The sequence below is a fragment of the Nicotiana tabacum genome, chromosome 10 (assembly GCF_000715075.1).
Source record: "Nicotiana tabacum cultivar K326 chromosome 10, ASM71507v2, whole genome shotgun sequence".
NCBI classification, from domain to species: domain Eukaryota; kingdom Viridiplantae; phylum Streptophyta; class Magnoliopsida; order Solanales; family Solanaceae; genus Nicotiana; species Nicotiana tabacum.
This window is the reverse complement of record NC_134089.1, coordinates 7,460,187-7,532,275: the sequence shown is the minus strand read 5'-3', so window position 1 is coordinate 7,532,275 and position 72,089 is coordinate 7,460,187. Positions and strand designations below refer to the sequence as shown.

The 72,089-nt window shown below is 39.0% G+C and overlaps 3 protein-coding genes and 1 non-coding gene across 4 annotated transcripts; 1 reads left to right on the top strand and 3 right to left on the bottom strand.

The window, feature by feature from the left end:
- Nucleotides 1-42,603: 42,603 nt before the first annotated feature.
- Nucleotides 42,604-45,310, bottom strand: LOC142164963 (uncharacterized). The gene is made up of 6 exons (XM_075223629.1): nt 45,187-45,310; nt 44,813-45,017; nt 44,070-44,620; nt 43,544-43,860; nt 43,250-43,492; nt 42,604-43,047 (listed from the first exon to the last, which is right to left on the bottom strand). Exons 1-6 carry the CDS (start codon nt 45,308-45,310, stop codon nt 42,604-42,606), a joined length of 1,884 nt encoding a protein of 627 aa, XP_075079730.1.
- A 1,139-nt stretch (nt 45,311-46,449) lies between these two features.
- Nucleotides 46,450-48,599, top strand: LOC107830387 (uncharacterized). Its single transcript, XM_016657923.2, has one exon. It carries the CDS (start codon nt 46,925-46,927, stop codon nt 48,371-48,373), a length of 1,449 nt encoding a protein of 482 aa, XP_016513409.2. The 5' UTR covers nt 46,450-46,924; the 3' UTR covers nt 48,374-48,599.
- A 358-nt stretch (nt 48,600-48,957) lies between these two features.
- Nucleotides 48,958-49,030, bottom strand: TRNAR-UCU (transfer RNA arginine (anticodon UCU)). Its single transcript has one exon. It is a non-coding gene; the product is annotated as a tRNA-Arg (tRNA).
- A 689-nt stretch (nt 49,031-49,719) lies between these two features.
- LOC107830388 (pyruvate kinase 1, cytosolic) lies at nt 49,720-57,508 on the bottom strand. Its single transcript, XM_016657925.2, has 16 exons — nt 57,281-57,508; nt 57,096-57,192; nt 56,412-56,509; nt 55,676-55,831; nt 55,398-55,475; nt 55,057-55,188; nt 54,039-54,119; nt 53,530-53,601; nt 53,305-53,394; nt 52,898-53,042; nt 52,674-52,762; nt 51,834-51,929; nt 51,690-51,757; nt 51,501-51,600; nt 50,872-50,931; nt 49,720-50,155 (listed from the first exon to the last, which is right to left on the bottom strand). The coding sequence occupies exons 1-16, from the start codon at nt 57,347-57,349 to the stop codon at nt 50,003-50,005; spliced, it is 1,584 nt and encodes a 527-aa protein (XP_016513411.1). The 5' UTR covers nt 57,350-57,508; the 3' UTR covers nt 49,720-50,002.
- Nucleotides 57,509-72,089: the final 14,581 nt, after the last annotated feature.

The window sequence follows — 72,089 nt, the reverse complement described above, 5'->3', positions numbered from 1 at the left end:
AGTCACTTACCTCAAATCACGTTATCTCAATCCAATAGTAGACCTTTTCCTCGATTATACAACTTCAAATGGTTCGAATCTAGCCAAAATAATTCGATACAGTCAACACAAATTATAGGAATCAATTACATATGAAAATACTAAATTTTTCAATAAAAATCCAAAATTCATCTCAAAAATCAACAGTGGGGCTCATGTCTCGGAACTCGACAAAAGTTATAAAATATGAACGTTCATTCAACCACTAGTCCAACCATACCAAAATTACAAAATTCCGATAACAATTCGGCCCTCAAATCCTCAATCTTAATTCCAATTTAAAATACCAATTAAATATTAAAAACAACAATAGATTCGGGTACTTTAACCAAAATTGAATTAAAAATTCTTACCCTAATATTTTTCTTGAAAAATCTCCCGAAAATCGACTCACTAGAACTCTTAAAATCCAAAATTGGGTAAAAATGGCCAACCCCCGAATTATATGTTCTGTCCAGACGTTGTTCTCACCTGCGGAACAGTGGCTGCTTTCGCGCAATCACAGGTGCGATGGCTACAGGCGCATTGCTTCTCGCTCCTGCGTTCCATGGACCACACATGCGGTCTCACAGGTGCGCATTGCCTTCCGCTTCTATGACCTCTGCTGGCCAAGCCATTTTCCTCTTCTACGAGCCATGTGCGAGTCCGCACTTGCGGTTCCTCATGTACAGGTGCGCAGACACCAGAAACCATAATATTTCAGAATTGTTCTAAGTCCAAAAATTAATCTGATTTCAATTTGAATCATACTCGGGTACGCAGGACCGCGCCTGAATATACCAACAAGTCCAGTAACATAATACAGACTTACTTGTGGTTTCAATTTACCTCAAACAACATCAAAATTACTAATTGCACCTCGAATCGCACTTATGAATTTTCAAACTTTCCAATTTACAAAACTTATGTCGAAACGTATTAAATGAATCCGGAATAACTTCAAATTTGGCACGCAAGTCATAAATGACATACTGGAGTTGTTCCAATTTTTGGAATCAAATTTCGACCTTGATATCAATAAAATCAACTCCCGGTCAAACTTTCCAAAAATCGCCTATTTTCCAACTTTCGCCAAATTACACTGAAACGACATACAGGTCTCCAAATCAACATCTGGTCGTGCTCCCAAGTCTAAAATTAACATACGAAGCTATTGAAATCATAAAATTTTCATTCAAAGTCGTCTACAAAAAGTCAAACTACGGTCAACTCTTACAATTTAAACCTTTAATTTAGGAACTATGTGTTTCATTTTACTCTGAATCCAAAAACCAAATACTCCGACAAGTTACAACACCACAATATAGCATAGAGGAAATATAATTTAGGGGATTAGGGTTAAAATACTCGTAACGACTAGCTGGGTCGTTATAATAATTGAGTGAGTCAAATAATTGGGCTAAAATTTAGGTTATAGTCCAACCCGCCCAACTCTTATCAAACTTCACTTTAATATGTGTTTTTTTTATGAATTATATAATTACTAGATAAGATATTTTTTTTGTTATGATCGTATATAACATATCAAACAAAAAAAAAACTTCTAAGATATTTTGGTAAAGTTACTCATTAATCAATTTGGATTAAAAATTCGTCTAAATTTAAATGGGATGAGATGTGTTGGATCAAAATGGGCTGAGATTAATAAACGAATGGATCAATAACTAGCCCAACCTTGAACGGATCAGGCGGGTCATTTGGGATGGGCCAAGATTGACAGCCCTATTTCTACGTATATTTTAGGTTTGAGTATGGTGGTGCAAATTAAAGATCTCATGGTCTTGGAAAGGGTTACTTCTAGTTATATGGTCTCACACGAGAAACTAACAATAACAATATATCCAATATAATTTCACAAATATGATCTAAGCAGTGGCAAATCCAAAAATTTCATGAAGGATGTTTAAAATTTGATATACACATATAAAAAATAATTTTTAACCTATATACACAATATAATTTTTCGATGAAGGGAGTTTGGGTGACCAGTGACCACCATTCAATGTATGTGGCTACGCCACTGCTGAGGAGGGTGAAGTATATACAAACCTTACCTCTACATTGTGTGAGGTAGAAATATATTGTTTCTAATAAACTATCGTCTTAAGAAAAGCATTTTCAAAACATATTTAACAAATACAAGGGTAAAAAGCTATAGTGAAAATATTGTAGAAATGAAAAGTATTAATAACACAAATAGTAAAAATAACCCAAGTTAAAAACAGTAGTAATACAATTGAAAATAAGATAATAATAGAATAGTAATAATAATGATAAGCAGAAGAGTGATCAGATAAAAAGCTCTAAACTAGAACCATGCTCTCTCACAGTAAAGAGAGAAATTGCTTGACTCGGCCTACTAGCCGTCCATCATATTCCTTGTCACGATCCGAATTTTTCACCGTCGAGACCGTGATGGCGCCTAACATTGTACTCGATAAGCAAGCCAATGTTACAATATATTTCATATTTTCCTTTTATCTTTTAACAATTTACAAGTTAACAAAAGTAAATCAGCCGAATAAATGCGGAAGAACAGATTTTAACAGATTATCTTAATACTAATACCAAAACCGTAATAAAACTCCACCCAGAACTAGTGTCACAACTCACGAACATTCTACGAATACTACAACAATGGTCTGAATAAAGAAATATACATCTGTCTCGAAAGTAGATAAAACAGAAAAGAAACGGGATAGAAGGGGACGCCAGGGCCTGCAGACGCCTGCAAGACTACCTTGGGTCTCCAATGGACTGAAGGCAGCAACCTCGAACTATGGTTTATATGGTCCAGTACCGGGATCTGCACAGAAAGTGCAGAGTGAAGTATCAATACAACCGACTCCTTGTACTAGTAAGTGTCAAACCTAACCTCGGCAAAGTAGTGACGAGGCTAGAACACGACAACCAATATAAACATGTGCAATTAAATAATATACTAACAAAATAACAATAATAGAAGCTAAACAGAAATTAATAGGAAGGGGCAACATGATATGGGGGTACTAGAATCAGGAATCACAGTAGTAACGAAAATTAAACAATTAATGCACTTGAACCGATAACAGCAAATAATCACAGCAAACAGAAAATGCACGACATCACCCTTCATGGTTTTACTCTCAATCCTCACCATGCAATCAATAATAGAAATGTGCACGGTATTACCCTTTGTGCTTTATCACTCTTCCTCGCCATATGAATAATAAAAATGTGCACGGCATCACCCTTCGTGCTTTATCTCTCTTCCTTGCCGTATGCATTCAATATAAATGTAAATGTGCACGGTATCACCCTTCGTGCTTTATCACTCTTCCTCACCAAATGCATAAGAATGAATGTGCACGGCATCGCCCTTCGTGCTTTATCACTCTTTTATCGCCCAAATAGTAGAAACAATAACATCCCAACAATGGAATCAATAATAGAGACAATAACATCCCGACAAGGGAATCAGCTATAACCAATCTCGTTTCAACAGTTAACTTTACAAAATAAGTCTCAACTTGAGTCAATACTCAACAATGGTCAATTACCAAGAAAATATCATAAGTCTTGTCCAACATGGATATTCATCAATTTAAGCATGAACAGTACATAATAAGAGTCACAACAGTCACAGTCTAAGACTCATTTGCATGCTCGACACCAACGTAAAGATACTCGTCACCACACATATACATCGTATTCAACACTAACACGTAGCAAATAAAACAACAACACTTATTCCCTCAAGCTAAGGTTAGACCAAACACTTACCTCGATTCCACGGCCAAACTCAAGCCTCAAATACCTTTTCCCATTTGTTTCCACTTCCAATCTGCCCGAATCTATTCACAATTTACTTATTAACATTAATTGAAGCCAAATAAACCAATTTAAATGAAAAATTGAAGATTTCCCAACATTCTTCCTAAAAAATCAAAATCTGACCCCGGACCCGCTTGGTCAAAACTCGAAGTTCGGACCAAAACCTGATTACCCATTTACCCAGAGCCCGGATATGTAATTAGTTTCGGAATCCAACCCCAAATCGAGGTCTAAATTCCCAAATTTGCAAAATCCCCAATTTCCCCAAAATCCCTAATTTCAACCCTTAAAAACAAGATTTAGGCCTAGAAATCTAATGGGTGTTGATGAAAAATGAAAGATATGAGTTCAAGAACACAAACCTATAATTTGGTGTTGAATCCCCACTTCAAAAATCGCCCAAGGTCGGATTCTAGGAAAGAAGATATGAAATTTTGGTCTAATCCCGACCTAGGTTCTGTTTTAAAATCACTGGTCAGGTCTTCTTCACGTTCGCGAGAAGCCTGCCGCATTCGCGAAGCAGTGGTCCTATTAACCTTCGTGTTCGCGACACGCACTACACGTTTGCGAATGTATTTCCCCCATAACCTTAGCGTTCATGAGCCGCTGGACGCGTTCGTGTAGTGTATCAATCCCCTCCCCCAGGTCCCTGCCAAAATGGTCTTCGCGTTTGCGATAGCCAAGTCACGTTCGCGAAGGGTAACGCCCCCAACGCTCCATGTTCGCGACTTGTGTCTCGCGTTCGCGCAGAAGGAATTTTCCCCCAAACAGTTTTACTCTTCGCGTTTGTGGGAATTCCTTCGCGAACGCGAAGAAGGACACCTCTGTGCACCTGCAACAACAAAACGGCAGAAATCTCTAAGTCCAAAACACCCCGTAGCCTATCGAAACTCACTCGAGCCCTCGGGGTTCCAAACCAAACATGCATACAAGTCTAAAAACATCATACAGACTTGCTCGCACAATCAAATCACCAAAATAACACCTAGAACTACGAATTTAGCATCAAAATCAATGAAAATTTCAAGAACTCTTAAAGTTTCTATTTCCACAACCGATGGTCCGAATCACGTCATATAAACTCTGTTTCTTACCAAATTTTACAGATGTAACTTACATACCGTATCAAACCTGTGCAGGGCTCCGAAACCAAAATACGGTCCTGATACTATCAAAATCAAGCATTGTTAAATTTCTTAAAACCATCATATTTCTAATTTAATAATTTTCTTCAAAAAATCATTTCTCGGGCTAGGGACCTCGGAATTAAATTTCGGGCATATGCCTAAGTCCCGTATTTTTCTACGGACCCTCCGGGACCGTCAAATCGTGGGTCCCGATCCGTTTATCTAAAATATTGACCGAAGTCAGCTTAATTCAATTTTAAAGGCAGATTTTAATATTTTTCTTAAATTTCACATAAGGGCTTTGCGGAAACCTTTTTGGACTATGCACGCAAACCGAAAAGAAAGAAAATGAGGTTTTCAAGGCCTCGGAACTCGGATTCGGATTTTCAAACAAAAGATGACCCTTTGGGTCATCACATTCTCCACCACTAAAACAAACGTTCGTCCTCGAACAGAAATAGAAAAGTACCCGAGTCGGTAAAAAGATGGGGATATCGGCTCCACATATCAGACTCGAACTCCTAGGTAGCTGCCTCAACTGGATGACCTCTCCACTGAACACGAACCGAAGGATAACTCTTCGATCTCAACTGAAGAACCTGCCGGTCAAAAATGGCCACCGGCTTCTCCTCGTAGGTCAAATCCTTGTCCAACTGGACAGTGCTGAAGTCTAACATGTGGGATGGATCACCGTGATACTTCCGAATCATGGACACATGAAACACTCGATGCACAACTGATAAACTCGGCGGCAACGCAAGTCTGTAAGCCACTTCTTCCACTCGATCAAGGATCTCAAAAGGCCCGATGAACCTTGGGCTTAGCTTTCCCTTTTTCCCAAATCTCATCATGCCCTTCATGGTGACACCCAAAGCAACACTCGCTCTCCGACTATGAATTCCACATCACGAACCTTACGGTCGACATAACTATTCTGCCTAGACTGAGCTGTACAAAGCCTATCCTGAATGATCTTAACCTTTTCCAAGGCATCCTAAACTAAATTTGTACCCAACAACCGAGCCTCTCCCGGCTCAAACCACCCAACCAGCGACCGACATCGCCTACCATATAATGACTCAAAAGGAGCCATCTGGATGCTTGACTAATAACTATTGTTATAGGAAAACTCTACTAATGGCAAGAACTGATCCCAAGAACCTCCAAAGTCAATAACATATGCTCGGAGCATATCCTCCAAAATCTGAATAGTACGCTCGGACTGTCTGTCTGTCTGAGGATGAAATGTTGTGCTTAACTCGACCTGCGTACCCAACTCATGCTGTACTGCCCTCCAGAAATGCGAGGTAAACTGCGTACCTTGATCAGAAATGATAGACACGAGCACACCATGAAGATGAACGATCTCCCGAATATAAATCTCTGCCAACTGCTCAGCAGAATAGGAAACTGCCACATGAATGAAATGCGTTGACTTAGTCAGCCTATCCACAATAACCCACACTGCATCGTACTTCCTCTGAGTTTGTGGGAGTCCAACAACAAAGTCCATAGTGATACGCTCCTACTTCACTCAGGAATCTCAATCTTCTTAAGCAAACCACCAGGTCTTTGATGCTCGTACTTTACCTACTGACAATTCAAACACCGAGTTACGCATGCAACAATATCCTTCTTCATTCTCCTCCACCAATAATACTGCCGCAAGTCCTGATACATCTTGGCGGCACCCGGATGAATAGAATACTGGGAACTATGGGCCTCCTCTAGAATCAACTCACGAAGTCCGTCCATATTAGGCACACAAACACATCCCTGCATCCTCAAAACTTCATCATCCCCAACTAAAACCTACTTGGCATCTTCGTGCCGCACTGTATCCCTAAGGACAAGCAAATGAGGATCATCATATTGCCGATCTCTGATATGCTCAAATAATGAAGACCGAGCGATTGTGCAAGCTAGAACATGGTTGGGATCAAAACATCCAACCTCACGAATTGATTGGCTAAAGCCTGAACATCCAAATCAAGCGGTCTCTTACCAACTGGAATATACGCAAGGCTGCCCATATTGGATGACTTCCTACTCAAAGCATCGGCCACTACATTGGCCTTCCCAGGATGATACAAGATGGTAATATCATAATGTTTCAATAGCTCCAACCACCTCCTCTACCTCATATTTAGCTCTTTCTGCTTGAACAAGTATTGCAAACTCTTGTGATCTGTGAACACCTCACACGACACGCCATATAAACAATGCCTCCAAATCTTTAGCGCGTGAACAATGGTTGCTACTTCAAATCATGAACTGTATAATTCTTCTCGTGGATCTTCAACTGTCGCGAAGAATATGCAATAACCTTGCCATTCTGCATCAACATAGCACCAAGGCCCAATGCGAGATGCATCACAATAAACTGTGTAAGGCCCTAAACCTGTGGGCAAAACCAATACCGGTGCCGTAGTCAAAGCTGTCTTGAGCTTTTGAAAGCTCGCCTCACACTCATCCGACCACCTGAACTAGGTACCCTTCTAGGTCAATCTGGTTATCGGGCTGCTATAGATGAAAACCCCTCCACAAACCGACGGTAATAACCTACCAAACCCAAGAAACTACGGATCTCTGTAGCTGATATGGGTCTAGGCCAGTCCTTGACTGCCTCAATCTTCTTAGGATCCACCTGGATACCCTCTACTGATATGATATAACCCAAGAAAGCAACCGAACTCAACCAAAACTCACATTTCGAAAACTTAGCATACAACTGACTATCTCTCAGAGTTTGGAGAACGACTCGAAGATGCTACTCGTGCTCCTATCGGCTGCGGGAGTAGGTCAAAATATCATCAATGAAAACAATCACAAAGGAGGCCAGATTGGGCTTGAACACCCGGTTCATCAAATTCATAAATGTTCCCAAGGCATTTGTCAACCCAAATGACATCACTAAGAACTTATAATGCCCGTATCGAGTGCGAAAAGTTGTCTTAGGGATATGGGATGCCCTAATCCTCAACTGATAGTAGCTAGATCTCAAATCAATCTTCGAAAATACCTTGGCGCCCTGAAGCTGATCAAACAAATTATCAATCCTCGGTAATGGGTACTTGTTCTTGATGGTGACTTTATTCAACTGCCGATAGTCTATGCACATCCTCATCGACCCATCATTCTTATTAACAAATAACACTGGCGCACCCCAAGGCGAGACACTAGGTCTAATAAAGCCCTTATCTAGCAAATCTTGTAACTGTTCCTTCAATTCTTTCAACTCTGACAGGGCCATGCAGTATGGCGGAATGGAAATAGGCTGAGTGCCCAGAGCCACATCAATGCAAAAGTCAATTTCCTTGTCAGGTGGCATCCTCGGCAGGTCTGCAGGAAATACCTCTGGAAACTCATGAACAACTGGTACAAAATCCATAGAAGGAACCTCTACACTGGAATCACGAACATAAGCCAGATAAGCCAAACACCCCTTTTCGACCATATGCCAAGCCTTCATATAAGAGATAACCCTGCTGGTAGGATGACCAGTAGTCCCTCTCCACTCCAATCGAGGCAACCCCGGCAAAGTTAAGGTCACGGTCTTGGCGTGACAGTCCAATATGGCATGATAAGATGACAACCAATACATCCCCAAGATGACATCAAAATCAACCATATCCAAAAGTAAAAGGTCTACACGGGTCTCAAGACCCCCAATAATAACCACACACGAGCGATAGACACAATCTACAACAATAAAATCACCCACCAGTGTGGACACATATACAGGAGCACTCAAAGAATCACTAGGCACAACAAATACTTAGTAAAATAAGATGACACATAGGAGTATGTAGACCCTGGATCAAATAGAACTGAAGCACCTCTACTGCAAACTAAAACCGTACTTGTGATGACGGCATCGGATGCCTCAGCCTAAAGCCTGGCTGGGAAAGCATAACATCAGGGCTGGGCCCTACCACTCTGAACTACATCCCTAGGATGGCATCCTACTGGCTGGCCTCAACCTCTAGTGGCCTAAACTCCACCTCTAATACCTTGACCTCCACCTCTAACTACCTGACCGCTACCTTTAGTTGGTTGAGCGGGCGATGGAACACCCGGTGCTTGAACCATGGCACGAGAACCCTGATGCTGAGAATTGCTCAATACTCGAGGGCAAAATCTAGCAATGTGCCTCGAATTGTCACAAGTGTAACAAGTCCTCGGCTGTTGGGACTTCTGACCCTGAAACTGAACTTGACGGCCTGAATAACCACCCTGAAAACTCTGGAGCGGAGTTGCACTGATATGAGCTAGTGGTGCACTGTAGGGTAGCTGATTAGAATACTGCATGTGAGAACCACGACCACTTGAAGCACCGTGAGAAGCCTGAAATGCTGAATGAAACGCCATGAGAGGATGGCCTCTACCAAAAGAATCCATGCCTCCAGATGAGGTACCACTTAATTTTCCAGAATGACGAGGCCTCTTGTGAGACCCCTGACTGCTCCCCTGAGCTAAAACCATCTCATACCCCTGGCCACATTGGCCGCAGCTTGAAAAGAAATCTAGCTCCCTGTCTCCTTAGCCATCTGCAATCTAATAGGCTGAGCGAGTCCCTCAATAAACCTCCTCACCCTCTCTCTCTCTCTCGGTGGGGAGCATAAGAAGAGCATGACGAGCCAAATCAACAAACCTAGTCTCGTATTGGGTAACAATCATAGAACCCTGCTAAAGATGCTTGAATCGCCTGCGGTAGTCCTCTCTCTAAGTGACGGGAAGGAACTTCTCGGGAAATAGCTACGAGAACTGGTCCCAAGTGAGAGCTGGTGATCCAGCTGGTTTGGCCAAACAATAATCTCTCCATCATTTCTTGGCGGGACCTGACAGACGGAAGGCAGCAAAGTCGACCCCATCGGTTTCCATTATCCCCATGTTCTGTAGATCCTCATAACAGCTGTCCAAATAGTCCTGGGGATCCTCTGAAAATGTATCGCCATAGGTAGTAGTGAAAAACTTGGTGAACCTGTCCAATCTCCACAAAGCATCTAAAGACATAGCTAATAAATCATCGGTCTGAGCTACAACACCCGGTGTAACTACCCCAACTGGCTAAGCTGTTGGAGTCTGAAACTGGGGAGCCATCTGCTCCGGGGTGCGAGTAGCGGGAGTCTGTGCTCCTCCCCCAGCCTGAGAGACGGCTGGTGCTACAGAAAGTATGCCTGCTTGAGTGACACTCTCCATAAGGCCCACTAGACGGACCAGAGCATCCTGGAGTACCAGGGTAGCGATGAACCCCTCTGGAACCTGAGTTGGCCCCGCTGGAATGGTTTGGGCCGGAACCTCATCATCAAACTCTACCTGAGGCTCCGCCGCTGGTGCTGCTGCTCTGGGCTGAGCTCTGCCCCTACCTCGGCCTCTAACACGGCTCCGCCTCGTCCTCTTCCCCTTGTAAGAGCTGTTTATGGGGCCTCGGGCTGTGATCAGTTGATGAAGCGGTACGTGTTCTCGCCATCTGTGAAAGAATAGAGTAGAAGTTCAATTAGCATTGAGAAATCAGACTACACGACATAGATGAATAGAAGTGAAACTGTTCCTAATTCTGTATCCTCTGGGGATAAACACAGACGTCTCTGTACCAATCCCTCAGACTCTACTAAGCTTGTCCGTGAATTGTGAGACCTAAGCAACCTAGAGCTCTGATACTAACTTGTCACGACCCGAATTTTCCACCGTCGGGACCGTGATGGCGTTTAACATTGTACTCGCAAGGTAAGCCAACGTTACAATATATTTCACCTTTTTCTTTTATCTTTTAAAAATCTACAAGTTAACAAAAGTAAATCAGCGGAATAAATGCAGAAGAACAAATTTTAACAGATTATCATAATACTAATACTGAAACTGTAATAAAACTCCACCTAGAACTGGTGTCACAACTCACGAACAGTCTACGAATGCTACAACAATGGTCTAAATAAAGAAATATACATATGTCTCAAAAATAGATAAAATAGGAAAGAAATGAGATAGAAGGGGGCGCTAGGGCCTGCGGACGCCTGCATGACTACCTTGGGTCTCCAATGGACTAAAGGCAGTAACCTCGAACTATGATCCGTATGGTCCAGTACCGGGATCTGCATAGAAAGTGCATAGTGCAGTATCAGTACAACCGACTCAATGTACTGGTAAGTGTCGATCCTAACCTCGGCGAAGTAGTGACGAGGCTAGGATACGACAACTAACATAAACTCATGCAGTTAAATAATATACTAACAGAATAACACTAATAGAAGCTAAACAGAAATTAACAGGAAGGGGCAACATGCTATGGGAGTACCAGAATCAGGAATCACAGTAGTAACGAAAATTAAACAATTAATGCACTTGAACCGATAACAGCAAATAATCACAGCAAACAGAAAATGCACGACATCACCCTTCATGGTTTTACTCTCAATCCTCACCATGCAATCAATAATAGAAATGTGCACGGTGTCACCCTTCATGCTTTATCATTCTTCCTCACCATATGAATAATAGAAATGTGCACGACATCACCCTTCGTGCTTTATCTCTCTTCCTCATCGTATGCATCAATATAAATATAAATGTGCACGACATCACCCTTTGTGCTTTATCATTCTTCCTCACCAAATGCATAAGTACGAATGTGCACGGCATCACTCTTCATACTTTATCACTCTTTCGTCACCCAAACAGTAGAAACAATAACATCCCTTCAAGGGAATCAATAATAGAAACAATAACATCCCGGCAAGGGAATCAGCTATAACCAATCTCGTTTCAACAGTTAACTTCACAAAATAAGTCTCTACTTGAGTCAATACTCAACAATGGTCAATTACCAAGAAAATATCATAAGGCTTATCCAACATGGATAATCATCAATTTAAGCATGAATAGTACATAATAAGAGTCACAACAGTCACAGTCTAAGACTCACTTTCATGCTTGACACCAATGTATAGATACTCGTCACCACACCTATACGTCGTACTCAACACTAACATGTAGCAAATAAGACAACAACACCTATTCCCATAAGCTAAGGTTAGACCAAACACTTACCTCGATTCCATGGCCAAACTCAAGCCTCAAGTACCGTTTTCCCCTTAGTTTCCACTTCCAATCCGCCCGAATCTATTCATAATTTACTTATTAACATTAGTTGAAGACAAAGAAACCAATTTAAATGAAAATTGAAGATTTTCCAACATTTTTTCCAAAAAGTCAAAACCCGACCCCGGGTCCGCTTGGTCAAAGCTCGAAGTTCGGACCAAAATCTGATTATCCATTTACCCCAGAGCCCGGATATATAATTAGTTTCGGAATCCGACCCTAAATCGATGTCTAAATTTCCAAATTTGCAAAATCCCTAATTTCTACCCTTAAAGAACAAGATTTAGGCCTAGAAATCTAATGAGTGTTGATGGAAAATGAAAGATATGAGTTTAAGAACACAAACCTATGATTTGGTATTGAATCCCCACTTCAAAAATCGCCCAAGGTCGGATTCTATGGAAGAAGATATGAAATTTTTGTCTAATCTCAAACTAGGTTTTGTTTTAAAATCACTGGACAGGTCTTCTTCGCGTTCGCGAACCAACGGTCCTATTAACCTTCGTGTTCGCGAGACAGACTATGCGTTCACAAAGGTTTTTCCCCCCTGACCTTCACGTTCGCGAGCCGTTGGCCCCGTTCGTGTAGTGTATCAATCCCCTCCCCGAGGTCCCTGCCAAAATGGCCTTCGCGTTCGCGATAGCCAGGTCGCGTTCGTGAAGGGTAACACCCCCAACTCTCCTGGTTCGCGACCTGTGCCTCGCGTTCGCATAGAAGGAATTTTCCCTAAGACAATTTTACTCTTCGCGTTCGCGAGAGTTCCTTCGCGAACGCGAAGAAGGATACATATGTGCACCTACAACAACAAAACAGCAGAAATCTCTAGGTCCAAAATACCCCGTGGCCTATCCAAAACTCACTAAAGCCATCGAGGTTCTAATCCAAACATGCATACAAGTCTAAAAATATCATACGGACTTGCTTGCGCGATCAAATCGCCAAAATAACACCTAGAACTACGAATTTAGCATCAAAATCAATGAAAATTTCAAGAACTCTTAAAGTTTCTATTTCCACAACCGAGGGTCCGAATCACGTCATATAAACTCCGTTTCTTACCAAATTTTACAGATGTAACTTACATACCGTATCAAACCTGTGCAGGGCTCCGAAACCAATATACGGGCCCGATACTATCAAAATCAAGCATTGTTAAATTTCTAAAAACCATCATATTTTCAGTTAAACAATTTTCTTCAAAAATTTATTTCTCGGGCTAGGGATCTTGGAATTCAATTCCGGCCATATGCCCAAGTCCCGTATTTTTCTACGGATCCTCTGGGACCGTCAAAATACGGGTCTGGGTCTGTTTACCTAAAATATTTATCGAAGTCAACTTAATTCAATTTTAAAGGCAGATTTCAATATTTTTCTTAAATTTCACATAAGGGCTTTCCAAAAATGTGTTTGGATTGTGCACGCAAACCGAGGAGAAAGAAAATGAGGTTTTCAAGGCTTCGAAATCCAAATTCGGATTCTCAAACAAAAGATGACCCTTTGAGTCATCACATTCTCCACCTCTAAAACAACTGTTCGTCCTTGAACGGACATAAAAAGTACTTGAGTCCGTAAAACTATGGGGATATCAGCTCCGCATAATGTACTCGGATTCCTAGGTAGCTGCCTCAATAGGCTGACCTTTCCACTGAACACGAACCGAAGGATAACTCTTCGATCTCAACTAACGAACCTGCCGGTCTAAAATGGCCATCGGCTCCTCCTCGTAGGTGAAATCCTTATCCAACTGGACAGTGCTGAAGTTTAACACGTGGGATGGATCGCCGGGATACTTCCGAAACATGGACACATGAAACACTAGATGCACAACTGATAAACTCGGCGGCAACGCAAGTCTGTAAGCCACCTCTCCCACTCGATCAAGGATCCAAAAGGCCCGATGAACCTTGGGCTTAGCTTTCCCTTCTTCCCAAATCTCATCACGCCCTTCATAGGCGACACCCGAAGCAACACTCGCTCTCCGACCATGAATGCCACATCATGAACCTTACGGTCAGCATAACTCTTCTGCCTAGACTGAGCTGTACAAAGTCTATCATGAATGATCTTAACCTTTTCCAAGGCATCCTGAACTAAATCTGTACCCAACAACCGAGCCTCTCCCGGCTCAAACCTTCCACCTAGCGACCGACACCATCTACCATATAGTGCCTCATAAGGAGCCATCTGGATGCTCGACTGCTAATTGTTGTTGTAGGCAAACTATGCTAATGGCAAGAACTAATCCCAAGAACCTCCAAAGTCAATAACACATGCTCGGAGCATATCCTCCAAAATCTGAATAGTATGCTCGAACTGTCTGTCCGTCTGAGGATGAAATATTATGCTCAACTCGACCCGCGTACCCAACTCATGTTGTACTGCCCTCCAGAAATGCGAGGAAAATAGGTTACCTCGGTCAGAAATGATAGACACAGGCACACCATGAAGATGAACAATCTCCCGGATATAAATCTCTACCAACCGCTTAGCAGAATAGGAAACTGCCACAAGAATGAAATGCGCTGACTTAATCAACCTATCCACAATAACCCACACTGCATCGTACTTCCTCTGCGGACCCTCCGGGACCGTCAAATTACGGGTCCGGGTCGGTTTACCCAAAATGTTGACCGAAGTCAACTTAATTTAATTTTAAAGGCAGATTTCAATATGTTTCTTAAATTTCACATAAGGGCTTTCAGGAAATGTGTCGTGACTGCGCACGCAAACCGATGAGAAAGAAAATAAGGTTTTCAAGACCTCGGAATCCGGATTCGGATTCTCAAACAAAAGATGACCCTTTGGGTCATCACAATCCTCGACCTCCATGTTTTCCTATCTATGTTTTCCTATCTAGGATCATGTCCTCGGTGAAACGAAAAAAAATATTAGCATGTTTTCTAAGTGGGCGTTTGGACATAAGAATTGTAGAATTCCAAAAAAAAAAGTGAAAAAAAATTTCAAGTGAAAATAGTATTTGAAATTAGAGTTGTGTTTGACATGAATATAATTTTGGGTTGTTTTTGAAGTTTTGTGAGTGACTTGAGTGAAAATTTTGGAAAAACACTTTTTGGAGTTTTTCAAATTTTCAAAAAATTCCAAAATGCATCTTCAAGTGAAAATTAAAAATTTTATGAACAAACGCTGATTTAAAAAACAAAAAGTGAAAAATTTTCAGAGAAAAATTTCTTATGTCCAAACGGGCTCTAATTAGTATGATGTTGTCGACAATAGTACAAACAAGAAAACTATACATTATTTTTGGTCAATAAACGAACAAATTCGATTAGATATATGTTCACTATAAGTTACAATGAAAAGTACGGAAACTAATAATCATAAGATGTTATTTCCAATCAAAAGTTAGTGTCTATACCACAAGCTATTTTCAAAGAGAATTCATGAAATTTTGTCATTCATCGATAATAGATACGTTTTTTTTTTTCACGTCAGATCAAATTTAAGATTTGATAGATAATGTTGCACGATGTGATTTGCTGTTTATTGATATAAATTATAAAAACTACTACCAGTAATCAGAGGCGGACTTACGCTCGTAGAGTTTACTGCACCCCATTAAATTTGGTAATCTTTTTTAATAGATAAGTATATATATTAAAATGGTCATATATTTTGCTTTGAATCCTTAAGATATCAAAAGTTCGATAGCGTAATTGGTAGAACAATTCGTTCATGTGTCCTCGCTACCTTCAATCCTGAATTCGCCTCTGTCGGTAATAATAATGCTTCATTATCAACTCTCCGAAAAAATCAAAATACATGACATTCAACGTAAACGTGAAACTTGCTATCATAAGACAAAACTGATAATAGGTCAAATGTTCACCTGTTCCAATTATATTTTGCCAAGACTGGAACACTTTCATTAAACTCGTTTTCTTATAGTCATACAATTACATTTCACATCACCCACCAGTATGTTACAGTAGCTTATGAGAAATTTAAAAAGAAAAAGAAGTAAAACTTTTATCAATTATATATATATATATATGCACCTTGTACTCTTATTTCACAAAAATAATTTTATATGTGCATGCAATATCATAAAACTCATGGTACATGTTTCTTCGATAATTCATTAATAACTATAACAAATTCAGTATAATCTCAAAAGTGGGGTTTGGGGCGAGTAGTATGTACGTAGATCTTATTCCTATATATATTGTAAAGAAAGAGAAGTTGTTTCCGATTATGGGCAAAGCTAGAGAGCGAATTACGGGTTCGGCCGAACCCAGTAGCTTTGGGGTTCAAACTCTGTATTGGTTTGATGAAATTTATTGAACATATGCAAATTATTAATTTAGAACCTAGTAACTTAAAAATGATTAAAATTCCGTACTCATAAACTTCAAATACTGACTCCGCCTCTGTTTTCGATAGACCCTGAACTGTTCTTCGATGATAGTCTACCAAAATTATATTTTAATGTATTAGGTTAGTGAAAGTTTTTTGATTGTGACTTTGTAATCGTATAGTTTATCGTGGATCCTCCGATGTATATCTTTCTTAGGATTGGACTTTTAGAACTAGAGTTTTGAAATTATTTAAACTAAGGAAGCTGATATTTTTTGATTTGTTGCTGTCACATAAGCCTCCTCTTCGACCATTTATGGAATAAAAAGATAATTTAAGCAAAAAATATACTTATTTCGTATTCTTAGTTTGTAAGAAAAGATACTGGAGCATCCAGGATCTTTACACAAATAGCCAGCTATATTATTGTTTATTTTTTCTAACCATATACATAGTTTATACACTAATTAAACACAAATATACATATATAATATATACAAATATACATATATTAAACCTCCACTGACTATTTTTAGTTTAAGCAGCTAAATGAGCGGCTATTTAGATTAATTCTTCAAGTAAAAATTGAAGACAAGAGAACTAAGAAAACATTTAGATTTATCAGGTCCTCAACTATAATAAAAATGGGATAAAGAAAGTCACTTTACTTTACCTTTTAACTGAAAAGTTATTTAATTTTTCTCATTGTAACTAAAAAGTCATTCTTAGCTTTAAGGGACATTATATTTAACATTTTTCTTTTCAATCTAACCAATAAAAAAATTAAAAACACCAATTAAACCACTTACCGACCCGAACCTCTAGACTTTTTTCTTTTAAAAAAAATATAACAAAAGCCACACATGATATGTTTAATTTCACCACTTCATTTTCATAGTACGTCTCCACTTATTGTTTGAGTGATTGATACAATTTTTTTCCTTTATTGATTATCCATTTCAAAAGATGGAGCTGGCAACGGCAAGGGCGAATTTCATGGAAAGAATGTCGGTTCACGTAAACTCAATAATTTTTGTCAAGATTATATATTTGTTTTAAAAATTCATTAAATGTATAAGAATATTAAATTTGGAAAACAATTCGTTGGTCCGAGTATATTATTGTATATTACCTTAAGATCGCAACCCATAAACTTAAAATCGCGAATTCCTCTTCGCTGGCAAACAGTGGCGCATCCACACTTGACCAAGAGTGGTCACTTGAACACCTTTGGTTGGAAAATTATGTTGTGTTTATAGCTTAAATATTGTTATTAAGGGATGTAAATTAAATTTTGAACACCTTTAAAATGATTGAAATAAGTAGTTTAACGATAAAGGGTGTTCAATTTTCTATTACAGTTTTAGTTAGGGCTGGGCACATATCGGGTATAACTAATAGCTCGAACCGAAAAAAACTTATTCGGGTATCGATATCGGGTTATTGGATTAACGATTTGGTAATAGTTTAATATTTTTTCACTATTGAGTTATCGGTTCGAGTCTCGGTTTGCCCAATTTCTTAACGGGTAAACCGATAACCCAATAAGAGTTAGTACTATTTCAGTTGTGTTTGGAAAACTGTTAAATTACTAGTACTCTTGTTGCTCTTGCTACAATTAGACTCTGAAAAAATATATTGATCTCTTGATTATGGTTTGGCAGGAAACCAAAAAATTGATATTTATGTTCCTGTTAACTTCTATTTCCACCTAATTGGAGATAAAATGCTTGTGGAGTTGTAATATCAATTTTTAAGATTGGACAGGTCTTAAATTTGTCAAAATGAAGCATGCTTCAAATATTAGTTGTGGCCAGAACGCAGAAATGAGTAGTATACTCTATGTGAATTCTTCTCTTTTTTGCTTAATTCTAGTAAATTGTCTTTTTTTTTTTGTTTAACTCTAGATTGAGTTATCTTATCGGGTAAATCAATAATCGAACCGATAATAATCAATAACCGATTAACCGATAACCAATATCTTATCGGTTTGATTATCGGTTTATCATATTTGTAAATCGATAATCGATATGCAAAACCGATAATATTCACAACCGAACTGAACCGATCGATATCCACCTCTAATTTCAGTAATGAAATTTATCGAGAATGACTTTATAAGTCGAATGAATGATGAAGTTTTAGGAAAATGCGTATAGTGGTGATGTTAAAAAAAATGATAATTATTCATCGGAAAAATATTCTACGTATATGTTAAAATTGCAATAACCTTTGTAAAATTCCTGTCACTTCCGACAAGCATGCCTCTCACTAATTTTGGAAGGTAGCGGTGAATGGTTTTTCATTTCTTGCATTTTTGGCCCATTCGTTGAGTTATGATCAACGACATCGCAAGTGGTGCCACATTGTAGAAATACACTGAACATTAGTTGTATGTATGATAGTTCACTTTCTCTACTAGAACCATGTAGTTAGATGTGATGTAACTGAACCTTTATGCATATCATTTAGTTGGAGAACTCTATGTTTTGCTTATAATTAAAAGGGACTAATGTTGTAGTAGCCATGTTCTATTAGTTCATTATTGTTTGTCAAGAAACATATTAGGTACCCAATAGTTACTTCTTTAAACAAATGGCATGTTTTTAAATTGGTAGGAATATTGCTTGATTAGACAAGCAGTACTTTACATTTCAGCCCCTTATAAATGTCAAACATATACAAAATAAGTTAACTAGGCCCAATTGGAATAAGGATGGCCCAGGTCGAGTTTCACGTTATGCACATTGAGCCTGGGCCCATAACTGTCAAATGGACTGCCCGTATCACGTCCATCTTTCAACAAATCATGTTCGAAACTTAACTATAATACTCATAAGTATGTAAATAAAGTAGGACCTTTTTATTTATTTTAGAGACAAACGAAATAGAAAACATAGTCACTTTAGGACGGCTTGTAAAATAAAATGAGGCGCGCCTCGCCAAATAAAATCACAAATTGCGGGACCCTCAATAAACATATACAATAATTGGTTAGACTTCGGAGTCGACCGTTTAGTGAATTTTCACGGCCTCTTCCTAAGATAACAATACGTTAGTCTCTTTAGGACACGCCTTAACTAATCTTACCTTCTTAAACTCGGGTGTACATTTATATGACCCAAATCCAAATCTCAACGGAGTCGAAATGTGTCTCTAATCACAGGTACATTGATTGTGATGTGGTCCGAGATGCATGTCCATGACGTTGCAAATTCCTTTTTAAAAAAAAATAAGAATGAGATGAGCCTCGCCGAATAAAAATATAAAATTGCGGGGCCCTCGGTAAATATTTGCTTTAAAATTGCTTAGACTTCGGGATGGACCGTTTAGCAAAATTTCACAGCCCTACCCAAAGTAAATGATACGCTAGTCGCTTTAGGCGCGCCTTTTAATAATTTAATTTTCTTAAAACTCGGGTGCACATTTATGTGACCCAAATCCAAATCTCAACAGAGTTGAATGGTGCCAACAACCACAGGTGCATTGATGTGACATGGTTAGAGATGTATTTCCATGATGTTGCAATTCTTGATAAAAAAAAAATAATAATGACGAAAGCGGTTAAAAGTTAAAACTTACGCATGAGCTCATAATTGTATAAAATCAGATAAACAAGCCGAATATGACAGTTGAGCGACCGTGCTAGAACCACGGAACTCAGGAATACCTAATACCTTCTCCCGGGTTAACAGAATTCCTTATCCGGATTTCTGGTTCACGGACTGTAATACAGAGTCATTCTTTTCCTCGATTCGAGATTAAAATGGTGACTTGGGACACCCTAAATCTCCCAAGTGGCGACTCTGAAATAAACAAACAAATCCCGTTTTGATTGTCCTTTAATTGGAAAAAACTCCTTCACCACTCGCGAGGGCGGAAAAAGGAGGTGTGACAGCTCTAGCGACTCTGCTGGGGACATATTACCCAGAACCACCGGTTCAGGGTTAGAAATTCGAGCTTGGAATAATTGTTATTTTTGGCTTTGTTTATTATCTGATATTATCATGAGATATGTGCTTCATATGCCGATGATATGTGGTACCACTTTGATATTATTTTACTGTATATATAAATTGTGTCGAACCCTTCTCTTTTTACCTCCGGGGATGCTGCTCACTGGTTTGAGACTCCCTATTCTGTTAGTGTCATACCCAAGTAGAAAGAGGCTCGGATAAGTTACAAAGCCGGACGATCCCGCGGGTCCCCGGTACGTAGCCCCCTCCTCGACTCGAGTTGTCCGCTCGGGTAAGCCAGGTCTAGAACAAAACCCAATTTTGAAACTTAGTAAAACATGACTTCATGCTGGATCCCTAGTAGGAAACGTTTATGTGCATCACATTGCATTTGACTTAGGGGGCTCAACACAGGGGTTGAGCCCATCTAGGAAAAGCAACCTGAAACAAAAAAAGACCATCCTGCTGCATCTTGTTTGTTGGCGCATTTAATTTGCTTCGAATTTGCATGTTGACCGATGGGTGAAAACGGGAATTTTGAAAAATTGAGAGCTGCTCATTTAAGAAAAAAACCAATGTCCGAATAATGTGAGAACTCTGCCAAAATTTTGATTTTTTTTGAAGAAAGAAAATTGGATTCATGATTTAATTAATTTTTTCTTACCCGAACTACGTCGGTTTGATTCTCACCGGATGTGAGATACGTAGGCAACCCTTATCGGGTCCAACTTCTTATTATAAAAAAAAACGATCAGGAAAAATGACAAAATATTGCTACTTTCATAAAAGAGTCAGGTGATGCAATTTATTTGCGAAAATAGCCTAATGTTCCCAAAAGGGACGCCGGAAGGCTGTCTTTGCACAAACAGCCGCCTTTGGCCATTTTCTTTCCTTTTAGCCGGTTAAATCCCCACAGCCTTAAAATCTTCATCCCTGAAGAGCTGAAAGGCCGTATTTGGAAAATCAGTCTTTCTTTTCTCAAAATTAAGGAAAATGGGAAAAATAGTTTTTGAGTCAAAATAAAGATTTTGCTTTTGTCTAAATCACCTTAATAAATGTGCAGAATGAGCACGAGTAAGAGTTCATCTGGGGCCATTATAAATAGAGTCTTTTTGGGCTTACGCATGTGGTGGAATGACTTGGAAGAATCAGGGCGAGATACAGTCAAGATATACTTAGGACACTTGGTTGGATTACTAGACATCGATCCGCGAGGGGACATTATAAGGGCTTTAATTCCGTTCTGGGACCCAACACACAATGTATTTTATTTCTCAGACTTTGAGCTCACACCGACGCTAGAGGAACTGGCAGGGTACATCGGATGTCCTAAAATCCCTATGAGAGAACAATATCTTATTGCACCAAGGACCGTGACCATACACAGGTTCTTAGACACCGTGAAGATCCGCAGAACTATACACAACCCAGAATTATCAGAGGGTTTTTGTAGTTTGGCATTCCTGTACGACAGGTACGGTCATCTTGGAGGGTTCAACAATCCCGAGGGTAAGATTTGCAGCGGGGAAAGTCGACTGAAATGGGAAAGACATAGGTGTATTGCTTTTATGGTAGCCTTTTTGGGTTTTCTGGTATTCCCTAGAAAGGATGGGAAAATTAACATACAAATCGCTGGGGTCGTTATCACTTTGCTCAAACAAGACAACAGCACTCTGGCACCAATGATAATAGCAGACATCTTCCGCGCTCTCACTGTTTGCAAAACCGGAGGTAGTTTCTTTGAGGGTTGCAATATACTACTACAAATGTGGATGATAGAGCACTTATGTCATCTCCCTCAGTTCTGAAATATGGGACATCACAAAAGACTTGTATAGAAGAGTTTTCCACAAGGGTCGACGGGTTCAGCCTGCCAGAAGGGGTCGCTGAATTGGTCACTCTGCTGCGTTCCGTCTCAGCAAACCAGATAGAATGGGCATTTGGGTGGCTACCCATAGATGAGATCATACACATGTCAGCCGCCAAATCTCATTTGTTGTTGATGCGTCTCCAAAGTATCCAGCCCTATGCGCCATACAGAGTAGTGAGGAAGTTGGGGCGATGCCAAATAGTCCTAAAGGAAGAAGATCTCAGTAGCCAGGTGGTCGAAACCGGGCCTGGTGGGCAGTTCCCTGAAGCAGTCGTTCGGAGAATCTGGAATGAATGTCAAACCCTGAAAGTAGATACTTGTGTACAAGACCGGGCCAAAGGCGAAGTGTCGTCAAAATACCTCACATGGTACAGAAGAGAGCTTGAGCACCAGAGACCAGCTAAGAGAGCTCACGTCCAAGACTTTGTAGAATCATCGCAAGCACAATGGGGTTGGCTAGCCAAAAAGAAAGAATATCGGGTCGAGATTGGCAAACTAAAACAGTAAATTGAGGGGCTTAAATACCAAAGCAGCTTGCAAATTGATGCTGATACAGGGGAGAAAAGCAAGTTGACTCAAGAAAACAAGGCCCTGAGAGCCCAAATCCGCCAAGACAGAAAGAATGCCGGTAAGCAACAGAAAAATCGGTCCAACGAGAGATTGATAGCAGAGCTGAGGAGTCAGGTCAGCAAAAGCCGAGAGGACTTGGAGAGATCTGAAGCTTGCATAGCAAGAATGCGGGTCAGATGGGGAAAAGGTACAATGGCACAGAGAAAGCATCTGCAACAAGTCATAAGGGATTCGGAAATAAGCATCGGACTATTAAGAGAAACAAACTCCACTCTTCAGGAGCGGATCTTTAAACGAGCCCGAGATGCCCAAGCTGATAGAAGGCGCTGTTATGATGTGATGTCCAGAATGGAAAAACAAATGGAGAGGTTCCAAGATCGACTCGCCGACAATGCTCAAGCACTGGGACTGAAAAATCGGCGAATAGAGCAATTATTTAGGGAAAGGGACAACATTCGAGGTAGGATTGACGAGATTGGGCACTACATTTACATGAGATGCTTGGCATGTGAGCAAATTCCTCGTGATACCCTACTCGCCTCCATCATGGGCTACGTTCACCAGATCATGAATGAGTTTAAAAGCTTACAAAGGGGTCTCACACCAAAGCCCGCGGAAAGGCCGAACGATGCCTCGCGAGCACCTAAGTTGAAATCCTTAATGTATCCCTAGTTAGAGTCTTGTTTGTTGACTTTATGGGTCCGTTATCTTCCCATATGTTGTTTTTTTTTTCATCGAGTCAGGTTAAGAATTTTTGGAATCTGTACTATTGTTGTTCTTTGTTTAAAATAAGTAGTTTGTAATAGCAAATTTTGGTGATGAATTGAATAATTCTAAAAGAATTTTGTGTCTTTACTTTGTGGCAGAACTACGCCCGGTCTGATTCACGCAGGGACATGATACGTAGGCAATCCACATAAGATTCGACCGCCACTAAAAATAAAGAAAAAGAAAAAAGAAGAAAGAAAGAAAAAGGAAAAAAGAGAGAAGAAAAGAAAGAAGAATAATAGAGAGGAAAGCGGAGGTTCCCAAATTACTTTAAAGGCACAAATAAAGCAAGCCGGGATGATGCATGCGGTTGAAGCAAAAACATGTTAGAAATGATTAACTGCTTAGGAGCATTGCATCCCCAACGTGCGATTACCAAATCTATTAAACTCTAACGCTAACAAGTTTGTTGTTTTCAAATACCAGACAGTTAGTTGTTAAAGCGTTCTGGCAACACATCCTTATCAAACCAGATCCAAGGGACCTGTACCAATAATCATGACTACTTCAGAAAATAGTGCCGAGGAAGAAAGGCCAGTAAGCCAGTTGCTAAAAGAGGCAATGGAGAAGATAGAGAGGATGGGATTGGAGATGAATGAGATGTAGTTAGCCTTGGCTAAAGTACAAAAGAGCCCTGAACCACTAAGGCATATGCCGGAATACCCTCACTCCGGCCCTTCAACAAGCCTCCCGAATCACCCCTATTATCAGGTGAGAAGCCCCTATGATTCCCAAGCTCCACCACCCCATCAACATCTCCCAACACCAAATGTTCCCACTTTTATGGGACCCACACCAGCCACACTACAAAGATTAACTAGTGAGCCGTTGTTTTAAGCTCACGATGCGCAGAACTATCCCCTTGAACCCACATTCAATGCACCAGAACCCCATACCTATAATCTACACTTGGAGGTCCCGGCGGAGATTGAAAAGCCGGTTAAGGTGCCAGATCAAGATGAGGTAATGAGGAAGTTCAAAAGCCTGGAGCAATCCTTCAGGAGCATGCATGGATTGGGCAACCAGGTCAGCATGGCCTACAAGGATCTATGCCCTTTCCCGGACGTCCAACTCCCAGAAGGGTTCAAAATGCCCAAGTTTGACTTATACGAAGGGCATGATGATCCTATGGCACATTTGCGTGGTTTTTGTAGCAAAATGAGAGGAGAAGGCGACAAAGATGAGCTACTGATAGCTTACTTTGGTCAAAGCTTAAGTGGATCGGCATTGGAATGGTATACCAGGCAAGATCCCAGCAGATGGTACACTTGGGATGATCTAGCGCAGGCTTTCGCGGGTCACTTTCAATACAATCTCGAGATAGTCCCTGACCGTCTCACATTACTGAGGACCGGAAAGAAGCCTGGGGAAAGCTTTCATGAGTTTGGTTTCCGCTGGAGAGAACAGGCAGCCAGGGTTGATCCTCCCATGAGAGAGGGGGAAATGGTGGACTACTTCCTGCAAACGCTGGACCCAACTTACTTTGGTCACTTGGTGACGACGGTGGAAAAATCCTTCAATGAAGTAGTAAATATAGGGGTTATGATAGAGGAGGGACTGAGGTCTGATAAAATCTTGAATTACTCAGCGCTCAACGCAACGACCCAGGCTATTCAGAGCGGCATGGGAGGTGCGCTGGGGAGGAAAAAGAAAGAAGAAGTCGCCACGGTTGAGACAGGCAGTTGGTCTAGGTCCGGCAAACCATACTACAACCAACCCAGACCCCACAATACAAATTATCCATACAGCCCGCTACAACACTACTATCCACCTCAAGAATCACACTTCTCCGTGCACCAAGCCTAAACATATACTCAGCCTCCGGTTCGCCCGCAATGGCGTGCGCCGGCCCCCCAAAACGCATATCCACCACCCCAAAATGCCTACCCTCCACCAATGGCATACAGGAACCCTCCAGGGGCGGGCTTTCGAGGAAATCAAGTTGCTAGAAATGACAGGCTACAGAGACAGAGAGCCTTTACTGAGTTGGGAGAGACCTATACCGCCTTGTTCCACAAATTGAGGCAACTAGGTTTGGTTAGTCCTATCTAACCTATGGGGCCAAACCCCCCACCCCAAAATTTGGACCGATCGATAAGCTGTGAGTACTGCTCAGGAATGCTAGGGCATGATACCGAAAAATGTTGGAGGTTGAGGCACACAATACAAGATCTTATTGATGCCAACAAGATCGAGGTCCAGACGCCCGAGGCACCCAACATCAACCAGAACCCATTGCCAGTGCACCACGAAGCTCACATGATCGAGTTGGTGTACAAGGGAGGAGAGCCGAGGAAACCCTCACCGACGGTGATGATGATCCATACCGCTCCGAAAGAAGAATCAACCGGTGGGGAAGCAGGGGTACAGTTCAAGGGGGAAGATATCAAGCCAGTGGTGATATTAGGGAAGAGTCCATCAACCGCAACAAGGAAACCAGAGCCAGCCAAATTGGTGGTATCAGGAACGTCATCCATACCCGTAGTTGTTGTGAAAGGGGTCTGCAGGGAATCGGCCATCATAAAGCCGGTAGTCTAATTTCCAGTGATTGATAGCAAGGCCGTGCCTTGGAAGTATGAAAAGGCAGTGGTAATGTACAAGGGAAAGCAAGTGGAGGAGGATAGTTGTGAGGCATAGGGACTGACTCGATCAGGACGGTGTTTTGATCCAGTGGAGTTGAGAAGGTCCAACCCAGCAGTAACAAAGAAACCCGTGTCATAAGAAGAGGCGGAGGAATTCTTGAAAAAGATCAAAGTGCAGGATTATTCCATTGTCGAACAATTGAAGAAAACACCAGCCCAGATCTCGTTGTTATCACTATTGATCCATTCGGACGAACATCGCCGGGCCCTGATGAAGATACTGAATGAAGCTCATGTGCCCAATGAAATTTTAGTAAACCACCTTGAAACGATTGCCAACAAAATTTTTGAGGTAAACAGGGTAACGTTCTCTGATGATGATCTGCCAGTGGAAGGCACAGAACATAATAAAGCTCTCTACTTGACTGTAAAATGTGAAGATTTGGCAGTTACTCGGGCGTTGGTGGATAACGGTTCAAGTACCAATATTTGTCCATTATCCACCTTGAACCAGCTGAAGGTTGACCATGGTAGAATCCATAAGAACAACATTTGCGTTTGAGGATTTGATGGAAGTGGAACAGACATTGTTGGGGATATTATACTCGAGTTGACCATCGGCCCGGTCAAGTTTACCATGGAGTTCCAGGTATTGGATGTCGCAGTATCTTATAACCTGTTGTTGGGACGATCGTGGATCCACGCGGCCAAAGCGGTGCCATCCACCTTGCATCAAATGGTCAAGTTCGAATGGGACAGACAAGATGTCGTGCTGCATGGGGAAGACACTGTGTGCACCATGGGAGGCGCCATTGTGGCCTTCATAGAAATAAACTGTGACAAAGGTCCCTGGGTTTACCAGATTTTTGATGCAGTGTCAGCAAACAAGATTCCCGAGGGTGAAAGAATTCCAGACCCCAGGGTAGCTTCCGCGACCGTCATGATGGTTTCAGAGATGCTGGGTAATGGGTTTGTGCCAGGAAAAGGCCTGGGGGCTGAGCTTCTGGGTATTCTTCAACCTGTCTCCTTGCCCACGAATTTAGAGACCTTTGGATTGGGGTTCAAACCTACTGCGGTGGATGTAAAGCGAGCGCGAAAAATGAAGAATAGAGTTTGGGTTCTTCCCAAACCAATTCCACGTCTCTCCAGATCCTTTGTTAGAGCGGGTGCCAAAGGATCACCGGTCTCGAAAATTCTAGGACCATTGATTGAGATGGACGGGGATCTGAATCAGAACTTCAAAAGGCTGTTCGTTGATGTCCATGTAATAGAAGTTAGAGAGGGTTCCAGCAGAGCGGGCATACAGTTTGTGGGGCCTAAGGCCAATACCAACAATTGGACGGTTACTCCTCTTCCTACCCGGGGGGAGTCCTGGTAGTAGGCTCTGATTTTTTTTCTTTCTTGTTTTTCGGATTATTCCAAGGTGTAATCCAAATCTTATTTTATTTTGTAAAGTGTGAACCCTGTTATCCCGCATTTTTAATAAAATTCTCTTTTCTTGTCTCATTTTATTTTTTTTTGTTTTTTTCTCTTTTTGAACAGTTCTCTTTTTACTGGTTCTAATGACATGGCATGCACAACGGATCTTCGACCTAGTATAATAAATCAATCAGACTCCGACTTAATTATACAAGAGATCGGTTATGATGATGAGTCCGAATATGACGAGGCTGAAGTCTTCGAAGAAATAAACCGAGAATTGTGCCAATTCGAAGAGAAACCCAAGCCTAATCTGAATGACACCGAAGCTGTCAATCTAGGGGATGCAGATAATGTCAGAGAAACCAAAATCAGCATCCACATTGAGCCAAGCATCAGGGAGGAATTAATCAAAGCCCTCGTTGAGTTCAAAGATGTTTTTGCATGGTCATATGATGATATGCCGGGATTAAGCACCGATCTAGTGGTTCACAAATTGCCCACTGACTCGGCATACCCTCCGGTCAAGCAAAAACTGAGGAAGTTTAAGATGGATATGAGGAAGTGACCAAGCAGCTGCAGGCGAAAGTCATTCGGGTCACTCGATATCCCGATTGGTTGGCCAATGTGGTACCAGTGCCGAAGAAGGATGGGAAAATTAGGGTATATGTCGACTACCGCAATCTCAACAAGGCAAGTCCTAAGGATAATTTTCCATTGCCCAACATCCATATCTTGATCGATAATTGCGCTGGGTGCGAGATCAGATCCTTTGTGGACTTCTATGCAGGATATCATCAGATCTTAATTGACGAAGAAGATGCGGAAAAGACGGCTTTCATTACGCCATGTGGAACTTATTGCTACCGGGTAATGCCATTCGGATTGAAGAATGTTGGGGCAACGTACATGCGAGCAATGACTATTGTGTTTCATGACATGATACACAAAGAAATCGAAGTGTACGCAGATGATGTGATCATAAAGTCTTGGCGTCAGGAAGACCATGTAGCAGACCTAAGGAAGTTCTTTCAAAGACTGCGAAGGTATGATATTAAGCTCAACCCGGCCAAATGCGCCTTCAGGGGTTCCATCAGGAAAGCTGTTTGGATTCATCGTCAGTAGACGGGGTATTGAGTTGGACCCATCCAAGATCAAATCCATCCAGATTTGCCGTTGTCACACCTCCTTTTTCCGTACCCGCGAGGTTACAAGGGAGTTTTTTCCAATTAAAGGACAATCGAAACGGGATTGGTTTATTTATTTCAGAGTCGCCACTTGGGAGGTTTTAGGGTGTCCCAAGTCACCAATTTTAATCCCGAATCGAGGAAATGAATGACTCCATATTACAGTCTGCGTACCAGAAATCCGGATAAGGAATTCTGTTAACCCGGGAGAAGGTGTTAGGCATTCCCGAGTTCCGTGGTTCTAGCACGGTCGCTCAACTGTTATATTCGGCTTGATTATCTGATTTTATACAAATATGAACTTATGTGCGAATTTTAAATCTTGACCGCTTTTATTATTATTTTTTACGAGAATTGCAACGTCGTGAAAATATATCTCGAATCACGTTACATCAATGCACCCGTGGTTATTGACATATCTCGACTCGGTTGAGATTTGAATTTGGGTCACATAAATGTGCACCCGAATTAAGGAGAATAAATTATTAAGACGCGCCTAAAGCAACTAACGTATTGTTATTTTGGGGAAGACCGTAAAATTTGCTAAACGGCCTGTCCCGAATTCTAAGTATTTTAATATATATACATTTAGAGGGCCCCGCAGCTTCTACATTTTTTGTTTGTCGAGGCTCGTCTCATTTATTATTAAAAGGAATTTACAACGTCATGGAAATGCATCTCGGGCCACGCCACAATCAATGTGCCCGTGACTAGAGACATATTTCGACTCCGTTGAGATTTGGATTTGGGTCACATAAATGCGCACCCGAGTTTAGGGAGATAACATTATTAAAGGCGCGCCTAAAGCAACTAGCGCATTATTATTTTGGGTAGGGCCGTGAAATTTGCTAAACGGCCCGTCCCGGAATCTAAGTATTTAATACGTATATTTTGTGAGGGCCCCGCAATTTGTCCCTTTTATTTGACGAGGCTCGTCTCATTTTTATTTTAAAAAAAGGGATAAGGCTAAAATAACCACATTTCTGCTACTTTGCGAGGTCATGGGTTGTAGATCGAACTTATTTGATGAAACGAGTATTTTTCCGTGGAATTAAAATTACTACTATGGTTTTAACATTTACTACCACATACGTAAACAACTATTAAGACAAGCTAAAATAATTAACACCTTTCCCCTATTATGACAAATATTTGGATAACAACAATCTAAACATGAAGAAGCCAAAATGTCAAATACCTACTTGAAGCAAACGAAACAAAGGAAAAAGACGTTCACGGCCAAATTTCAATAACATACGGAGTTAATTAACAAAAAATAGCCATTTGCAAACATCATGTATATATGTCTCGCTCAATTCGCGCACTATCCGCATGAACTAGGATGGTATCCTAAAACATCACATATACATATTACTAACAGAAAATATGAGGTATACGGACAGAGATGACCTACCTGAGATTAACGTTCGATGCGTTGGACCTGCGACGAAACCTCGGACAACAACCTCGATGTACCGGACCTCGACGAACCAAAGACGATCTCAACGGACCTCACCCCGGACAGAACTTCTGGGCTACCTTTTCGAACGTTTTACGGTTAAGCTTCAGTTGGGGTGTGTGTGTGTTTTCGGTCAGTCATGGCAAGGAGGAAGGGTCGTTCATGGTTGGACGTTGCAGGCAGTCGTTTGGATGTGGGGGTGCGACTGGATGGTCACCTTGGGCAGTGACAACAGGAAGCAACAGCAGTTGCTATTGGATATAAACTGAGGCGTGGGGGTCGTGTTGGTTCAGCTGGTAGCGGGCAGCAATGGTGGTAGACGACCGGACTGGGGACGACGAACAGCCGTGGTCGTCGGGGTTGCAGCGATGGAGGGAGTTCAGTGGTGGTGTTTGGTGGTGGTGACAGTAGGTTGACGGAGGGAGCTGGTGACAGTGGTTTATGGGTATGGGTTTTCTGGCTTTGTTTGGTGGTCGTGAGGCAGCTGGTGGGTTGTTGACGAACGTGAGGAGTCTGGTCGGAGGTGGAAGGGTCGTGGTGGTTTTGGGTAGGTTTGACGATAGTTTAGGGTGGTGTTTGGGTGGTGGTCTGTTTGGTGGTGTTTTGGGTGGTGGTCTGTTTGGTGGTGGTTTGGCAGTGGTCGACGGGCAGTGATGAACGGGAGGGAGCTGGGGCGACGTCCGGGGGGTAAGGTGCGACTGGTTTTTGTTGGGGAGCTCCTAGGGTTTTTTCTTCTTCTTCTTTAGGAAGAAGACGATGCACAGTGATCGTGCCAAATTTTCCAAATTTTTCAAAGTCCCCCCCTCAAATCCTTGGCTTCCCGTGTATTTGATACCCCTTTGCCAAGAAAAATGAGCCCCACGCGTGGTGGGGTTCAAGACTTGTGTCCCCCACGCGTGGTGGGGTTCCCCGTGTACGGTGTTCCGTCCGTGTTCCCCACGTGTGGTGGACTCGGATTATTATGGGCTAGGTCCAAAAATTAGGCCTAAACGCGGGTAAGTTTAAACCCAAATTTTATTCTTTTTCCCGGATCCGAGAGTAAGAACACGACGTTGCCTAACTAGTCCTAGGTAAGCAAAATAACTACCAAAAGACTAATATTTGAAACAAAACTATATCTTTTAAATATATTTTTTCAAGATTAAAATAGCTACAAAATATTAATAAAACTATTTTTTGTAATTTTCGTTTTTATATAAAGTAATATTTTTGTTTTTTTTCAAAATTAAAATGACTACGAAACGTTAATAGAACTATATTTTTTTGTAATTTTCGAATTTATATAAAGTACCAAAATAAATTACAATTTTTTTGTATTTTTTTCAAGTTTATGAGAAATACATAAACCAAAATTTATATATATTTTTGTAATTTTCTCTTTTACGACGAAATAAAGTAAAATAGTCCAAATAGCTATATTGGACCTAAATTAAAATATTCACGCTAAAAATGTAAAAATTCTCGGGGAGGGTCAAAAATCACGTGTCTACAGCCGCCGCCAAAGAACAAGACAGAGGTAATGAGTCTGTTGGGAAGACTAAATTATATCAGCAGGTTCATCGCTCAACTCACGGCGACTTGTGAACCCATATTTCGGCTGCTGAAGAAAGATGTTGCGGTAGACAGGACGGTGGAGTGTCAAGAGGCCTTCGACCAGATCAAAGGGTATCTGTCAAATCCACCTGTGTTGGTCCCACCTGAGCCGGGGAGACCATTAATTCTTTATCTAACGGTCCAGGAGAATTCGTTTGGCTGCGTGTTGGGGCAACACGACATTACAGAAAGGAAGGAGCAGGCCATTTATTATCTTAGCAAGAATTTTACAGTATATGAGGTCAAGTACACTCAACTCGAGAGGACATGTTGCGCCCTAACTTGGGTGGCTCAAAAGTTGAAGCACTATTTGTCCTCGTATACTACTTATCTCATTTCCCGTCTGGATCCATTAAAGTACATTTTCCAGAAACCTATGCCTACAGGGAATTAGCAAAATGGCAAATTTTGCTCACAGAGTTTGATATCGTCTATGTGACGAGGACGGCCATGAAAGCCCAAGCGCTGGACGATCACTTGGCTGAGAATTCTGTTGATGAAGAATACGAGCCATCGAGGACGTATTTTCCAGACGAGGAAGTAATGCATATAGGTGAGCTGGAATTACCCGAGGAACCAAGTTGGAAGCTTTTCTTTGATGGAGCCGCAAACGCGAAAGGGGTTGGAATAGGAGCGGTACTCATTTCTGAAACAGGACGTCACTATCCTGTTACAGCTCAGCTACGTTTCTATTGTACCAACAACATGGCCGAGTATGAAGCATGCATTTTGGGTCTGTGACTAGCTGCAGACATGAATGTCCAGGACGTTTTGATCTTGGGAGACTTGGACCTCCTGGTGCATCAGATTCAGGGTGAATGGGAAACACGGAATTTGAAACTCATACCATATCGATAATGTTTGCACGATCTGAGCAAGCGATTTCGATCAGTGGAATTCATACACATCCCAAGAGTTCATAATGAGGTTGTCGATGCATTGGCCACCTTAGCATCAATGTTACACCATCCCGACAAAATGTATATTGACCCATTGCACATTCAGGTTCGTGATCAGCATGCTTATTGCAACATGGTAGAGGAGGAAGTGGATGGCGAGCCATGGTTTTATGACATAAAGGAGTACCTCAAAATGGGGACATATCCAGAGCAGGCCACCGGAGACCAAAAAAGAGTCATTCGGCATTTGTCAAATGGTTTCTTCCTCAGTGGAGGAGTGTTGTACAGAAGAACCCCAGATTTGGGATTGCTAAGATGTATAGACGCCGGTCAAGCCACGACAGTTATGGCAGAGGTGCATGCTGGAATTTGTGGGCCACATATGAGCAGATATGTATTGGCAAAGAAGATTCTTCGACCAGGGTACTATTGGCTTACTATGGAGCATGATTGTATCAATTTCGTGCAGAAATGCCATCAATGTCAGATACACGGAGATCTGATTCATTCTCCGCCGACAGAATTGCATACAATGTCAACGCCATGGCCATTTGTCGCATGGGGCATGGATGTCATTGGGCCTATTGAGCCGGCAGCGACCAACGGCCATAGGTTCATTCTGGTGACCATCGACTACTTCACCAAGTGGGTTGAAGCTAAAACTTTCAAGTCGGTAACCAAGAAGGCAGTGGTGGATTTTGTTCACTCCCATATCATCTGCAGATTTGGGGTCCCAAAAGTGATCATCACGGATAATGGTGCAAATCTTAACAGCAATTTGATGAGGGAGGTGTGCCAACAATTTAAGATTACACACCGCAATTCCACCCCATATTGTCCCAAGGCGAATGGGGCAGTTGAAGCAGCCAATAAGAACATCAAGAAGATACTGAGGAAGATGGTAGAAGGATCTAGACAATGACATGAGAAATTACCCTTTGCCTTGTTGGGTTATCGCACTACAGTCCAAACTTCCGTTGGTGCAACTCCTTATTTGTTGGTATACGGAACTGAAGCAGTAATACCAGCAGAGGTCGAAATTCCGTCCCTCCGAATTGTCACTGAAGCCGGAATTGACGACGATGAATGGGTCAAAGCTCGACTAGAGCTGTTGAACTTAATAGATGAAAAAAAATTGGCAACAGTGTGTCATGGCCAGTTGTATCAGAAGAGAATGGCAAGGGCATACAATAAGAAGGTGTGCCCCAGAAAATTTGAAGTAGGGCAGCAAGTATTGAAACGGATCCTCCCACATCAGATCGAAGCAAAAGGCAAGTTCGCCCCAAATTGGCAAGGGCCTTATGTTGTGACCAGAGTGTTATCCAACGGCGCTTTATGTCTAACAGATATTGAAGGAAGATGCGTCGACATGGCTATCAATTTTGATGCAGTCAAAAGATATTATGCGTAATTTCTTTGATTGTGATAGTTATTAGCTCATTTGTTTGTACTTGGTACTTATTGGATAATGAAATGACGGAGGCAATTCTTTCTTCTATCCAAACACTTTTAACCTTTGTTTCCCTCTTTGAGCCTTATTTATTCTTTCATACCCCTATTTTGGAGTCATTAATGGGAAAAATATATGGAAAAAAAAGAAAAAAAGAAAAGAAAAATGAAAACAAGATAAAGGTCATAAGAAAAACAAATGAATCATGGGAACTACGTTTGACATGATTCCTCAAAGAGGATACGTAGGCGCCTCACGGCTCGGTCATAGTGTACATAGTGTGCATAGTGTGCATAATGTGCATAGTTCAACATAGTGTAACAAAAATAAAATCCCCCAAGTAAGAAAACTGGGGCAGAAGTTATGTTTTAAAGTTTCAAAAAAGGTTTGATTCCAAGAGTTGTAGTGGTGCACCCATCAAAGTTATTTTGAATTTTTGATAGCCTTTCTTTCAGCCCCATACCAAAACCAACATCGATGTCCAAAAAAAACCTCCCGATCAATATCCGAGAGGTGCCAAGTCAGGCAAATGAAAACCGGGAATAATACACAGATCCCCAGCAAAGAAGAGGATCATAAACTGGAAATGAATTGATAGCCGAAAAGAATCTCCAGAAGAGAGAGTCATATCGGCATCACTCCAATCCCCCGCTGAAAAAAAATAAAATAAAATGAGAGAGTCTTATCGGTGAAAACCTTCACGGGCACCATAAGGCGACGAAAGATGAGAGAAATAAAACGAGAGAGTCTTATCGGTGAAAACCTTCACAGGCACCATAAGGCGACGGGAGCTGAGAGAAAGGAGAGAGTCTTATTAGTGAAAACCCCTCGAAGGGCACTATAAGGCGACAAGATAGATTGACAAAAAGGATCCGCATTTGCGAAGAGGTGGGCACCTATTTATCCCCAGCAAGTGAGGCCATCAGGAAGATTGATTGATACAAATAGACTGGGTCGATTAATCCGTAATGCACGACATGATCGTTGGGACCAGTCATACCGTCCAGATAAGTTCTTTCCTTTTCTTCCCTCCCAGCATTTGTTCAGAAAGATTTTTCTCTTTTTCTATCTTTTCATTTCTTTGTCTAAAAAGACTTTTTCCAGAAATTTGTTTTGAGAAGGATTTTTCAGAGTTTACTACCAGTGGCCAAAATGGTACAAAACAAAATGCGAAGGTGACAGGCCAAAGACAAGGCAATAAGACAAAAGGCGTTTGTTGCAAGACCAAATGACAAACTGGCCTAGAAAGTTAAGGGGAACATGGAGAAAAGTGGAAAACAACGGTTGAGGAACTTAGAGACCAAGTTCAAAGAGGATCCCCAGCAGAACTTCGATAGATCACTGACCAAGTTCCAAGGTGGTCAGACAACACAGAAAGGGGAAAGGAGAAAGAGAGAATTGATCCGCTGCCAAATAACCCCAACAGTCCTATCCTCAATAACGTTATCCCTAGAGGATAACATTTTATCCTCTGCAGTACTGAGGGAAAATAATTTTGAAGGGAGTAGTTTTGGAGTTGAAGAAGACTCCTCCGACATGTTTTGAAACAAAAAAAGCGAGGAAGGGATAAATAGAAAACCATCCCCAGCAGAAATACCATCCCCAGCAGACATATCATCCCCAGCAAGCAACCTTATCCCCAACCAGTTTCAGGAGCATAGAGCAAGGGAAAGGGATAAATGGAAACCATCCCCAGCAGGAGTGACACGATCACTCACCATGTCAAAACTAACAAAATTTTCTTTGATTTCTACAGCAAAATAAAGGTTGATGATGGCAGAAAGACACGCCACAAGGAAGGTCACCAAAACCGGGGCAGAAAATTGTATGTCGTTGTCAAAACCTTTCTCGGAGGAACGAGGAAACAAATTCAAATATTTCCATGGTCTTAGTTAAATAGGCGCCCACCTGTATAATGAGAGGAATACCTTTATGTCTTAGTTAAATAGGTGCTCACCTGTATAATGAGAGGAATATTTTCATGGCTTTAGATAAATAGGCTCCCACCTATATAATGAGAGGAATACTTTTATGCTTTAGATAAATAGGCACCCACCTGTATAATGAGAGGAATATTTTCATGGTCTTAGTTAAATAGGCGCTCACCTGTATAATGAGAGGAATATTTTTATGGTCTTAGTTAAATAGGCGTCCACCTGTATAATGAGAGGAATATATTTTTTGTCTTAGATAAATAGGCGTCCACCTGTATAATGAGAGGAATATTTTTATGTCTTAGTTAAATAGGCGCCCACCTGTATAATGAGAGGAATATTTTTATGCTTTAGATAAATAGGCGCCACCTGTATAACGAGAGGAATACTTTTATGCTTTAGATAAATAGGCACCCACTTGTATAATGAGAGGAATATTTTCATGGTCTTAGTTAAATAGGCGCCCACCTATATAATGAGAGGAATATTTTCATGGTCTTAGTTAAATAGGCGCCCACCTGTATAACGAGAGGAATATATTTTTTGTCTTAGATAAATAGGCACTCACCTGTATAATGAGAGGAATATTTTTATGCTTTAGATGGATAGGCGCCCACCTGTATAACGAGAGGAATATTTTTATGCTTTAGATAGATAGGTGCCCACCTGTATAATGAGAGGAATACTTTCATGTCTTAGATAAATAGGCACACACCTGTATAACAAGAGGAATATTTTTCAGTCTTTGCATTTTCAGGTCTTGAAACCAGCAACTCACCAGAAAACAGAAGGTTGCAACAAGAGATCCCAGCGCAAATTCAAGCGCATGAGCCAAAAGGGAGATAAGATAAATCTCGAGAAGAGCGGCTTTTGAACATCAAATTATTCCCAGTATAGCGAAAGCTTAATAAAGGAAGCCATATCCCCAGCGGACAGAACCAGATAGTGAGAATTGGTATTCAGAGAAGCAAAAGGCCGGTATTATCCCCGTCAGTTCTCGGAAGAAAGAAACACTGGAATAGACGCAAGCCGACAAGAAAGCAAGGCGTCAAGAACAAATGGAAGATAGACGGGATTTTGTAATCCGTTATCTAGTCTAGCTTCTTGATTTTTCTTTTAAGCATGGTGTAATAAGGAGATCGATAAGCAGTAGTATCGGCATGCAGCAGTAGTAACAGCAAATCGCAGTTCCATGATAGTCCCAGCTACCAAAACTTCCCGAACTACATTAACCCGATTCCCTTTTAGCCAGGGATATATAGGAAACCTTTGAGGCAAAGGTTCGGTTAAATCTTTTCTCAAAAAATGCCTCACACGGAGTACTCCAACAGGGCAAAAATCGCTCGTATCCGCTTACTTTATCTTTGCACGAAAGCTCTTTGTGCTTTCGGACAAAGAGGGGCAGCTGTGAGCACGTGATTTTTGCTTCGCGGAAACTACTCCAAAAGAAATCGAAAATACAAGTTACCTTTGGGTACAATTTTGAGAATTTTCGTGACGTTTTGATAATTATTCTGTCCGTAAATGCTCGCCTTGCTATAGTTAAAAATACAAAAATACATGTTGCATGCATTTAGGAATTAGTGGTGCATTTACGAATTAATTAACCATAATTTGGTTAAAAGAAAATCACAAAAATTATGCACGTGTATTTCTTGTCATTGTGTGATTTTATTTTTTAATATTGTGTGTTAATTATTATAGGTGTTAAATAATATGTGTGTAATTTTATTTTGATTTTATAATTTATTTAGGATTTTGTTTAATTTTGATATTAAAGAAGGAAGGAAATGGGTGAAAATAAAGGAAATCGGGATTGGGCCACCCTAGGTGGACCCAAATCCAGGCCCAAAACAACCCCCCATATCCGGTCCAATTTGGTCCAGTTTTGAGACGCCTCAAACGGCGTCGTTTTGGTTCCTTTTAATCGGAGTCATTGGATTAAATCAATCAAACGGCCAAGATTTCATCTCCCTTACCTGTTACCTGAACCCGACCCGTTTCCTGGTTCGAACCGACCCCCCTACTTAACCAAACGACGCCGTGTTGGTTAACTCTCCTAATCCTAGCCATCGATCTTGATTGATCCAGCGGCCAAGATTAAACCACCCACCCCGTATATAAGACCCAATCCATCACCCCACGCCCCAAACCAAACCCCCACTTGCCTACTATTCATCTTCGTCCCAGAAACCCCCCCCCCTCTCAAACCCTAGCCGCCTTAGGATTCCCCCACCGTAAACCCGGCAACCACGACTCCGATGACTACCAAAATAACACCCCTGATGCACCCAACCACCCTGAACACGAATCTGTTAACCATTTACCTCAAATCACTCTATAGCTTCTCGAATCTTCAATCGAAGATTCGAGCAAAAACCAGATCTACACCCACCTACCCCAAACTCATACCACAACACCTCCTGACCTCCCTCACACCCTAAACGCTGTTGGTTCCGTTTGAATCTGACCAGAACTGAACGAATCCCAAATCAGACCACGAAGAACCCTAAAAAGACCAAAAGTTGAGGTCTTTCCGAATTGAAAGACGATGTGGGGTCTAATCGACCTTAGTCGAGGTGTTCTCAGTTGAGAACACTCGATTAAGGTCCATTCGACCCCAAAAATGGTCGAGTCCGAGTTCGAGCCTGGGTCATTTTGTTTTGAGCTTCCAAGATAAGTTTCTTTTTCCCTTGTCAGTGTTTGAATTTCTTTTTGTGTTTGTCAGCATGTCTAGCTAATTTGCTGATTTGTTCTGTCATTTTCTTTCAGTTCTGTCCATCTTCAAGTAGACCTGTTATTTAGTCAATTCTTTTTGTTCGTGGTTAATCTGTTGTGATGAACTGTGTGTGCAACTTGATTAAAATCATCAAATAGTTAGTTAATACTTAGGTTCCCTGTTTGCCCCAAAGCTATGAATCGCTCTGTATCGATGTTTTAGTCTGTTTATTCCATTGTGTGCATATAATCGATTGAATAAGTGTCGTCAACTGATTCACTTGAAAAAACTAAAAAATCATGAGTCTGCTCATTTCAGTGTGATTACTAGCCTGTTCCTCTTATCTATGGTGAGACTTGTATCAATGGGCCTGTTGCAGCAATGCTTCGATCTTAGTTTGCCTCCTCAACTGTCTATTGGATCAATTGGTTTCGAGTTGGTCAGGATTGGTCTCCAATATGACCAACTCATACCATTTGATTAGCACCCCTGTTTGTGATCTGACTTTTGAGTTGAACTTAGGTTAGGAATTAGGTATAGTTGTAGAAATCTAACAGACCAACCTGAAATCAGTATTGAATTTAAGTTGATTAGCTAATAGCCAGTGATTAGTTGAATTTAGAGGGGTTTATATACTGACTATTAAGGGTTAGGGTAACACAGTAATATGCAAAGGGTTAAGGGGTAATTTTGGGAGTTTAGTAGCATGTTAACAGGCTGTTAAAGCTGGGGTCTGCCTAGGGGTCATTTGTTAAACTTATTTTAATGACAATAGGGAACAAAACAACAAGCATGGGAATTAAGTGAATATTATAATAAACCCATAACTCTTGATTAAAACAAATAGGACAAGCATGGGGAACAATATAGTGGGCATCAAGAAAAGACATTTAGGCGTGGGCATTGTTGATTAATTTAAAGGGGTATGGGCAGAGGGGAAAGGCATCCTGGGGGCTTGCCATTTCTGGCTTATAAATAGGCTGATTTAGAGTTAAGGGAAGGGGGCTGGACAGTTTTAAGTGTGGAGAGAGAAAAGAAAAAGCAAAAAACAAGGCTGGTTTTTCAACCTTGAATAGGTCAGTCTAATTTCATAATAATATAGAGTGAGATTGTGCTGGATTTTTGAAGATAACAAATCAGAGGCTATTGCTTTTTGCATCTGTTTCCTTCTCTGCCTTGCCTGTACTTGTTTTGGGGGTGCTGCTGGGCTGCACACTGGGTTCTTTGTTGTTGGTTTTAAAAAATCTGACTCCTGGGTGGTGGTGTTGCTGATTGTTGTTTTCTGTTGCTGCTGTTGTTGTGTATGCTACTGCTTCCACTGATCATTCCTCTTCTTCTTTTGCTTTCCCAAATACCAGGTACACAACTGATACACTGGTCAATATAGGCTGAAATTTGAAGTATGAATACAAAAATGAAGAGTTGAAGTTATTTTGAATTCACTTTACAAATACACTGAACATTAGTTGTATGTATGATAGTTCACTTTCTCTACTAGAACCATGTATTTAGTTGTGATGTAACTGAACCTTTATACATATCATTTAGTTGGAGAACTCTATGTTTTTCTTATAATTAAAAGGGACCAATGTTGTAGTAGTCATGTTCTATTAGTTCATTATTGTTTGTCAAGAAGCATGTTAGGTACCCAATAGTTACTTCTTTAAACAAATGGCCTGTTTTTAAATTGGTAGGAATATTGCTTGATTAGACAAGCAGTACTTTACATTTCAGCCCCCTTATAAATGTCAAACATATACAAAATAAGTTAACTAGGCCCAATTGGAATAAGGATGGCCCAGGTCGAGTTTCACGTTATGCACATTGAGCCTGGGCCCATAACTGTCAAACAGAATGCCCGTATCACGTCCATCTTTCAACAAATCATGTTCGAAACTTAACTATAATACTCATAAGTATGTAAATAAAGTAGGACCTTTTCATTTATTTTAGAGACAAACAAAATAGAAAACATAGTCACTTTAGGACGGCTTGTAAAATAAAATGAGGCGCGCCTCACCAAATAAAATCACAAATTGCGGGACCCTCAATAAACATATACAATAATTGGTTAGACTTCGGAGTCGACCGTTTAGTGAATTTTCACGGCCTCTTCCTAAGATAACAATATGTTAGCCTCTTTAGGACACGCCTTAACTAATCTTACCTTCTTAAACTCGGGTGTACATTTATGTGACCCAAATCCAAATCTCAACGGAGTCGAAATATGTCTCTAATCACGGGTACATTGATTGTGACTTGGTCCGATATGCATGTCCATGACGTTGCAAATTCCTTTTAAAAAAAAAAGAATGAGATGAGCCTCGCCGAATAAAAATATAAAATTGTGGGGCCCTCGGTAAATATTTGCTTTAAAATTGGTTAGACTTCGGGATGGACCGTTTAGCAAAATTTCACGGCCCTACCCAAAGTAAATGATACGCTATTTGCTTTAGGCGCGCCTTTTAATAATTTAATTTTCTTAAAACTCGGGTGCACATTTATGTGACCCAAATCCAAATCTCAACAGAGTTGAAATGTGCCAACAACCACGGGTGCATTGATGTGACGTGGTTGGAGATGTATTTCTATGATGTTGCAATTCTTGATAAAAAAAATATAATAATAATGACGAAAGCGGTTAAAAGTTAAAACTTGTGCATGAGCTCATAATTGTATAAAATCAGATAAACAAGCCGAATATGACAGTTTAGCGACCGTGCTAGAACCACGGAACTCAGGAATGCCTAATACCTTCTCCCGGGTTAACAGAATTCCTTATCCGGATTTCTGGTTCGCGGACTATAATACAGAGTCATTCTTTTCCTCGATTCGGGATTAAAATGGTGACTTGGGACACTCTAAATCTCCCAAGTGGCAACTCTGAAATAAACAAACAAATCTCGTTTCGATTGTCCTTTAATTGGAAAAAACTCCTTCACCCCTCGTGGGGGCGGAAAAAGGAGGTGTGACAATATCGACCAACACTGTAGATGCTATGGAGCTCTACTATGGGACTATGCTACAAAGAAGCAAGAAGATGGGTCAATCAGTGAAAGTGAGGTTACAGGCAGGCTAGTAAGGAGGAAGGGTGCTCCTGCTAAAAATGAGAGGACTAGAGTACAAAGAAAGAAGAAATAGAGTCTTGTGTTCCTAGTTTAGTTGATGTCATTTTGTAGTTGAAGTGAAATACACTGTAGGAAATATGCCATTTTGGTTGTTTACAACACTTTATCTTCATTACATTAAACTCGAGTACTCTGATTTGCTAGAATACAATTTGCCTTTAATCTTCAAGTAATTTTTATGAAATACCTTCAAGTTCTAGGTAATTTCTGTATATAACTATCATTTGTAATTAAGGTACACAACCAAAATATGAAATAAATACATGAATCATATAAATAAATTATCCACAAATCATCTACAAATTATTAACAAGACAACAATTTAAATAAAATTAAATTACATTTTAACTACAAATCATCTAAAATTATTAACAGGACTACAATTAGACTATATTTAAAGTATATTTTAACTACAATCTGGAAACAGATTACATTGAATGAATTCTTCATTAATATTAGTTGTTTTGTATATAGTAAATATTAAAGTTTAACTAAGTTATAAAAAAAGACAAATTTAGTTGTCTGACAGAATACATAAAATCATATTAAACGCAAATACACAAATTGTAGTATACTTCATAATCATCTTCAAAAACTTGAATGATTACACAAAAAAATCAGATAATTTGAACTCACTAACAGTTATTTTGAATAACTATTCTAACTACATGATATTCATTTCTTTTTGGGCGCATTCTTGCAAGTTCTTTTGTTATGCCCTTCACCTCCACAATTTCCACATGACACCTTGTACTTTTTTGACTTTATTTCATCAAATGTTTTATATCTTTCCTTGTGAAGTCTCTCTGGCTGCCTTTTATCTCCCGCCGGTGGCTTTACTACCTCATCCAAAATATGTTGTGGCACATCCCATTTGTTTTCATCAGGAAGAGGATTTACTGGCATTTTATAGGTAAGCAGAAGGCTCTTCCTTGTGTAATACGGAGAGCAATAGTTTTCGTATGTTTCCTTCCTGTGCCTTAATGCTGCCAAAGCATGCGCACATGGAAGTTCATCAAGTTGGAATTGTCCGCAGCTACATTTCTTGTTTTCTAGACACACAATATACCGCTTCACACCATCTAACACAGTATGTATATGATCTGTTGAAGCCCACACCTACAATTGAAGAACAAACAAAAATAATAATATATCAATCATTAAAAAGGATTATCCACAACTTACCTACAAATCAGCTACAAATACATTACAACTTATCTACAATCTACAATTACCCACAATTTGACTACAGTTTATCTACAATCTGGAAACAATGCATATTAAGCAATTTATTTTTTTGCACCAAACAAACAGATCTTACCCTTAGTTTCTGAGATAATGTATTGTTGTCATCCAATTCTTTGTTGAATTTGTACCCAAGGTATGTGAAAGTACCCTTTGCCTTCAATAACTTCTCTTTCGTCCAACGTTCAAGAAGCGTCCTCATATACTCTAATAGATCAAATATTGGCAGCTCTTTTGCCTCTTTTGTTACAGCGTTCAACGACTCGGCAATGTTTGATGTCATAGTAAAAGTTCTATTCACCGTTGCATGTACTCTTGACTATCTATGATAGCCAATAAAATATAGGTAAGATTTCACACGCGGGTCTACCTCTTCAATCTTCAACATCCTTTCATTAAATTCATCCAGAGTGTATGACCGTGCTGTAGCAAAGTACAATTCATGTAATTGTAAATGTCCCTTCTTGAATTTGGACCTTATATTTGTCCAAATATGCCACATGCAAGAGTAGTGTGGCATGCCCGGATAGACAATTGATGTTGCCTTCAGTATACTCTCATTCCTATCTGAAACAACACACATTGAAGGTCTTTCACCATATGCCTCCTTGAATTGCTCAAAGAACCACTTCCAAGACGCGTCGTTTTCAGAATCAACCACAACATATGCCAAGGGAAATATAGTACCTACATTTTTAATTCATAAAATATTAATTGGAAGCCCTGAAAAGGTATATAAAAATATAATTAAATAACAACTACAATATATATTCAGAATATAGACAATTTATCTACATTTTTTTCCTTTAGCTACAAAATAACTACAATATAACTACAATTTAACTACATTTTATAGAATGCCTACAAAATAACTACAAAATTATTACATTATTTACTTGCTGCATCCATGGTGCTTGCTGTAAGCATAATCCCCCTGTAGGCTGACTTTAAGAATGTCCCATCAACCACTACTACTGGCCTACAATGTTGCCAATCACTTATTGATGTACAAAGAGCAATAAATGCGTATAAGAAACAATCACATGCTGCCTTCTTCAATTTAACAACAGAACCAGTATAAGTCTCCTCAAGAATATAAAAATATTTGGGTAATTTGTTATAGGAGTCAGACGGATTCCCTCTCAAAAACTGTAAAGCCTTTTCCTTGGCTCTCCATGCTTGCATGTAGCTTAGGTTCAGTCCATGTTCGGATAACATGTCAGTTTGTATCTCCTTTGGTGTGTAAACAATCTTAGGATCACAATACTTTGGAACGATCATACTACCAACTACAGCTGCAATACGTTTGCGCTGTATGAATGTTTCATCCAATAAGGAACATGTGTGTTGTCGGCTGAAACTCCTTATCTTGAACATTGTTGAATCATTAATTGACGTTGCCTTGAAGTGCCATTTACAGTTTTCAGCAACGCATATAAGCCAGTAGCTACAAAAAAAAATACAATATTTAATACAGGCTATAGATGTAGAAGCAACAAAAAGGACTGTTTTAACACAAATTCGTTAAAAACTACAATTAACTACAGTTTAACTACAATTAAACTACAATTTATAAAAACCACATATCTTCACTAAAACACTACTTTTACTGATATATTCTCCACAAATAAATCCATACCTTCTATGACTAGATCTTTTTACTCTGAACTGGAACTTGTGCATCACAGAAAAATTCTTCATTGCAGCAACTACAGTTTGTTTGTCCTGATAAACTTGTCCTTCTTCAATATATGTTTGCGTAGATTCAGTTATTATTTCACTTTGATATTCCTCTATATCTGCTGAGGATGGAATTTCAAATAAGTTTAGGGATCCAAACGAACCTGCAACAACATAGAGATAAATGTAGTAACTATGTAGATAATTTTGAAAACAGCATTGCTTTATGAGCTTCAGTACATTATTTTTTGTAGTTAATTAGTAGATAAATGTTGTAATATTGTAGATAATACACTAACACAATAACTCTCTGCAATGTCGAATTAAACATACTTGCACTTGTGCTATCGTTGGTGATTGCCAATTCCATATTGAAATCTCTTACGCTTATACATAAAGGATACGAACCTAAGTTCTTATTCTCCTTTTTGGTCTCCATATACACACGAACCCCCATATCATTCCTAATCTTCATTGGAGGACAATTGTCGTTCACAATGTATTTGATTTCGACAATTTTATCCTATGTATCAATCGATAGTTGTTCTGCAATTGTAGAAATCAGAATTCCGTAGCTTGCATTCTCATCTACCACAATGACATCAACTTCAAAATCTCTAAATCTGCCATAGTGATCCCAATTTCCATTCAGTTTTAGCATTATTGGGATTTTTGACATGATTTTGTGTAGTTGAGGAAAAAAAAGATGAATAACAGATATAGGTTCGACAATTTGAGTACTGAGGTCGATGAAGAACAATTTTGAATTCTACAATTTGTATTGCGTTGTAGAATTTGTAAAAGCAATTTGAGTACTGAAGCTTCTGAAGCTTGCGTTATTTTAGAATTGTAGTGAATGAGAGAATTACGCAGCAATGAGATCTCTTTCCGTTTCAAAATTCGAATTTAATGTGGAAAGAATCAAACGCAGATTTCGTGCCTTCTTTTTAGCGCGTTTTAAATGGCAGAATCTGCCTAATTATGGATTGGTATATAAATTATAGTAAAAGAGTGGATTGGGCGGATAATTAACAAATTATGAACATTTTTGGTAATAAGGTTTCATATATGGTATAGATAGGAAAAAATCCCAAAAAAAAAAGACCTTAAAACTCTAATGACTTGGACTTTAAGTATGAAATTGACAGCAAAATCATGGGTACTCAGAATTGGGTACCAATACTCGGCCCAAGCCCAAAAACCCAACAAGAAATATCTCATCTAGTGGGTCCCATATGTTCCCCTGAAGAGACCTTCTCAGAATCCCACCTATGGTAAATAAAGAGCACTACAAAACCACCAACTACAGATATTTGGTACATTCTGCATTACAAGTTGTACATCTCCTTTTCTGATAATAAGGTCAAATTTTCTTTTTCAGATTCCAACTGCCTAACGAATCTAATTCTCAATTTTACCCTCCATCACTTAAGTCACACCTCCTCATCCAATGGCTATAAATTAAACACATAACAAAAAAACACTATAAAAAAATAAGGTCAAAGAAAACACTATAAAAAAAGGTGGACAGTTTTGCAAAATCCTGTGGATTCCTTCTCTTTAAAACTTAACCCCATATCCCACCTACAAAATCTTAGCTGACAATTTCAAGAAAACCATGGGCAGTTTTATTTAGCCAACACAAAACCAGCTGCTCAATCTTTGTATAAACCCCTCGAACAAATCCATTCACATTATATTCCACCCTCAAAAAAACCCAACCAACCAACCCTCTCTTTCTTTCTTGCACTTTTAGCCAGCTTTTGTTTCAAAGTTTTAAACTTTTGTTCAGTGCAAAAAGAAGTCTTGGTACATTGTGATGTTTACTTAACCTTCGCTCATTTTAGCCTTTTAATTCTTGGGTTTTGAGGTACTTTTTTTCTCTGTAATATTTACTTATTTTTCCTTCTGGTTTTGGTCCCATCTATTTTTCTTGTTTGGCACATAGTATTAAAATTTACATTTGAATTGTGAAGTGATAGTTGTTTATCATAAGATTTTGCTTAGTGGGGTTATCATAAGATTTTTCTTAGTGGGGTTTTCAAGATTTTGAATATTTTTAATTATTTTGATGGATTCTGGTAGTATATATTCAAATATGGGTCATGGTATGTTAGGACTAGAAATGTCACTACACCATCAAATCCCTAAACACATGCAGCAGCAACAACAACAACTCCCTACCCATCCCCACCCCCAACCCCAACCCCAACCCCCAACCCCACCCCACCCCATAGTTTCCTATGGACATCAAGAAACTGAAAACCAACAACAACAACAACAACAATCTTTGAGACAAGGTTTGCCATTTAACAAGGCTAAAAATCAAAGCTTGACATTTAGTGATGATGATGATAACAACAGTGTTGAAGATGGGAAGAAGAGTAAAACTTGTCCTTGGCAAAGAATGAAGTGGACTGATAATATGGTAAGGTTATTAATTATGGTTGTTTATTATATTGGTGATGAAGTTGGTTCTGAAGTAAATAATAATAATAATAATGATACTAATAATAGTAAGAAAAAAGGTGGTGGTAGTGTAGGGGTTTTGCAAAAAAAAGGAAAGTGGAAATCAGTTTCAAGAGCAATGATGGAGAGGGGATTTTATGTATCACCACAACAATGTGAAGATAAATTCAATGATTTGAATAAGAGGTATAAAAGGGTTAATGATATTCTTGGAAAAGGGACAGCTTGTAGAGTTGTGGAGAACCAAAATTTGCTTGAAACAATGGATCATTTAACACAAAAAATGAAAGAAGAAGTTAAGAAATTGTTGAATTCTAAGCACTTGTTTTTTAGGGAAATGTGTGCTTATCATAATAGTTGTGGTCATAATAACACTAGTACTGGCGGTGGTAGTGATATTGGAAATGTTCAACTTTCGACGGAAATGGCTGTTGAGGCTAATTCTCAAGCTCAGAAGAGGTGCTTACATTCGTCAGAAAATGCAAGAATTGAGGTTCATTTAGAAGAAGGGACTAAAATGGCTAAAGGGAAAAGTGTAGACGATGATCAAGAAGACGATGATGAGGACGAGGATGAAGATGAGGAGGACAACGAAGATGAGTTGAGTGGTGCAAGAGGACATGACAATCACCATAGCCACGAATACGACGATGACATGGATGAAAGATCAAGAAAGAGGCAACGAAAGTCGGGTTCCTTGTCACCAATGGTACAACAATTGAGTTCAGAATTAGCTAATGTAATTCAAGATGGAGGGAGGAGTTCAATTGAGAAGAGACAATGGTTGAAAACTAGAATGGTACAATTGGAGGAACAACATGTTGGCTATTTATGTCAAGCATTTGAGCTACAAAAGCAAAGATTGAAATGGGAGAAATTTACAAGCAAGAAGGAAAGGGAAATGGAGAAAGAGAAGCTTATAAATGAGAGGAAAAAATTGGAGAATGAAAGAATGGTGCTTTTACTTAGGCAAAAAGAGCTTGAACTACTTGATTTTCATCAGCATCAGAATCATAATAGAAATAGTGATCCTTCTTCTGTAACAGGATGAAAAATTGAAACAATATTAGCAGCACCAGAGTAGTTAACAATGTGTAGATAATCATATGCTTTTACCTTGTATTTTAGTCTTCAATCAAGTTTTTGATGTAAAATCTAAGTTTGAAGAAAACTTGCATCTAGCTTCTATATAGTCTTAAATTATCAAGTTCCTAGTACTCTTTAATTTGTCTGTTCTGTTTTTTACTTTAATTTATGTGAATCGAATTTTTTGTTTTCTTGGATTTATCTTCATTTTGTTGCTTCATTTGTTGTCTTGTTTTGTTTTCTTCTCCTTCTTGTACTGTACAACTACTACTCCAGTGTGTAGAACTACCGCAGTGTGTGGGGCCCGAAAAAGGATCGGAGAAGAATTGCAATATATAGCAATATGAACTCATAACTTTAAAAATACAATAGGTTTAACGCTAAAATTTTTAAAAATTGAACTCATAAAACTTTTGTCTCTGGTAATACTCATTGAATTTTGAATGCTACGACGGTTTCTGTATAATGTTAATAGGCTTATTTTGAGTATTTTACAAAGTGGACTGACATAAATTTTTGTTAATAGAGAAAAATTAAAAAGAACTAAGTCACGCCCAGTGGGACTCGAACCCACAATCGCTTGATTAGAAGTCAAGCGCCTTATCCATTAGGCCATGGGCGCTTCTTGTGATATTCTCGTCGTTGTATATATATATATACTAGTTGAGCAAGCTGACATCTACAGTATAAATTATCATTGTCCATGTTTCATTTATGTTCTCTCACTCAAATATTTTTAAATTTTAGTTTCTCTAAATTAGAAATTCTCTATATTTTATATTGCATATAAGTCTGACGAAATTAAAAACAAAATATCCTAATGTATATAATAGATTTAAGCTAAACGTCTACCTCACGCAAGGTAGGAGTAAGGTATGCGTACACTCTATCCTCCCCAAACTCGACTTGTGGAATTACACTCCGTTTATTCTTGTTATTGTTGAAGCTAAATGTACTAACATGAAGACATAGTAGAGTCATATTTAGACAATATCGACCACAGTATTGTTAGTAGGTAGTCAAGTATATTTCTGTTCGATTCCTCTAGTGTTACTATTATCCTAGTATTTTCTTATACCTAGAAATTTAGTATTATTGTTTCTTTTGCTTCGGTTCCTTATCATCTGATCTTGTTATTATCATCGCTTATTGTTAATGCTTACTTTTTCATCTTACCTTGAGCTGAGGGTCCGGCGGAAATAATCTCTCCACCTTTACAAGATAAGAGTAAGCTTTGCGTACACACTACCCTCTCCAAACCCTACTTGTGAGATTATAATGGGTTTGTTTTCGTTGTCAAAGTGACGTGAATGAAAACATAATTGCAAAAGATTTATTACTAATATCTCAACATTAATCAAGTTTCTGCAGGAGAATAAGCTCCAAATAGAACAAGAACACCTCCATAACACACGGGAGGACAAATGAACATGACTCCTATACCTGATATTAGGAAAGAACCACCAAAATAAATTTGATGTTTTCAACTACTGCAATTTCTTTCAACAAGAATTGCCCAACATACAACTATAAGATATCACATCCAAAAAAAAGGAGGATAACTAAATGCATAAGACAGCTGCTGTCTAACACTTTAATCTTCAAGCTCAATAATCTTAACCACTGATGCATCTCCAACTTTCTGGCAAATGACAACTCGATCGTGGGACTTTACAACGCCTGAGGCCTTCCCATGATCAAGAGCAACTTTCAGAACTGACTCATTTGATGCGTTTGTAGACTCAGCCTATGGGAAGAATAAGTAGCTCGGTTAGGCCCAGCAGAAACAAGAAGATTTAATCGAGATTTGACATGATGGAAATAAAAGGAGCAGATTCAGTTGTTCAATGACAGAAGCATGTTTAATGTTCATAATAAACAAATAAAAAGGGCAGCCTGGTACACATAACATCCCGTGTTCACGTAGGATCCGGGGAAGGGCCGCACCTCAAGGGGGGTCTGATGTAGGCAGCCTACCATGACGCAAGCATCGGTGGCTGATTCCACGGCTCGAACCCGTGACCTATAGGTCACACGGAGACAACTTGACCGTTGCTCCAAGGCTCCCCTTCTTTCATGTTCATAATACTCGAAGGAAAACATGGGATGCAATAACTGGAGTGTTTTTCAGTTCTAAATATTAGGCAGAGAGATTAATCAGTCTGGAATTTGGATGAAACAAATATAAGGAAATATTTCCATCTGTCTTAGTTATTCCAACTAAGAAGACCAAAATATAAGCAAATATTACCACGCTGAGGTCATCTCTAAACAAAATAAGCGCAAAGGCAATGCAAACCTATGTTGCTCGTACTCTTAAAAAAATACCGCTGGGGTCATGTCAGATCCTCCAAAAATAATGCATTTTTTGAGAATTCGACATGGTTGCGACAACATTTTTGGAGAGTCCAAGCAACGTAGATGCAAACAGAAAATATGGAACACCAAGATGATGAGACTTACAGGATGTCGTGGATCAGCAAGCATTGGGAAAAGACCTCTAACAATAAGAGATTGCCTTGCCTGGGTATGGAGGAGTTGAAAAATACAGAACCCGTCAGCTTCAATGTCATAAAAACAATATGGAAATTGTATATACTTATTTGGCCAATGAGTATTTGCAAATAGCAAAATTAAGTATTTGAACTTCAAATGAAATACTGAAACACTAGTGAAGCATTGAAATACTATTTTGAAAGTTTATTTGTTAGTCTAACCAAAAACCACACATTCAAAAACTATAGATCAATATAACTAAGCAAACACGTCCACCAGCAAGAACCAATAGCATGCATATGAAAGAAAGAGAGAGAAAAGTCACAGTAACATCAGCAAAATTAAGAATAAATACAAACAGTTCTCACACATTATCATGTCTTTAGTCATTACTCGAGATAAAAACTGATAGGAGTACCTTCTCTATTGTTATCTAAAAGGATTTTATGCTATCCAATTATAAAAGTTTGACATATATCAATTAAACAATGTTCTGTGAGGAAAATAATAGTCATTTATCAATCAAATGCATTGAAGATGTCTGAACATCATGAGCTAGATTTGATTCTTGAACAGACTTGATGTCAAGGGGATACCTCAAATGCACCGGTGAAACTCCACTTCAATTGATTTGTCTTGAGTCGAGGAATTACAACAGACAATACTGGCATTGTTGGCCTATATTTGGCTATCAATCTGGGCACATGAACATGACAATTTACAGCTCTCATAAAAAAAGTAGAGAGTAGAAATTCTAAGAAATCTAGAAAGAACAGAGAAACTACCGTGCTGCCCTTCCAGATGAAGTGAAACAAATAATTACTGATGCTTTCACCTTAATCGCTGCCCGCACCTAAAAAGAGGAGAGTGATTAAAATTCCAGAAGTCTCTCCTCATTCCAAGAAAGGGAGTCGTGTTCAAAAGAATACCGCAGAGGAAGCAATTGATTCCAGGTGTGTCATGGGCTCCCCAACAAATTTGACTGTCTTCTTGAAATATAGATCCTGGTTAAAAACCTTCTCGGCCTGCACGGAATTTGATTGTTAATTAGGGCGACTGATATTACTCTCCGAAACAGAAAACCAGAAGGTGGTAAATGCCACACTATGAGGGGGTGGGACTAAGTGTGTCCCTCATCCCGAAAGGTGATGCTGAAGATACACTAATTACTAATATGCCATAAATTTTGACGAGTCAGGACCATACTGAGAAATGTCTCTTGATACATCAAAGCGTCAAAGAACCAATTATTGATCTCTTGACAGGAAAAAGGTGTTCAAATGGAAACAGTGTCAAATGTTCTTAATGCAAAAAATATTGCTAAAGATTAAACTATGAGATCAGTCTACTCTGTAATAGAAACAGACATGTTGCCTTAGATACAGCAAATGTTTCTTCACTATGTAAAGGCAACGCATATCTGATACAAGATATTTAAGAAGAGAAAAGAAAAGGCTTGCATGGGGAGAAAAGAATTAAAGTAGCTCATTCAACTGAGCAGATTCTTAATCCCACACACAATTATAGATTTAGGATATGCAACTGACTTTTGGAAAGGCCAAGCTAAACAAGTCAAAATAAGGATGACCGTAAATATCCTGCTGAAAATAACCTCACAAAATTGAATGCAAGAAATCCATGACCAAAAAAGATAAGCATGTGATGAGTCTGGTCTTCTAAACATAATTCTTTAAAAGGTGATGTTTGAAAACCAGATATACACAGGTTTTCTTAATTCACATAAAGGATACAGATAAAATGAAAATCACCTCGGCACAAATTCTTCCAACAGTAGAAATAGTCTCAATTGGGTATAATCCACGTAGAGTCTCAGCACCAAGAAGAATTGCATCAGTTCCTGCACAAATGATAAATGTGAAAAACTCTACCATAAACAAACTAACAAGATGTCGCATGAAGGATGACAAAAGGACCCCAAATCTCCGGACGTAATAAAGGACAGTAGAACCACTTAGATGGGCAGCAAGATTACCATCCAAGACAGCATTAGCGACATCTGTTGCTTCAGCACGAGTTGGCCTAAGATTGTCAGTCATGCTATCAACAACACGTGTTACAACAGCAGGCTTGCCAGCCATGTTACACTTGTGAACAGCAGCCTTCTGGAACAAGAACACCTGTATAACACTCAAAAATTAGCCAAATGACAATCCTAATAGGAAATCTACTTATTTGTCGTCATTCACTACTCCATAACATTTTTGCTACACACAAGAGACGGAACAGAATGTTTTACAAACAAACTTTCCTGATCACTTACAGGAAATCTAACTTAATCATGCCTCGTAATATTTAACCCCAACAGGTATGAAAATTTTCTGAGATATTTACACATGATTTACAAAAGAAAGTGCCTGAATTTTGCAGAAGATAACTTACCTTCTCTGGTGGGAGATCTATACCAAGGTTTCCACGCGAAAGGATTATGCCATCAGCCTCTTGGAGTATCTCATCAAAATGTGTCAACCCCTATGTGTATCACCCAATGAAAGAAGTGAATTGCAAGCATTGCAGATTTCATGATAATTCAACGACCAATCTCACAAAGAATTATCCAGAAGAAAAAGAAAAAGATCAGATAGAAGTAATAGTTTACCAACTAACCTCGACACTTTCGATTTTGGCGAAGATCTGAGTTTGGCCTAGATCACCCAGCTTAGATAAGAATTCACGCGCCTGAATTTAAGAAAAATATACCAATGAGGTTGATTTGGTATTCAAACTGTTGCGAAAGTAATTAAATAAATAAATAATGTTGTCCTCTCTCCACAGTTTAAGCGTTTAGATGAGGTGGTCACGTAAATGAACATGCTATCAAAGCAGAAAGTTCAGAAGTCAAAGATTCGAGCCTCACTACTAAGAAACAAAAATGTTTCCACATACTTGGTCAAAGAAAAGAATCAAACATATGTGTGGGCGTGTTACATACCTATACAGTAAAATAAAAAGAAAATACTCTCTATAGCACCTTAAGCTTTTACACGAGGTCGTCACACAAATTCAACACAAACCATCAACAATGACATGATAATTGCGAATCATCAATGTGGTTTAACGAATCCAAGAAAATTGAAAAACGAAAGGAAATAGATATAAAACTGTGCAATCATTACCTCACGCACATCCTCAGCATGCCTGGTAAATGATAATGAAAGAAAATCAATTTTGTTTTGGGCACCCCATGTGCTAATAACCTGATTCAATTAACATACCAAAAAACACCACGATCAATTTAAAAGGATCGCTGCAGAAAGCCATTAACTATGCAGAAAATAGAAAATTTAAGTAGCTTAAGGGAGGGAATTCGGCATAACTCCAATATAATATGCTTGCATTAACATTGAGGTAGCATAGTCATTAGCACAAATACTGAAGATAAAGAGGAACCCCTAAAACACTTTTCCAGTGTAACATAAGTTAAAATTTTCTATTCCAAGAAAAAGGACATAATTTTGTCACAAGCAAGATAGTCGATGTGGATCTTGAATATGGGACGAGTATAAACACTGTTGACTGTGCTTAAATAAAAGCTATTGGCTGAATGTTGCTAAAAAAGTGGGAAGATAGGGAGACAAAAATATTGGTAGCTTCCATCAACCCATGTTTACCTAACTAAAGAAAGAATCACACCCATCGTAAGACTCATCTGATTCAGACTAACTAAACACAAAGCCCTATTACATTTTCTATAAAATAGATGAGAAAATTTGACACTTTTTTTTTTTTTTTGATTTGCACCGGGTGTCCGAGTCTCTTCGAGCCCCGACTATTCCCGGGGATGCACAGGCCCTCGGCAAGGAGTTTCCCGCAAGTGCACCACGATTAATTCAGGTTTTACCCAGTCCGATGGCCCTCAGAAATTGTTTGCACCCAGTGGGTTTCGAACTTGAGACCTTGAAAGGGAGCAAACCCCAAGGCTCAAGTCAATTGCCACCAGGCCAACCCCTGAGGGTTAAAATTTGACACTTTTATAAGTGCCCAAGTCCCAGCAATTGACGAACATATTTACTCAACCCCCAAGTCTCGCAGAAATTTTTCCATAATCATGTGGGCGTGTAACGTGAACTTCAGTATATGCACACGTAATAACAGGATGAGTTTTATCAGTTCTCGAAAGTTTGAGCAAATTACCTCCTTATCTTTATCTGAGAGGGTAGGTAAATCAATATGAATCTGAGAAGCATGTAGAGTGAACAATGACCCGGTTAATGTGGCAGAGTTCTTTACCACGCAAACTACATCATCCCCTTTCACTTCATCTACCTGTGCAACCACATTTAGAATTCTTAATCAGCGGATTCAAACCTTATACTGCTTTCTTATTGGAGCAGTAGAACTGTAATAATTGTGCAGTTAACACATTGCAAAATCTACTCATCGAACAACTTAAGCATAATAAGCACTAGCTAAACCCAAGGATAGAGAAAACATGGGGCGACTGAGGGAAATAAAGTACGCTTTTTACTTTATACCTCCAGCCACACAGACGTTGTTTCACTTCCTGTGAAGAGGTATTGACCAATAAAAATGGTGTCTCCCTTCTTCACTGCCTGCAAGCAAAATTAACAGCATAAATTAGTATCATGAAGTACATTCCCTCCTCCCGATCCCCAATATTGATGATGTTCTCTCTATTAAATTCACATTGAATTTGCTCTTTTCCACTTCCTCTGAAAAAATAACTCTGTATGTTTACCAAAACACACTTTGGTGTAAAGGGAAAAGCAAAGACAACAGATGGGAACTGAACCTTGGATAAACCGCCGAAATTGATTGGAAACACATCAGAAGATGCTTCCTGTCCCTCATCAGGAGTAAGAGTAACAGTTGCATCTGCCTTTAGTGAAATAGGTTGCTCACTTTTGTTAACAACCTGTAGCTCAGGACCGGCAGTATCTAGCATGACCTGATAAGATGAAAACAAAATACCCTTTATCAAATTACTGGACAATGCTCAACATGTCCAATGACACAAGACATAGTAACTAAATCCTTATCTAAAGACTATGCACACTAAGGAGGGAGAGTACAACAACAACAACAACGACCCAGTATAATCCCACAAGTGGGGCAAGGAGGGAGAGTACATGATCTACAAATTTTAACCATAACTAAGCACAACTGCAAGATAATACTTCCTTCCTCTCAAAATTAACAACACTACTACTAACAATTAAAAAAACACTACTACTATTTGGTGAATCACAAGGTTTATGATGTCAAATATCTTTAAGTATTATCTAATCAACTTGTGACTTTATATAGTTTCTGCATAAAAAAATCATAACTTATACAAAATCAAGTAATTAATTTCCACATCACACTGAAATAATAAATGTGTTGACCCTCTAGTTCAAACCCCACCATTCTTTTTAGAACAGAGGGAGTATATTGTTTACCTTCATCAAATCAACACCTCTACAAAGACAAGGACAACTAAAGAAACCAAAAATCGCATCAAGTCATCATTAAAAGGTCATACATACCGCACAGAGCTTCTTGGTAGTCTTAATAGAAGCCTTCAAGTTCTCCAAAGTCTCTTGGTGATAGTCCGCATCACCCAACGAAAAGTCAAATCTTGCCACTACAAATACAACAAACTTAAACGATGAAAACAACCCTTTCATAATTTGAACAATATGTGTTCGAGTTCGGGAGTCTACCACAGCCCATTTGATTAAATGAGTTGGAAATCTAATTATTCTTACTTATTTAATGGATCTTTCACCATATGCATATATATGGGGTCCGAGTCAAAACTACTAAGTCATATTCTACATCTTACACCATTCATCACAACATACCCACGAAAATCTAAGAAACATAAAAATTTCAACTCCGGGATTCTACCACAACCCATTTGATTTAATGAGTTGGAAAATCTCATTATTTCAACATATATACGGGGTCCAAGCCGAAACTACCCAGTCACAGTCTACATCTTACACCATTCATCACAACATACCCAAGAAAATCCAACAAACAATAAATTTCATGTTCCGGATTTTACCACAGCCCATTTGATTTAAGGAGTTGGAAATCTAATTATTTATACTTAATCGTTTAGCATATATATAGAAGGTTCGAGTCAAAGCTACCAAGCCATACTCAACATCTTACACCATTCATCACAACATAATAATAAAGTTGACGAGTTTCAAGATTATTACCAGACATTCCAGCTTTAAGACATCCTGAAATAACCTCAACGGATCGTGATTTTGGACCCAATGTTCCAACAATCTTCGTCATTGCAGGAAAAAAACTCTACAAAAAGAAAATACAGATCATATGAAAATACAGATCTAAAACAAGAATTAAAAAAAGATGGGTTATTTCTTTTTGGGAGACTTACAGATTTGGAAGGCTCCAAGATGGAAGCCATCCTAATGGGTTCTTCAAGAAGTAAGTGATTGGAATGCATGGTTTGGTTTATGGTGTAAAATTACAAAGAAAAAATGAGAAGCTTTATTTTAGAGAGAGAGAGAGAGAAGAGAAGTCAATAGATGCAAAGGAAATGAAGATCAGAAGAATTTATATGCTATTCTATGCTGTTGTGATTCGACTTTGAAGGAACCAACTATTACGAACAGAGAGCCAAAACTGAATATATTGTTTCGGTTCTTTTTGCAGTGTGTGTAGACTACAAAGCACGTGCCAACGTGTTGGTTTTGTGGGGGGTTTAGTTATTCATTTCTTTTATGGTTGTTACCTATTGTTGCTTTAAATTTTGTTTTAGTAGTAACTTAATTTTAATTTTTATTGTATCATATCGTTACATCCGTCGTTATGTAACGACGAAATATATTACTTTATGTAACGACCGATTTGATGTGATTCCGTCGTTATCTTATCTTTTTCTCTCATTTCACCCGTCATTATTATTAAATAATTTTATTTTATTAGTTACCCTAATTTTTTATATAATAAATTTACCACGTATCATAACTTTTCTTTATAATATTATAAGTTTATTCTTCATATTGATGGTGCGTGATATCATGAAACAACGGCAAACGATACAATCTATCCAAATATTTTTTTTATCAAACGATACAGTACAATACAATATGATACGATATATTATGAAATGATGTGTAACAACCATCCAAACAAGCTGTAAAGAAAGAGGGCGGGTCAATGACTGATAAGCTTCTAAGATGGCAAGTTTTTGAAAAAGTGGTACACATATCACTTGAGACAAATTCCATATCGAAATGGGAAGAAAGTGACGAGTTTTATAAGTCATGACACAAGTTCACATGATACAAACGCTTTCGGGGTTCGAAGTGGTGTAACTCGAAAGACGAATCCTTGTGGGTCAAGGCCCAAAGAGGACAACATGTGTCATGAACTTGAGTTGTGGAAAATAGTATGCATTCCTATCCCCATTTTAAGACAGTGGGATCTTGGCAGCTTGTATGCAACTTAATTATTTTAGTTTATAGAGCAACTTTGACTACCTAAATTTTTTTGTTTTTACTGGGATTTGAATTTAGTATCTTATACTTTTCCTTTTATTTCTTTGATCATTAGGGCACATCATTGTCTTCTATTTCAATTTATGCGATGGTGATTGATTAGATATAAAATTTAAAATAACTTATACATCATATTAGTAACAGTGAAAGATATTAGCAACATTGTGGTTTAAAAGTTAATTAGTTTAGTGGAATAAATATCACATCAAACGCTAAATCTAAATAGTTTAATACATTTAAATTCTTAGAATTTGTGAAAGTTAATAGAATTAGAATAAGTTAAACACATTAGAACACCTAGACGGGGGCCTATAGATATACAAACGTGTGAGTTATATTAAGTTTTAGGGAGAATGACACTAATAAGATATTTTTTGTGTCGCTAATAATTTTTTTTAACCCGATACCCTTAGAATTTCAGTAAGTTATAGTGATTGTCAGGATTTGTGGCAAGATGATCATCAAAATTTCCGGTCACAATACTGAAAAATCTGGTGATCGTGAAAATTTTGTCATAAATCCTGACGGATCACCATAATTTTTCAGCATTATGGCTGAATTTCTGATGCTTCAAAAACTTTTGGTGACCGTCAAAAACTTCTTTCTAAAATTCTGATCAGCGTGCTTCAACAAAATCAATTTCGCCGCAAAACCCATGATCAGTATGATAATATACAATTCCTAAAATTCGTACTTCATGAATATATAAACATTAAATATTTGGGAGTAATTGTGATTATGACCATTACGGAGAAAAACTCGTGAAATGTCCTTGTTTATGGATCTTTTTCATTGCATGAACTCCTGCATTCCAAACTGTTGCTATAAAACAAAAAAGAAATAGCACGTGTTTTGATTATTAAGAAGGTACACTTTTGGTCCCATTTCAAGAAGGTCCCCTTACTTTTGTCTTAGACGAATAGACCCCCCTTTCTATTTACTTTATTTTACCCAATGTCCTTTTTAGTAAAATGTCAAATTCCATGGGCTACTGCCCTTTGTTTTTTTAACCGCTCACGGCCTCACCCACTATTAACGACGCCTCTGTTTAATCCTAGGCTGCTGTAAATTTTTACGACATAATCACCTACTCAATAATGATTCTGATTCCGCAATGGAATTAACGTGGGAGTCCGAATTTTTACAAAGGGAATTCAAAATATAAAGAATAAACATATTAGAAGTCACATGTATATGAGTCAAAATCTGCCCTAGTATATTTGGGGCAAAATAATATTAAGAAAAGAGTCAGTCAAGGTCGACTAGAAAGCAGCGAGATGCGTGGTCGAGCTATCAAATAATGACCGAGGTCGAGTACCGTAGATAGAACAATAATGGTTAGTTTTTTAAATAGAACATTAAAGAGAATATTCTAGTGAATATTCTTTGCACTTGTACTATTAGGATTTGTTAGGGACGTGTCTCATATATAAATAGAAAAAGAGACAATGATGCAAGGCATGTAATATTCACTTGATAAGAACACTTTTCAGAAAAGATTCTCTCTTTAGAAAAGATACAAACTTTACCTTTTCATCAATATTCTCGCTCACATTATTCCATACTTTTCCATCAGATCCAAAAATAGTTCAAACCTTCTAGGATTTGTCTGTCACTCATCATTGTTAGTAGGGGTGTTTATCAGGCAGATTGGACAAATATTTACGCAAACGGTTTGGCTTAGCGGTTATCGGTTTATAAATGTAGTAATCCGCTAGCCAACCAATAAGACATTTGGCGGATTGGTATCGAATTAATGATTATCGGGCGGTTATCAGACGGTTTATTGGATTATCCACCACCACCACCACCAACCCAATATAATCCCACTAGTGGGGTCTGAGGAGGATAGTGTATACGCAGACCTTACCCCTACCCTAGGATAGAGAGCATGTTTCCGATAGACCCTCGACATCCTTCTCTCCAAAAAATCTCCCCACCTTGCTCTTGGGGTGTCTCGAACTTACAATCTTTTGGTTGGAAGTGAGGGTTGCTTACCACTAGAGCAACTCACTCTAGTCATTAAGGAAAAGTTTGGAGCAAAGCATCACATCTGCTTTGTCTTTGCAATGATTCTGGATGAAGTAAATGAAGTCCTATGTATTGAAAACTGAACTAACTGAGTAAGACTAGAAAATAGAAATTGAACCCAATAAATGTAGATCTCTTGTAAAAAAGACATAAACTAAAAATAAATTTGTAAAGGACTACAAAAATAAATTCTCCTAACTAACCATAGTGTGGCCAGTGTTTGCTACCATTAGATTATCCGTTGTTTCATTTGTTGAGGATTTTAAGATGGAAAAGTCTTAAAAAGAGGGTGAATGGGAAATGGAGGGAAAATAAATTTTTTGAGTAAATAAGTTTCCCTCTCTTGAAACATTGTCCTATATTGGAAGAGGAAAAGGATTTTGGTGGGTATATATAAAATTGCTCTTCTTGTAGCTCTTAAAGAGTTAAGAAGAAGGCAAGCCTCGCGTCGTCGTCGCTCGGCTCGGCTTCGGCTTCGGCTTCGGCTTCGGATTCGGATTCGGTCAAATGATCGATTGATTGATTAATTTTTTGGACCAAATTTATTTGTTAATAGTAAATATTAACGTAATATTATCCGTGTTTGTAACGGATATGTTCCAATCCGTGGATTTGTTCCAGCAAGCTAATGCGTCTCCCACCTTTGCCAAATGCTTGCTCCATAATAACAAGTGATTGCTCCATTAGTTAGCAGCCTGGTGCTCCGTCCACCATGGCCAAGTGCTCCACTAAATGAGTGGCAGCGGGTCCGTGTTTAGCAGCTAACTGCACTATAAATAGATGGTGCAAGCAGCTTGTTGAAGACACAGAAAGAAATCGTTCCTCTTCAGTTTACACAACTACTGATATCCTCTTCAGTAAGAACTCAACATCGGCTATAAATTGCATTCCTTCCTCTCAGAATTTCCATTCAACTTCTGAGTTCTCCTCATTTGTTGTGCATTGTTTTAAAACTACAAACAAAGCAACCGTAAGTGTGATTTGCTACCGAACATTGTGTTCACTGAAACACTGGGGTTTGAAGTACCACTACACCAGCGTGTAATTCGTTCTATCCTGTAAGGAAATAATTCATAACCTCGGGTACTAGAAGGGGATTAAATTCTTTAAGGAAACACTGTGAATTCAGTGGGCTCAAATTAATTACTGTTTCGTTTATATTTACGTTTATACGGTAACTTTCTTTTCTCCAAAATTATTATTTACCAATACAACAAGTAAGAAGACAGGAACCAACATCATTTCTGTTTAAGCTTGGATGGAGCTGATTCTTGTCTTTGGTTGTATGAAAATTATGCAACTATACTTGTTACAAGCAGTTCTCCATGAGCAATTTTGAGACATAGGTAGTATGCTTCTCCACCTATTTCTAGGCAATAAAAAGCACACTACATTGAACTGTAGTTGTTAAGTAACTTCTCCTTACACCACCCGTAGGACTAGTTAAATCTCCACTTGCAAACTTTTATTTGGTATTCCACCTAATTCCCGAAATTGCTATGCTTATTTACGTGTATAGATCTTTTTGTATATCTTTGGAATGGGAAACTCCTAAGTACTATGTTAAAACTGAACTAACTGAGTAGGCTTAAATTTCTTGATTTTGCTTTGTCTTTGCAAATCAAATTCATTCAAAGCTGGAGTGAGCGTAGTATTTGGGCAACGAAATTATCAATGACCTTTAGCTTAAATCAAATATACTTGTATATATGGATGTAGCGTACTAGCAGTACTACTCTGTCCCAACTAACTTTGATTTTATCCTACATCAAGGTCTACATTTGTTACCACATCATGATGTGTTTCATATACCCTGGGCCGACCAATAAATATTATTTTATATATAGAGAGAGGTAAAAGTGTAAATATAAAAATTCTTAACGGGTTAACGGTTTATTCGATAAGAAAATTAAGTAATCCGCCCCCAAACGTTAAACCGTTAATTATAAAATTTCAATCTGTTCACCAACCATTATCCCAATAATCCGTTACCAATAAGCCAATAAGTCATATTTGTGGTTCTGTTAACGGTTACAGTTCGGATTTGAACAACCCTAATTGTCAGGAGTGAACAATCATCTAGTTCATTCATTATTGGGTGAATCACTTCTCCTATTTACTTAAATGTCATTTATTGTTATTTAGTGCTAGTTAACCCTTCATTATTGCTCATACCTTTTAGAATATTAAATGTGTGTTATTTTCAATCTCCCACTAACTCAATCCCCCGTTATCCATACTTTCAAGATCTATATCTAGAGATATTATTATTAACTAGGTTTAACTCTTTCTTACATAAGATATAATACTTTAACCGAAAGTTAATACTTTTTGGTCAAACAATTTGGCGCCGTCTATGGGGATTTCCTAGTTAAATGTTTTGTTTCCTCTAGATCTACAACTAATTGCTAACGTAAAAAAAGAATAAGATTCTCTTTCTTTGCATACACAAATCTAACATGACAGGTAACAAAGAAGAAAGAGTAAGAATAATGAACGACCTCCCAACCAACCTCATGAGCATCATCAATGAGAGCTCTGAAGCAGTGAACGAGGACACAACACCCAGGTGAGACGGGTTACCTCCTCCTCACTATAGCATCATAAAATCTCTTGGTAGGGGAGCCTCCACATCCGTGATGGAGGAGACGTCACCAGTAGTAAAAAAAATCCTTGAGGCTTGGCTAACTGATATGCTAACCATCGTCCTTCATAAGCCCGCTCGGGACGTGGCTACTAGGGTGTTCATAAAAATCCGAAAAACCGATCTAACCCGAAAATCGAACCAAACCGACGAAAAAACCCGATACTTTTTAGGTTTGGTTTGGTTATGGTTTTGAATTTTAAAAACCGATAAAATTTGATTTGGTTTTGGTTTTTATAAAAAAATAACCATATATATATATGTATGTATGTATATTTTTATATAAAGTTTCTAAAATGTTATGGTACATATTAGTTATTTATATTTTTAGTCTAGTTCTTTGCTATTATATAATCTAATTCTTTGTTTTTATATTCTAGTTTGATTGGTAATTAAATTATTCATCACTTCAATTATCATCAGTATATCTTGGTAAATGATAGATTTCTCAAAGATCAATTGATTTGATAGTGTTACATTAAAAATGTACTTGTCGGATATGTGTTTGGTAGTGTATATCTCATATTTAAGAAATTTTTTGATAAATAACCTAAAAATCGATAAAAACCGAATTAATAAAAAATCGACTTAATTGGTTTGGTTTGATTCCTATATTTCAAGAACCGACTTACTTGGTTTGGTTTCTTTTTAGGGAAAAATCGATCAAAACCGAACCATGAACATCCCTAGTGGCTACAGAAAGCGCAAGGACTTGCATTATACCATCTGCAAACTAGCAACATGATCGACTTCCTCATCTTCCTCCTACGATGGCACATATTACTCACAATGTTGTTAGCAATGCAGGTAACGAAACTCTTGCGACCATTCTGAAAAATATGGAGGAAATGGAAGATGAGAACAAGGTACTTTGGGACCAAATGAGAGAACACCAAGAAATGGTCGATAAAATATCGGGCGCTCCTAAGCTCTTGCCAAAGAGAGATACCGATCGGTTGGACGAGCAGTCGTATAGTGACAAGGCCGCCCCATATGTTATACCAAAAACCTTCAAAGAAATGGCCGACAAGTTCGTAACGGCCCATGCTGGGGCCAAGAAGGCAGAGACGAGAGTGAACGACATATTTTCCATCAAACAGTCGCCAGGAGAGGGATTGAGGGACTTCCTCGCCCCATTCAACCAAGTAAGAATGACCTTACTAAATATATCAGAAGGGATGGCTGTGAGCACGCGATTTTTGCCCTATATGAAATACTCCTACAGAATCCCCAGGAATTAGATTTTCTTTTAATTATTTGCCATTTTAGGAATTATTGTAGAATTTTCTTAATTATTTGCATTTTTTCTGTGCATGTTTAATTTTATTTAATTCATGAAAATACAAAAATACTCTACATTTTCATTTAGGATTTATTTTTATATTTTAGTTATTTTATAAAAATGAAAAATCACAAAAAATAACTCACTTTGCATTTTTAACTTTTTAATTTTAAATTTTTGTAGTTTTTCTTTTAGTTTGGGAATTAATTAGTTGTTGTAAATACTATGACGAGTAATTAGTTTAATTTGGTAAATTAATTTAGTTTAAGAATTAATTAGTTTTTTAAATTAATTTGTAAAAGAAAAGAAAATTGGAAATTAGAAAGAAAGAAGGGGAAAAGAGATTTAAAAGGGCTTTTAAAGCCAATTCAGCCAGGCCCAAATGAAGTTCCCCCAAAACCCGTTTTAGTCCGGCCCAAACTCCACCCAAACCCGGTCTAACCATTCAGTCAATCCGGCAACTCAAACGACGTAGTATGGGACCAAAACTATGTCGTTTTGAGTTTAGTCACTTAGAATAGATCTTAGCCCTCTGTTTCACTTCATCCAACGATTGTAGATACTTCCCCCATTTTCATTATAATTGTCCAAACAGCTAGTCAGATTAACCTAGTACTTTCCCCACTTCAATTCATCTCTCTCAACTTCAAGAACCCTAGCTCGCCGCCTCCAAACTCTTGAGCCTTCACTGGCCGGCGACGGAGTCCAACCAACCTCAAACTTCGACCACACAACCACCCACACACCTGCCTCGCAATCTACCATCATATCTCCCCAAAACCTCACCAAATCTAACCAATTTCGGATCTAAAAGAAAAGCAGAAGAAAAAGAAAATCTTCCAAAACTCCGAATTTTCTTTGAACGATTAGGGTTAAAATTGGTGTTACTTGTCTGTTCTCAATGAGGACACACGATTAATACCAATTTTGGCTCAAAATCGAAGGCGTTAGAGGTCCAGTCAAGTCTGTTGTCCATCCACTTATTCTAGGTACTTTCCGGCCATTTTTCTTTCTTTCATCTTTCGTTTTATTCTCATTCTCATCTTCTTCTGATTCTTTCTTTTTTTTCTTGTTTTTTCTGTTTTTCAAATTATTTCTGTATTCATGCTAATTTTAATTTATTTTTAGTCAGCATTTTGTTTAGTTAGCTTGTTTTATTTTGTTGTTTGATTTCGCTAATTTCCTCCTATTTTGTTTTCTTTGGATTCGTGGCTCAGGAGTTCCCTATGATTCCATTGGCCCGGTTTCTTGATTGGTCTTCTATTAGTCTTTGAATTAAATTTGGGCTCTGTCAGTTAGAAGCCCAAAGAGGGGAAGTTCAATCCGGGTTTGCAAAGCCCAGGGTCTGTGGCTTGATTTTTTGGGTCGGCTTGACCCATGTTTGGTTCATAAGGGTAATTAACATAGTTTTAAGGGGTAGTTTAGGGAAAGGGATAGAGGGAATATCTTATAACTTCCTAGGAAGCTTCTAGGAAGGTGGTGTTGGGGTTAGTTTTAACAAACTGAACTAAAAATCAAGGTCTAATTGAAAAAATGAAAATTGGGGAAGGGTTGATTGATAAAATGGTAAATCATTTCTGCTGCCCTAGGATTTGCTATATAAGGTTACTTCTTCTCATTTAGACTTTAGATAACTACAAGACTGAAAAAACTTAGAAACAGCTGAGCATTTTAGACTGAAAATATTGAAAAATTGCTTAAAACTTGCTTGGTTTTTTGCTCTTTGATTCCTTTTGTTAGTCAGAATTTCTAAAGGTTCCAAAGAATCGTGCATCTGGGTTTAAAATGGCTTGAATTGGGTTGAAAGTTTGGTATTGATTTGATGGCTTTGCACTGTTCCATTGCTGCTGAACTCCTCGTTTTCTTTTGCTTTAATTTCTACTCTCAGGCACACATCTCAAGCTTTGAAATGTGAGAGTGACTTGTTTGATTTGAGGATTGGAGATTATTGGAGTTTACTTCTTAATGCTTTGTTGTTTTTCATTTGTTTTTTTTAGTTTACCTTACTTGTTTTAACATACTAACAACTAATGCTGTGTATTACTTAGTTTTAATGGAGCTTGGAAGATTAGATTTGGTTTATTTGCTTCATATGAAGTGTAAATGTCTTGCTACACTAAGAAATCAGGGTGTTTATGGATTGTTTTAGAACCCAGATTGTGTACTAGCTTTGTACGTTAGTGTGGACAAGGTTCTGGGATTAAATCATATTAAATGTTACTATCATTTGAGGATGGTTTGTGTTTAATAAGTGTTGAATTATTTCCTGTTTGGTTTAAGATTATCTGTGTGTGTAATATGTCCCCTGCTACTGTTGTTAATATTAGCTTTGTAATCTGGATATCAGTGTTTTTCTTTTGATGATTGAGTTGTTGTATCACTTTATGCTGAAAGTGGATCAAAAAGGGAAGGGAAATAACGCCTAAGAGGGCCTCTATGTTGAAATTTATTTTTTGTTTAAATGTATTGGGCCAATGTTGGCCCATATTTGTTGACCTGCCGAAGTCCAACTCGAAATTGTCTCATAAGTGTTCTTATGTTTTGTTCTGGGATTGATCTCGGCCTCTGTTGGATTCTTTACTCTAGCTCGCTATCTTTAAGGGGCTATAGGGTGAAAATTCCACCCGATTTGGCAGGTTTGGGCCTGTATTAAGCCCAAAAATTCTCACCAATATTTAATAACTCATTGTGCTATTTAGTACCTTCTGCAATTAGCAACCCCAATTTAAGCTTTCAATTTAGATAAAATCAAGCCTCTTAACTCACCTAAGTAAATGTAGTGCTCTCCTTTAATTAGATTGGGGTGTGCCATGTTACCAAAACCAATGATCTATGGCCCTCAAAGATAAGATCAAAAACCTTTTAAGAGTAATTTAAGGTGCCACATGTCAAATAAAACCCCTAAGCTCATGGCCCTCACAAAACTAGTTAGCTTTTATAGAAAAATTTGAGATGTGCCATTTTCATTAAATAACTCATGGCCCTCATGTAATTAACACTAAATCTTTAAAAATCGGGGTGTGCCATCAATTGAATTTCCCATGGCCCTCGCAAACTTTGTTATTTTCGTAGTTGCTTTAGGCGCGTTCTTTAAATTGATTTTCTTTAAATTACTAATTTCGGGTGTGCATTTCATGTGACCCAATTCCAATTCTTAACAATGTTAAATAGAATGTGTCACGAACCGTGGGTGCATTTCATTTGGCGTGGTTCAAGACATGTTTTAAATAACGTTGAATCTTCCTAAAAAATGTTTTAAAATAATTAAAAGCGGTTTAATAAGTTAAAAATGCACAATATGTTAAAACATGTAATAAATCGGATAGTAGGCCAATTTTTAACAGTTTAAGCGACTGTACTCGAACCACGGAACCCGGGAATACCTAACACCTTCTCCCAGGTTAACAGAATTCCTTACCCGAATTTCTGTGTTTGCAAACTATAAACAAAGTCAATCTTTCCTCGATTCGGGATTTGAACTAGTGACTTGGGACACCATAAATTATCCCAAGTGGCGACTCTGATCTTAATAAAAATAATCACGTTTCGATTGTCACTTAAATTAGAAAAAACTCTCTTATATCCTTTTCGGGGGTAGTAAAAGGAGGTGTGACAGCTTTGGCGACTCTGTTGGGGATAAGAACCCAGAACTTCTGGTTCAGGGTTCAGAATTTGAGCCTAGAGTATCTGTTATAGTTGGTTTTATTTATTATCTGATTTTTACGTGTTTGACCCTAATGTGCTAAATGTCACTTTTTACCGCTTTGATATTGTTTGAACTGTATATAAACTGTTACGAAACTCTCCTCTCTCTGAGTCTTCTAATTTATCTGGGAAGTGTGCACTTCGTGTGACTTCTCTTCTATTAGAGTCATATCCCAATTTTAGAACGAGGTTCAGACAAGTTGCAAAGCCGTAAATCTTCTGTATTCCCGATATGCTGCCCCTCCCCCCGGCTCGAGCTGTCCGCTCGGGTAAGCCGAGTCTAGAACAAATAAGCCCAGGTTTTTAAACCTAGAATAACATAACCTTATACCGGATCCCTAGTAGGAATGCTTGTTTGCATCATGTGAATTTTGACCTTGGGGACTCAACACAAGGGTTGGGTCCGTCTAGGACAGGAGCGCCCTGAAATCAAAAGACCATCCTGATGCATTTTTGCTTGCTACTTGTGCATTTATTTGACTCGAATTGCATGTTGACCAGCTTCTATAATAGGGGAGAAATAGAGAAAAACCAAATTGAGGTGAGAGAGAGAAAATTATCCGCTTGCGCAAAACCCGGTGTCCAAAATACCCCGAAACTCTGCCAAAATTTTCAAAAAAAGAAAAGAAAAAAAGCTACTTCAAAAGTTTGTGTTTTCTGTTGCGTCAAAATTGACCAAACTGCACAAGTTTGATTCTCACCGGATGTGGAATATGTAGGCAACCCTCATCGAGTCCAACTACTTTTGCAAAAATAACCCCCAAAAATACGAAGTGTCGCTATTTTGTCATAAATAAATTAGGCGGAGCCATTCTTGTCCAAAGTAGCCAAAAATGCCCCAAAAGGCGCCAGAAGGCTGTTTTTGCAAGAATAGCCACCTAGGGCCCATTTTTTTTAAAAAATTGGTTGATTAACAAAAAACAGCCCTAAAAAGTTTTTTTTCTCTTGAGGTGTGCTAAAGGGTTGTATTCGCAAGAATGTTATATTCTAAATTTTGTGAAAATGAGTGTTTTTCTCTTGAGTCAAAGTAAACCACAATCTTTTAATCAATCACCTTAAATAAATGTGCAGGATGAGCACAATTGAAAATGAACCTTTCACAGTCCGCGAGGAAATCCCGTTAGAACTACATATGTGGTGGAATGATTTGGGAGAAGTCAGCAGAAAAACTGTGATAAAAGCTTTGGGTGGTCTTGTTGGGCTTCTGAAGATTAAGCTGAGGAAGGATATAATTGAGGCTTTGATACCCTTTTGGGACCCAACACATAATGTGTTCCATATTGCTGATTTTGAGCTAACCCCTATGCTTGAGGAAATAACGGGCTATGCTGGTTTTAGTGGGAATATCAGAAATTAATACCCGGTGGCACCCAGAACAGTGACTCCTCATAAATTTTTGGACCTTCTAAGCATCAGTCGGGAAGTTCAAGACGCAAATTTGGCCAAGGGATTCTGCACATTCTACTTCTTGTACCGACGCTACGGGAACCCCCGCGGTTTTGAGATGCCAGATACTGGTCTTACTCATTCGGGGAACAAAGATAAGTGGAAGCTTGGCGGGGATTGGCTTTCATAGTGACATTCCTGGGTGTTTTAATTTGTCCAAGAAAAGATGGAAACATAGAATTAGGGCTTGTGGGGATATCCGACTTCATGACTAAAATGGCAAATGACACCATTGTACCAATGATCTTGGTGGAGATCTATCGAGCTCTAACTGTTTGCCGAGAAGGAGGAAAGATTTTTTAAGAATGCAATATGCTTCTACAACTCTGGATGGTAGAGCACCTATGCCACCGTTCGGGGTACATGAACTGCGGTATGACCGACCTTCAATGCATTGAAAAACATGAACGACGGTGGAGGGCTATGAGTTTCCGGATGGTACGGAAGCATGGTTTGCACACTTGAGCTCCTTGACTGAAAACAAGACTGAATGGACATTCAGGTGACTCTCGGTCAGTGAAGTCATTTATATGTTGGCTGAGGTGTGTTTTCTTCTATTGATGGGTCTATAGAGCATTCAGCCTTATGCTCCGCACAGAGTTCTATGCCAGTTAGGTAGGTACCAGACCATCCCACATGATGAGGATTTGAGTCGGCACAACATCGAATTGGAACCAAAAGCTGCTTTCCCAGAAGAAAGGGTGCGTTGAATTTGGCATCAATGCAGGTTCTTAGAGCCAATGACTTAGGTACAAGATTTATCCAGAGGCGAGTTGGAGCCTAGTTACACAGCTTGGTAGGGTAAAAGGTCCCAAGTCCATCAAGAGCCCGAAAGGCCCCCAAAAAGGCCCCATGTCCAATAATTCACTAATAGAGCGCATGAGCAATGAGATTGGTTGGCAAAAGAGGCAAACTATAGAGCCACCATAAGCAAATTGGAGGGACATATCCGGGATCTTAAATTTGACAAAAGTGTATAGGCCGCGATCGATGAAGGGGAGAAGAAGAAATTGGCTCAAGAAAACGAGGCCCCTCGAGCACATATCCAAAAAATGAAAATATTTGTTGAGAATCAGGAAAGGAGCCGAAAGGATGAAAAACTCATAAGTGGTCTCAAGAGGAAATTAGCTGAGTGTAAGGATGATCTGGAAAAATTCGAGGGTAATTTGGCAAGGGCCCGGGCGCAGTTAATGAAGAACATAGAGGGACGAGCAGAGTTTATCCGACAACTAAAAAAGAAATATGAGGAAGAGGCCACCCAGTTGAAGAAACAACTAACTACCCTCGAAAATGAGATGACCAAGCAAGCTAAGAGCTTTAAAGCAGAAAGGGAACATTGCTATGCATTAATGTCCCGACTGGAGGAAGATATGCAACAGTTGCAAGGTCAAAACCATCGTGATGCCCAAGTGCTAGAGGCTAGGACTTAGCAAATAGGGCGTTTGCTCCAAGAAAAGGGTATCATCAGGGAGAGGGTTAGAGCCATTGCTGACTACATCGTCATGAAATGCCACAAATGTAAAGACATGACTAGAACCACCTTCTTTGCTGTGATAATGACCTTTGTTCGCCAAATAATGAGTGACCTGGAGCGCCTTCAAGGGGATCTTCCGCATAGGCCCGTGGCGAGACCGACTGATGTCCCGCGGGCCCCTGAAGTAGTTGAGGCATTGATGTATTCATGATTTTCATTCGAGTCTGTATTTTCATTTTCTTTGTTGGAGTCTGTTAGTCTGTTTTCGAGTCTGTACTTTCATCTTTCTGTTGGAGCCTGTTAGTCCCCCTTTTTCAAGTCTGTTAGTTTTTATGATTAAATTATGTAGGATGAGTCGTTGTAATCAAGATGTTGTTATTTTATGAAAAATTTGAAAACCCCAAAATGTTCTTTTTTATTTTATTTTACGCTTATCCCCCAGAACTACGCTTGGTCTGATTCATGCGGCATCATGATACATAGGCAATCACCATAGGATTCGATCATAATCGTAAAATGAAAAAAAAAAGAGAAACAAAAGAAAGAGAGAAGACAAGAAAATCGGGAAAGAAATAATGGCAAAACAAGAGAGGAAGATAAGGGAATAAAAGAAAAGCAAGAATCAGGCAAAGAAAAGCAGGAATGAAAAAAAGAGAGAGAAGTTGCAAAATGAAAATTAGGGAAACCGGGATGACGCAAGCAACCAATAAAATGCATAATAGAAATGGTTAACTACTTAGGTGCATTACATCCCCAACGTGCGGTTGCCTATCTGTTAAGCCCTAAGTGCTAACAAGTTTGTTGTTGTCATCAAGTCCAGGTAGGTGGTTAGTTTATTTGGCATTCTGGCAACTCATCCGTATAACACCAGGTCCAAAGACAAGTTGATCATGGCTAACCAATAATTGGATGCAAATGTTATTGACCCGTTAAGAGAGGGGGAGGAGACTGATGTTAACCTGAAAGAGGAGTTGTATAAGTTGAAACATCAATATGGTAGAGATGTACTAGGCATGGGTAAAAGGGTATCCACCACCATCCTACCCCGCCAACCCTGCTTTCGTCCTGTCCCTGGCTCAATCCCAAGAACCTCCCATTGTT

Excerpts from the sequence above, each read along its gene's own strand:
- LOC142164963 (XM_075223629.1), bottom strand. The coding sequence starts at position 45,310 with ATGGGGGTTCGTGTGTATATGGAGACCAAAAAGGAGAATAAGAACTTA. Across the intron at positions 43,861-44,069 it reads AAGCACCATGGATGCAGCAA|GTACTATATTTCCCTTGGCA; the intron begins GTAAATAATGTA and ends TTAAAAATGTAG. Across the intron at positions 43,048-43,249 it reads CATTATCTCAGAAACTAAGG|GTGTGGGCTTCAACAGATCA; the intron begins GTAAGATCTGTT and ends CTTCAATTGTAG.
- LOC107830387 (XM_016657923.2), top strand. The coding sequence starts at position 46,925 with ATGGATTCTGGTAGTATATATTCAAATATGGGTCATGGTATGTTAGGA.
- LOC107830388 (XM_016657925.2), bottom strand. The coding sequence starts at position 57,349 with ATGCATTCCAATCACTTACTTCTTGAAGAACCCATTAGGATGGCTTCC. Across the intron at positions 53,043-53,304 it reads TAGATCTCCCACCAGAGAAG|GTGTTCTTGTTCCAGAAGGC; the intron begins GTAAGTTATCTT and ends AGTGTTATACAG. Across the intron at positions 51,758-51,833 it reads AATCAATTGCTTCCTCTGCG|GTGCGGGCAGCGATTAAGGT; the intron begins GTATTCTTTTGA and ends TCCTCTTTTTAG.